The 71,446-nt window shown below is 43.5% G+C and overlaps 4 protein-coding genes and 2 long non-coding RNA genes across 10 annotated transcripts in view; 3 read left to right on the top strand and 3 right to left on the bottom strand.

Moving 5' to 3' along the window:
• LOC115195349 (rho GTPase-activating protein 29) overlaps nt 1-21,064 on the bottom strand; it is a 73,176-nt gene extending 52,112 nt beyond the window's left edge. For 2 of the 3 annotated variants that reach the window (XM_029755126.1, XM_029755127.1), the window contains exons 1-2: nt 20,897-21,064; nt 15,079-15,520 (exon numbers count right to left, since the gene is read on the bottom strand). In XM_029755126.1, coding sequence (XP_029610986.1) covers nt 15,079-15,424 — 346 coding nt within the window. In that variant the 5' untranslated portion in view covers nt 15,425-15,520; nt 20,897-21,064. Of the gene's footprint in view, nt 1-4,050; nt 4,668-15,078; nt 15,521-20,896 lie in introns of those variants that run through there. The other variant, XM_029755128.1, reaches the window with a different exon arrangement.
• LOC115195351 (uncharacterized) lies at nt 8,030-9,256 on the bottom strand. The gene is made up of 2 exons (XR_003878676.1): nt 8,426-9,256; nt 8,030-8,390 (listed from the first exon to the last, which is right to left on the bottom strand). It is a non-coding gene; the product is annotated as an uncharacterized LOC115195351 (long non-coding RNA).
• Nucleotides 21,065-26,041: 4,977 nt separating the features above from the next.
• abcd3a (ATP-binding cassette, sub-family D (ALD), member 3a) lies at nt 26,042-49,945 on the top strand. 3 transcript variants are annotated; one of them, XM_029755130.1, is made up of 20 exons: nt 26,044-26,466; nt 27,397-27,433; nt 27,534-27,635; nt 30,329-30,417; nt 33,009-33,078; nt 33,592-33,689; nt 40,220-40,343; nt 40,736-40,792; nt 41,031-41,173; nt 41,312-41,381; nt 41,508-41,577; nt 42,247-42,436; nt 42,674-42,838; nt 43,005-43,068; nt 43,454-43,531; nt 43,668-43,733; nt 45,287-45,496; nt 47,373-47,477; nt 47,665-47,721; nt 48,035-49,945. In XM_029755130.1, the coding sequence occupies exons 1-20, from the start codon at nt 26,360-26,362 to the stop codon at nt 48,110-48,112; spliced, it is 1,980 nt and encodes a 659-aa protein (XP_029610990.1). In that variant the 5' UTR covers nt 26,044-26,359; the 3' UTR covers nt 48,113-49,945. The 3 variants fall into 3 exon arrangements, with proteins under 3 accessions (XP_029610992.1, XP_029610990.1, XP_029610991.1); XM_029755131.1 differs by lacking the exon at nt 26,044-26,466 and adding an exon at nt 26,937-26,970; XM_029755132.1 differs by lacking the exons at nt 45,287-45,496; nt 47,373-47,477; nt 47,665-47,721; nt 48,035-49,945 and adding an exon at nt 44,044-45,275 and having other exon boundaries at nt 26,042-26,466.
• Nucleotides 49,946-53,168: 3,223 nt separating this feature from the next.
• Nucleotides 53,169-58,577, top strand: LOC115195348 (tartrate-resistant acid phosphatase type 5). Its single transcript, XM_029755125.1, has 6 exons — nt 53,169-53,430; nt 53,646-53,836; nt 54,868-54,995; nt 55,242-55,433; nt 57,668-57,815; nt 57,951-58,577. The coding sequence occupies exons 1-6, from the start codon at nt 53,331-53,333 to the stop codon at nt 58,188-58,190; spliced, it is 999 nt and encodes a 332-aa protein (XP_029610985.1). The 5' UTR covers nt 53,169-53,330; the 3' UTR covers nt 58,191-58,577.
• Nucleotides 58,578-65,924: 7,347 nt separating this feature from the next.
• LOC115195346 (tissue factor) overlaps nt 65,925-71,446 on the bottom strand; it is a 5,796-nt gene continuing 274 nt past the window's right edge. The window contains exons 2-6 of the mRNA XM_029755124.1: nt 69,208-69,316; nt 68,079-68,272; nt 67,664-67,848; nt 66,938-67,112; nt 65,925-66,243 (exon numbers count right to left, since the gene is read on the bottom strand). Coding sequence (XP_029610984.1) covers nt 66,098-66,243; nt 66,938-67,112; nt 67,664-67,848; nt 68,079-68,272; nt 69,208-69,316 — 809 coding nt within the window. The 3' untranslated portion in view covers nt 65,925-66,097. The remainder of the gene's footprint in view (nt 66,244-66,937; nt 67,113-67,663; nt 67,849-68,078; nt 68,273-69,207; nt 69,317-71,446) is intronic.
• Nucleotides 70,636-71,446, top strand: part of LOC115195347 (uncharacterized) — a 1,149-nt gene continuing 338 nt past the window's right edge. The window contains exon 1 of the long non-coding RNA XR_003878675.1: nt 70,636-71,446. This exon is cut by the window's right edge and continues 30 nt beyond it. This is a non-coding gene — a long non-coding RNA (uncharacterized LOC115195347).

Below are 71,446 nucleotides of genomic sequence, written 5' to 3'. Positions count from 1 at the left end.
GACATGGGCTCACTTGGTCAGGCAGAAACAAATCATGTTTGCGCCCGACCACAATGTGTCCGCTGTGGTGGCAGAGTAAATCTAGTTCGTGTTCTCATGTGTCGAGGCTCGAGTTCGATCAATCAAACAAACTAATTACAGAGGTTCAGCGTCAGGAGTTGACAGCATTTATCTGACTGAATTATCAATTTAGGCTTAATAGCTTATCAATAGGTATTTTTTAAAAACTAACCAAAAACAATCCTTCTTTTTCAACAGGTGGAATCAATCCCATCCTGCAACCGTACTGTATGTACCAGACGCTCAACATGCTCTACTCACACCTACTGTAATGGTCCAGGCCTAAACCACACAAACACTAGACACTACGGAACACAAAGCTTTTATTATCTCATCCTGGAATGTACAAGGTCTGAGGTCATCTGCCTTTGGCCTAAAGAGCAGGAACCCAGACTTCAAAGACATTAGAAATATAGACATAGTCATCCTACAAGAAACATGGTACAAAGGAGACGGACTCACTGGTTGCCCTCTAGGTTACAGAGAGCTGGTAGTCACATCCACCAAACTACCAGGTGGTATAGAGGAGACAGACCCACTGGTTGCCCTCTAGGTTACAGAGAGCTGGTAGTCCCATACACCAAACTACTAAGTGTGAAACAAGGAAGAAGCTCAGGGGGTATGCTCATTTGGTATAGAGCAGACCTAACCCACTCTATTCAATTTATCAAAACAGGAAAATGTTACATCTGGCTAGAAATTAATAAGGAAATGATCTCAACAGAGATTAATGTCCTCATGTGTGCCACCTATATCCCCCCCAATAGAATCCCCATACTTTAACGATGACAGCTTCTCCATCCTAGAGGGGGAGATCAACCATTTCCAGGCCCAGGGACATGTACTAGTCTGTGTCGACCTAAATGCCAGAACTGGACAAGAACCTGACACTCTTAGCAGACAGGGGGACAAACACCTACCTGGAGGTGACAGCATTCCCTCTCAAATATGCCCTCCTAGACACTACGACAACATAACCAACAAAAATAGGGGTGTCAGCCCACTGCTGCTTCTTCTACAGGCAGATGTGACCACGCTTCCTCTGTTTAATATATTTCCATCCATGTAAATAAATACTCCGCCAACACTTCTATTTTTCAAATATTTTTTTACACTTTATATTTTATTTTGAAATATGCAGATAGATGAATTAAAAGTAAACTTATATCTGACAGCCAGCTTTCTAACTCTGCCCATAACTTTGGGAATTTAAAGTACTCCGAGAAGGCATGTATTTTTGAGTCATTGGCCCAAACTTCCATCCCCTACTGAGAAGTGAATCTTGCACAGCCGTTAGACGTGATAATTAGGCCAAGGCCCTGGTTTATACAAAACTGAAAAAAAAGCTAATTTAAGACATTTCAATCAGCTTATTAGCCATGAAGTTGAGTGTAGAGTAGGCTATGCTTCAAAATAAGTTTGTAAAAAAAAATCACACAATAATACAACATTTTCAGGCTGGAAAAGAATGGGACTATTTCTCATGTTCTGGTCGTTTGTGGTTCAAATGTGGAGTAACTGCAACTAAATCTTCAAAAGGGTCTGACTGTTCATTTATAATTTAAATACGGATCCACTCTCAGGGGTCACAACTGTGTTTAACTGAGGAATCATCTGGAGACGCTTTTACAGGGAAATGTCCAAACAGCGCCTCGTCAAAACAGTCTGTAAACGACCACTAGTGAACAGACCATCGGGGGCAAATGTTAGGTTGGTATTTCACAAGGGGTGATTTTGACCACAAAAATCACTCAAACAGCATTTAGGGGTTTTCTCAAAGGACCCACGACAGAGCCACTTTCCCATAAAGCTTTGGTATGGTGAAGGAGGAAGAACCAAAAAGAGAAGTGTTTTCTCTCTCTCGTACTTTACAACTTTACATTGAAACCAAATTACAAAAGCCTGACAGAAATGGGAAGAGAGAAAATAGTGATTCCCAAAACCTTTCTGGAACGCTGCCATGACGATGTCAGAAATATTCGACAGAGAGTCTTACTACGTGTTACAGAACACCTGGATATCTGTTTTCAACAGCTAGCTACCCGTTCAACATTCATCCACCTGGATAGTAGTGATGGAGCGGATAGATACAGTTACAGTGCATTCGGAAAGTATTAAGACCCTTGAATTTTTCCACATTTTGGTACGTTACAGCCTTATTCTAAAATGGATTTATAAAAAAAATTTAACAAAGCGAAAACAGGTTTTCAAATATTTAACAAGTTTACTAACAATAAAAAACAAAAATACCTTATTTACGTACATATTCAGACCCTTTGCTATTAGACTCGAAATTGAGCTCAGGTAAATCCTGTTTCCATTGATCATCCTTGAGATGTTTCTACAACTGGATTGGAGTCCACCTGTGGTAAAATCAATTGATTGGACATGATTTGGAAAGGCACACACCTGTCTATATAAGGTCCCGCAGTTGACAGTGCATGTCAGAGCAAAAACCAAGCCATGAGGTCGAAGGAATTGTCCGTAGAGCTCCGAGACAAGATTGTGTCAAGGCACAGATCTGGGGAAGGGTACGAAAACATTTCTGCGGCACTGAAGGTCCCCAAGAACACAGTGGCCTCCATCATTTTTAAATGGAAAAAGTTTGGAACCACCAAGACTCTTCCTAGAGCTGGATGCCCAATATATCCTATCGGATCATTTTGACAATATCGTAATATTATTTTAGCGCTAGTTGGCTGTACCTGCACCAAAACGCCAGTATGTTTCTTACAAATCTCCATCTTCTTTTTCAATTTGTTTTCAGCACTTTTATTTAGTTGACTGATCAAAATTAGTTTTGTCATGTCTCTCTCTTGTCCCTCTGCAGCAGACATATGGTGAGCAATATGTTTGGAACATCAAATAGCAATGAAATCACAGTATCGAATCAAAATGCATATAGAATTGTGAGAGTCGCAATACATATCGTATCGTGAGGTCCCCGCAATTCCCAGCCCTACTGAATAAATGTTCTCAACAGTACCTGTTCAACAATCCCTCACCTTGATATCTGTTCAACAACAGCTAGCTACAGTAACTGTTCAACAATCCCTCACCTTGATATCTGTTCTCAACAGCTAGCTACATTACCTGTTCAACAATCCCTCACCTTGATAGCTGTTCTCAACAGCTAGCTACAGTAACTGTTCAACAGCTAGCTACAGTACCTGTTCAACAACAGCTAGCTACAGTACCTGTTCAACAATCCCTCACCTTGATATCTGTTCTCAACAGCTAGCTACAGTACCTGTTCAACAATCCCTCACCTTGATAGCTGTTCAACAACAGCTAGCTACAGTACCTGTTCAACAATCCCTCACCTTGATATCTGTTCTCAACAGCTAGCTACAGTACCTGTTCAACAATCCCTCACCTTGATAGCTGTTCTCAACAGCTAGCTACAGTAACTGTTCAACAACAGCTAGCTACAGTACCTGTTCAACAGCTAGCTACAGTACCTGTTCAACAATCCCTCACCTTGATATCTGTTCTCAACAGCTAGCTACAGTACCTGTTCAACAATCCCTCACCTTGATAGCTGTTCTCAACAGCTAGCTACAGTAACTGTTCAACAACAGCTAGCTACAGTACCTGTTCAACAGCTAGCTACAGTACCTGTTCAACAATCCCTCACCTTGATAGCTGTTCTCAACAGCTAGCTACAGTAACTGTTCAACAACAGCTAGCTACAGTACCTGTTCAACAACAGCTAGCTACAGTACCTGTTCAACAATCCCTCACCTTGATATCTGTTCAACAACAGCTAGCTACAGTACCTGTTGAACAATCATTCCCACTTTGAGAAACATCATTACGTAGTAGCACGAGTAGTTAAACACACACAAAGTCATGAGGGATACACGCTTTAAATCCATCAATAAAAGTGGGGATATTGTGACATAGCTGATAATGAAAACAACCATGTAAATGTGTGATCATATGGTGAGGTACTGCATGTACAGTAGGTAAAGCTATAACACTACCTACCCCTCAAAACACTCTGCACAGGGGAGCAGAAAAGGGACCGGGACCCCATCTCTATGGCATATCGTGGTGCAGCTTGGGGTAGGGGAGGTCTTTGATCTCTCTCCATCGATTCTGTCTGCTCTGTGACCCACAGTGTGTGTGGAGTGTCTCCTCTTAAAGACAAACACTGTACACACACTCAGAACCCCAATGTACACATAGACAAGGGAAATAACCTTTCATCCATAAATCAACAATAAAATGTGTGATGACAGCAACCATTTTAAATTAGGAGTGAAGCAACCGTCAGCCGTATGGACACCAGTCACACCATCGTCTTCTATAGAGGTTTTCACCCCTCTCCATTGACCCTCCACTCCTTAATGTCATCCCATCACAACACCCCCAACCATGGCAAAAAAAAAAAATCATACTTATCGACGGGTCAAGGCACTACCATTTGGCAAAGAACAGACTTCACAAAAGATATTCACCATTTTTTTGTTGTCCACTGTTGATCTAAGGCACTAAAGCAACAAGTGAGCATTTGTTCTGCTGGAATGCAGGGCATGCAGAGGAAAGAGCTGCCTACAGCAGCGAGACAGAAAGATTTTCCCCCCACCACCACTATCAAACATGATTAGCTGTGCCTGTGGCACTGACCGACATGGTACAAGTCAATATTGATACAACAGTTAAAAATACACTCAGGTAATCCACCAGTAGCTTTAACCGGGCAGAGAGGGGGAGAGCTACTGTACCTGTCGGACTGACAAGCAGGAGATGAAAATGGTTGAAAATATAACAAAGGATTCTTTGAGAGTGTGAACACATACAGTTGTGGTTGGGAAGTTTACATACACTTTAGCCAAATACATTTACAAACTCAGTTTTTTCACAATTCCTGACATTTAATCCTAGTAATATATTCCCTGTTTTAGGTCAGTTAGGATCACCACTTTATTTTAAGAATGTGAAATGTCAGAATAATTTACATTTACATTTTAGTCATTTAGCAGACGCTCTTATCCAGAGCGACTTACAGTAGTGAGTGCATACATTTCATTTCATGCATTTTTTTTTTTTTTGTACTGGCCCCCCATGGGAATTGGACCCACAACCCTGGCGTTGCACACACCATGCTGGCGTTGCAAACACCATGCTCTACCAACAGTGCCACAGTTGGTAAAGAAAATTATTTATTTCAGCTTTTACTTCTTTCATCACATTCCCAGTGGGTCAGAAGTTTACATACACTCAATTAGTATTTGGTAGCATTGCCTTTAAATTGTTTAAGCTTACCACAATAAGTTGGGTGAATTTTGGCCCATTCCTCCTGACAGAGCTGGTGTAACTGAGTCAGGTTTGTAGGCCTCCTTGCTCGCATGCTTTTTCAGTTCTGCCCACAAATTTTCTATACGATTAAGGTCAGGGCTTTGTGATGGCCACTCCAATACCTTGACTTTGTTGTCCTTAAGCCATTTTGCCACAACTTTGGAAGTATGCTTGATCATTGTCCATTTGGAAGACCCATTTGCGACCAAGCTTTAACTTCCTGACTGATGTCTTGAGATGTTGCTTCACTATATCTACGTAATTTTCATACCTCATGATGCCATATATTTTGTGAAGTGCACCAGTCCCTCCTGCAACAAAGCACCCCCACAACATGATGCTGCCACCCCTGTGCTTCACGGTTGGGATGGTGTGCGTTGGCTTGCAAGCCTCCCCCTTTTTCCTCTAAACATAATGATGGTCATTATGGCCAAACAGTTCTATTTTTGTTTAATCAGATCAGAGGACATTTCTCCAAAAAGTATGATCTTTGTTCCCATGTGCAGTTGTAAACCATAGTCTGGCTTTTTATGGTGGTTTTGGAGCGGTGGCTTCTTTGCTGAGCGTCCTTTCAGGTTATGTCGATATAGGACTCGTTTTAATGTGGATACCCGTTTCCTCCAGCATATTCATAAGGTCCTTTGCTGTTGTTCTGGGATTGATTATCACTTTTCGCACCACAGTACGTTCATCTCTTGGAGACAGAATGCGTCTCCTTCCTGAGCGGTGTGACGGCTGCGTGGTCCAATGGATGGTGTTTATACTTGCATACTTTTGTTTGTACAGATGAACGTGGTAACTTCAGGTGTTTGGAAATTGCTCCCAAGGATGAACCAGACTTGTGGAGGTCTAAATTTTTTGGTCTGAGGTCTTGGCTGATTTCTTTTGATTTTCCCATGATGTCAAGCAAAGAGGCACTGAGTTTGAAGGTAGGCCTTGAAATACATCCACCGGTACACCTCCAATTAACTCAAATGATGTCAATTAGCCTATCAGAAGCTTCTAAAACCATTACATAATTTTCTGGAATTTTCCAAGCTGTTTAAAGGCACAGTCAACTTAGTGTATGTAAACTTCTGATACACTGGAATTGTGATACAGTGAATTCTAAGTGAAATAATCTGTTTGTAAACAATTGCTGTAAAAATGACAAAGTAGATGACTTCCGACTTCTACTGTAAAACACACGATAGGGAAGATATGTCACATGAGAAGAGAAGGAGAGATAAAACACTTGCATGTGTTTAGTTAAAAACAACATGAACTTTAGAGTGTAATAAGGCAGGTGCTTCAGTAAAAAAGAGAAAAACATTGCCATTAATTCATCCTATTTAGCTAGCTTGCTGTTGCTAGCTAATTTGTCCTGGGATATAAACATTGAGTTGTTATTTTACCTGAAATGCACAATGTCCTCTACTCCACCAAATAATCCACACATAAAACGGTCAACCGAATCGTTTCTAGTCATCTCTCCTCCTTCAAGGCTTTTTCTTCACTTGACTTTATATTGCGATTGGCAACTTTCATAAATTAGGTGCATTACTGCCACTGCCCTCGTTTGTCTTTCAGTCACCCAAGTGGGTATAACCAATGAGGAGATGGCACGTGGGTACCTGCTCCTATAAACCAATGAGACGATGGCAAGTGGGTACCTGCTTCTATAAACCAATGAGGAGATGGGAGAGGCAGGACTTGCAGCGCAATCTGCGTCAGAAATAGAAAGGACTTCTATTTTAGCCCTTGGCAACGCAGACGCTCGTTGGTGCGCGCGAGCATTGTGGGTGCAATAATTGAATAACATAGATTTCTACATTTATTTTGCAACGCTCGGGCACGTGACGCGAATGGTGTGGTCAGCCTGTAAGACACCACCAAAAGTGACACTGTGTGTTGACCAGAGCGTGTCTGTAGTTTACATATGGGCTGATTGAAGAGTTTAAACAAAGACAGGCAGACAGACCCTCCTGGCCAGGGCGTACGAAGGCATACCAATCCAGACTAACAGACTGTCTTGTCTGCCCTCTCAGAGTTTTGCTGAAGGCCTGGGTCACACCACTGACAGAGTGATGCTGAAGGCCTGGATCACACCGCTGACAGAGTGCTGCTGAAGGCCTGGATCACACCGCTGACAGAGTGATGCTGAAGGCCTGGGTCACACCGCTGACAGAGTGATGCTGAAGGCCAGGAGGGTCACGTCTTGGAGCAAGCCTCCACGCTGCCAGGAGGGTCACGTCGTGGAGCAAGCCTCCACACTGCCAGGAGGGTCACGTCTTGGAGCAAGCCTCCACACTGCCAGGAGGGTCACGTCTTGGAGCAAGCCTCCACACTGCCTCAGTACTGCCAGGAGGGTCATGTCTTGGAGCAAGCCTCCACACTGCCATAGTGGTCTACAACACTGCACATGAATATTCTATAAACAACATGAGTTACACAGTTCTGAATAAGCTAACCTCAAACTGACACAGAATACTAATCAACATATAGAACTGATTTGCATGGAATATGGATATTTGTCTGTACATGTAAAGCTGTCGTATCTACGTGAACAGTTACTGTATGGTCATAGCTGAGGCACGTCTAATGCCTCCATTTCTCCCATAGCTCCCTGCAATATTATTTTTACGCTAGTTGGCTGTACCTGCACAAAAACTCCAGCATTTTTCCCTTCATAGCTTGTTCTCCAAAACAATTGTGCATTGTCATTTCCGTGACACACAGTCTTTAAAAAGATCCAGATAAAATCAGGCTCCCTCCAAAACAGAGACCCTGAATGGGGTCAACCTCTGGGGAGAACAGAGACCCTGAATGGGGTCAACCTCTGGGGAGAACAGAGACCCTGAATGGGGTCAACCTCTGGGGAGAACAGAGACCCTGAATGGGGTCAACCTCTGGGGAGAACAGAGACCCTGAATGGGGTCAACCTCTGGGGAGAACAGAGACCCTGAATGGGGTCAACCTCTGGGGAGAACAGAGACCCTGAATGGGGTCAACCTCTGGGGAGAACAGAGACCCTGAATGGGGTCAACCTCTGGGGAGAACAGAGACCCTGAATGGGGTCAACCTCTGGGGAGAACAGTCAGTCCATTACTAAGATGAAGAACAAGAAGAAAGGACAGATATCACCATATAGCTGTTCTTAGATCACACTCACTAAAAGGCAGATCATACAGACATTGTCCTTAACCATGCAAAATATTCTATTGATGATAACACGTAATAAAATTCCATTCTTACCAGTGATTCCACAAAGTATTTGCACTCACTGACCTCCATGACTGGCCAGAGCACCAAATGGCTGTTGTGACCCTTGGGCGAACCCCACAGAAGTAATCCCAACCGATTACTGACATGTCCTTCAAAAAGAGGCCATTGGACAATGTCATAACCTCTCAGGATATTTAAAACAAATCCCCCCATATTGTTAACACATCATTATGAAAGCCAACTCAAACCCTGGACAACCGAAACATGATAAAACAACCCCCCCACACACTGAAAAATGCTTACAAAGATTTGTAAAGAGAAGTAGGTTTCCCCTCGCCAGTCCATCCAAACTAAATCGGAACTGTCTGCAACCAACTGATAATCACCATTTAAAGGTGACATGCAGAAGAAGAAAAAAAAGTGACTGAAACTTGCCGTGTGGTTCCCCGGGGATCGGTCCCAAGGCCACTGTTATTCTTACATAGGAAAGTATATATCCGACACTGCCAGATAGCTACAAGCATGCTAGTCTGAAGAAGTTTCTACTTGAGACAATGGGTGTTAGATCGTGAATACAGCCCTCTGTTGTCAAGGTCCCAAGAGTCCAGACCTGAACATAACACTTGACTATTGGGTCTGCCATGCTATGCTATGCTATGCTATGCTATGCTATGCTATGCTATGCTATGCTATGCTATGCTATGCGTGGCAAGGAGCTGGAGAGAGAAAGAGGGAGAGGAGGATTCCCTCTCTCGTCATTAATGACCAGGGTAATGAGAAACCCTAGCTGTTGTCACACGTAGCAGAGACAATAGAGTCATAAATTGGATTAGGGATTCAAATCACTTCCATTCTAACCATAAACCAATGATTCGTAAGAGCTGCGTGTTACTACGCTAATGCCCAACCCTGCCCTCCCAACCGTCAACAATCACACTTTGGAGACGGTCAGTGAACGCGAAACACAAATCATTTTGATATGATCGCTTTTGTGCAAGTTAATTTCCTCAATTCTATTTGTAGAGAGAGTACAAATGACAAACTGTGGCCAGTGACTCACTCGGATGTGGCCGCCACACATGGCCGCCACACAGGGCCGCCACACAGGGCCGCCACACAGGGCCGCCACACATGGTTAAACTGTCAGGGCCATTATTAAACTGATCTGACTTCTTCAACAACAGCTAAATCTGGACACTACGACACAACTTTGTAATTCTAACTCTGTTTCAGAGTTAGAGCAAGCATCCACAATGATATGATTTTATTAGAGCTGTCAGAGTTAAATCACTTAACTTTTTGTAATTTACATTTTTATCCCAATTAATCACTGAAAACATCCAAATATATAATCTACACAGCTCAAAACATCCAAATACATACTCTATACAGCTAAAAACAACAATGCGATGTCAAAACAAGTTGACATGAAGGTCAATTTAACAGATTTTGCTTACCTTTACTTTGGACAAAATCAAGACGTCAATATTCTTGCATTGTGCCCGAGTGGCGCAGCGGTCTAAGGCACTGCACCTCAGTGCAAGAGGCATCACTATAGTACCTGGTTTGAATCCAGGCTGTATCACATCCGAACCTAGATTTTATAGAAAAGATTTACCAAACGAGTTGTCTAATTTAGCATGTTTTTGATTGCATCCTCATATTTATTTAAATTTTTTATTAATTTAATACCTTTATTTAACTAGGCAAGTCAGTTAAGAACAAATTCTTATTTACAATGACGGCCAACCGGGGAACAGTGGGTTAACTGCCTTGTTCAGGGGCAGAACAACGGATTTTTTACCTTGTCAGCTCGGGGTATTCGATCAAATCAAATGTATTTATAAAGCCCTTCTTACATCAGCTGATATCTCAAAGTGCTGTACAGAAACCCAGCCCAAAACCCCAAACAGCAAGCAATGCAGGTGTAGAAGCACGGTGGCTAGGAAAAACTCCCTAGAAAGGCCAAAACTTAGGAAGAAACCTAGAGAGGAACCAGGCTATGAGGGGTGGCCAGTCCTCTTCTGGCTGTGCCGGGTGGAGATTATAACAGCACATGGCCAAGATGTTCAAATGTTCATAAATGACCAGCATGGTCAAATAATAATATTCACAGTTGTCGAGGGTGTAACAAGTCAGCACCTCAAGAGTAAATGTCAGTTGGCTTTTCATAGCCGATCATTGAGAGTATCTCTACCGCTCCTGCTGTCTCTAGAGAGTTGAAAACAGCAGGTCTGGGACAGGTAGCATGTCCGGTGAACAGGTCAGGGTTCCATAGCCGCAGGCAGAATAGTCAGTTACTGGCCCAACGCTCTAACCACTAGGCTACTTGCCACCCCGAGGATACAATCCAAAACATTTAGCATGTTGTGGTTTGCATCTTCATTGTCACGTCGCAGAAATAACTTTACTTGTTTTCCTGTCATACATTCCTTGTAGTTTCTCATTCCTCTTCACTCAAGAGTTCATCTCTGTTTGAAGTAACATGGATTTCAGGGCTTCCTTCTCTCGCTCCACTGCTCTGTATTGAAGTTCCTACAGGGCAATTGGTCTCCTTTCACATATCTGCCCAGTCCTGTATGTAGTCCAACTGTGGTTGGTTACTGGAATACCCCAATATTTACATAATGATGTGTATATTGGGCTGGAAGCACCGTGCAAAAGTAGTTCAATTAGTGGTAGAGTCAGGTCATGAACATTGCCTCAGAGGGTTTCAATTCAACACTGCAGCGTAAATAAAAGTTTGCTAACTCACTGAAGATATACGACTTAAAAAAGGTTTTCTAATAGCTGAGGTACTGGACAGGTTATATAGGTTGGTATTTGTAGCACAGACAGGCATTCTGAACTGGTTCCATGAACTGACTAACTTGATGCAGTAAAACCAATGGAGCAAGCTGCTGACAGACACAAATGTGTACTATGTCAGCAATGCAAACGTGTCACAAAGTTGAGTGCCAGCCTGAGCATCTGTTGTTAACACTAATTTGTATGAGTGACATAAACCAGGAAGTTCACCTCAGACAGACAAAAACCAAGTCTGTTCCATATGTAGAGGACACCTCATTATTATTTAGTTATTAGTGAATTACTTACGCTGAAAACCAAAATTAATTTTCAATAGGTCATTTCTGAGGTGTCATAACTACCTCAGTTACTAATCTGTGAAATATGTTGGTAGTAGCCTTAGGGTTAAATGAAGCAGCACAATCCTGAACAGATGTACTCCTCTTCACCATGCTGATGTATTAGTTTGATCAGTGAACTTGCCGACAGCCCCACTCAGAAGTCCCTCCAGCTGAGAAACACCAGTCACAAATCCTGCCTCTCCAAACACCCGGCCAATCCAGCCAGGTCAAGCACCCTGCCTGACCTCTCTCTCTCCTCTCCAGACAAAGGCTGAGATTCCCCAGAGGCCTGGATGAAATGGCACTGCTCTACTGGGAAGGGAGGAGAGGAGAACCAACACATTCAGCCAACCCCCCAACTCAGACAACCCTTACCCAGGAGAGAGATAAGTGAACCTGGGTCTGGTCCAAGCCAAGGGCCCGACCCAACAGCACAGGAATGCAATAATCCCACACGCAAGAGCAATCCTCCCCTTTTTAATCTGCACTTAGTCTTGCATTTTAAAAGTGTTTTCCCCATGCGTTAGAAACAATCCACTTCAGATGGCTTGAGGAGGAGGAAAGACCATACATTACTGATGACTTGAGGAGGAGGAGGAAAGACCATTAATAACTGATGACTTGAGGAGGAGGAGGAAAGACCATTAATAACTGATGACTTGAGGAGGAGGAGGAAAGACCATTAATAACTGATGGCTTGAGGAGGAGGAAAGACCATTAATAACTGATGGCTTGAGGAGGAGGAGGAAAGACCATACATTACTGATGGCTTGAGGAGGAAAGACCATTAATAACTGATGGCTTGAGGAGGAGGAGGAGGAAAGACCATTAATAACTGATGGCTTGAGGAGGAGGAGGAAAGACCATTAATAACTGATGGCTTGAGGAGGAGGAGGAGGAAAGACCATTAATAACTGATGGCTTGAGGAGGAGGAGGAAAGACCATTAATAACTGATGGCTTGAGGAGGAGGAAAGACCATTAATAACTGATGGCTTGAGGAGGAGGAGGAAAGACCATACATTACTGAAGGAGTGTATTATGGTCTGGATGGAAGCTGGTGTGAAAATGGGCCCTTTGAAACACTGATGCTGACTTTCACTATTATATACACTGAATGTACAAAACATTTGGAACACCTTCCTAATATTGAGTTACACCCCCCCCCCCCTCCTTCTCCCTCAGAACAGCCTCAATTCGTCGGGACATGGACTCTACTAGGCCTCGAAAGCGTTCCACAGGGATGTTGGTCCATGTTGACTCCAATGCTTCCCACAGTTGTGTCACGTTGGCTGGATGTCCTTTGTGGTGGTGGACCATTCTTGATACACACTGGAAACAGTTGAGCTTGAAAAACCCAGTAGCGTTGCAGTTCTTGACACACTCAAACCGGTGAGCCTGGCACCTACTACCATGTCCCGTTCATAAGCACTTCAATCTTTTATCTCGCCCATTCAACCTCTTAATGGCACACATACACAATCTATGTCTCAATTGTCACAAGGCTTAAAACTCCTTCTTCAACCTGTCTCCTCCCCTTCATCTAATTTCACCTTTATTTAACCAGGTAGGCTAGTTGAGAACAAGTTCTCATTTACAACTGCGACCTGGCCAAGATAAAGCAAAGCAGTGCGACACAAACAACAACAACACAGAGTTACATGGAATAAACAAGCGTACAGTCAATAACACAATAGGAAAAAAAAGAAAGTCTATATACAGTGTGTGCAAATGGCATGAGGAGGTAAGGCAATAAATAGGCCATAGTAGCGAAGTAATTACAATTTAGCATTAACACTGGAGTGATAGATGAGCAGATGATGATGTGCATGTAGAGATACTGGTGTGCAAAAGAGCAGGAAAGTAAATAAAAACAATATGCTGATAGTGAAGTGGATTTAACAAGTGACAGAAATAAGGGATCATAGCTTTCACCTGGATTCACCTGGTCAGTCTATGTCACGGAAAGAGCAGGTGTTCCTAATGTTTTGTACACTCTGTGTTTAATCTGAGGAGGAAGTGTTTGTTTTTTAAAAGACCTACAAGGAAGACCGTATAGAATATATACGATGATAGACTCAGTGGGAGAAACAAAATTCCTTCAGATGTCACCCACTTCCATGTCTATCTTCCCCATACCATCCCTTTATCCCAGCCCCCTAAAATATCTTCCCCATACCATCCCTTTATCCCAGCCCCCTAAAATATCTTCCCCATACCATCCCTTTATCCCAGCCCCCTAAAATATCTTCCCCATACCATCCCTTTATCCCAGCCCCCTAAAATATCTTCCCAATACCATCCCTTTATCCCAGCCCCCTAAAATATCTTCCCCATACCCTCCCTTTATCCCAGCCCCCTAAAATATCTTCCCCATACCATCCCTTTATCCCAGCCCCCTAAAATATCTTCCCCATACCATCCCTTTATCCCAGCCCCCTAAAATATCTTCCCCATACCATCCCTTTATCCCAGCCCCCTAAAATATCTTCCCCATACCATCCCTTTATCCCAGCCCCCTAAAATATCTTCCCCATACCATCCCTTTATCCCAGCCCCCTAAAATATCTTCCCCATACCATCCCTTTATCCCAGCCCCCTAAAATATCTTCCCCATACCATCCCTTTATCCCAGCCCCCTAAAATATCTTCCCCATACCATCCCTTTATCCCAGCCCCCTAAAATATCTTCCCCATACCATCCCTTTATCCCAGCCCCCTAAAATATCTTCCCCATACCATCCCTTTATCCCAGCCCCCTAAAATATCTTCCCCATACCCTCCCTTTATCCCAGCCCCCTAAAATATCTTCCCCATACCCTCCCTTTATCCCAGCCCCCTAAAATATCTTCCCCATACCCTCCCTTTATCCCAGCCCCCTAAAATATAATGTGAAGTAGAACATCTAGAATTACAAGATATATTAGGAAATTGGTCAAATTTTTCTATGCAAAAAGACACATTAAATCACATTAGTGAGTGACAAAAGCCACAGGTTTTTTAAGGCTTAAAACACATTGCAAACATTCCCCTCTAGTACATGGGTGTGAAAGACTACAATGTGGACTTTAAGTAACCAGCGCTCCCATACAAAAGATTAGAAAACAAGCAACAAGGACATTCACCCCATGAGAGAGAGAAAAAAAGGGTGAGTGACCGCACAGTCAAGGACAGACCACGACAGAAAAAAAAACAGGTGGACTGGGACAAATTGTGTACAATGCCTTTGACTGACACCTAAGCTAAACCTGGAGTTCCATTACACTACATTTCCCATGATACACCAGGGAATATATCCACATCCAGGCAAGCATTGTAACCACTCATTATCATCCCAATTACCCTTTTGTTTCCCCAGTCCAAACTCTGAACTCTGAACTCACCTTTGGAGTGAAAAGATTCCTTGAATAGAAGGAGGACGTCAGCAAACTTGCGCACGTCATTGACCAGCTGCATGATGTAGTCTGGGTTGGTGGTCCCGGCAGGGGGAGCAGGGGCATCCAGGCTGTCCGATCCAGAGCTGATGGAGCTCAGGGAGCTGCTCTTGGCTCGTCTGCCCCCTGTCCCAAAAGTCGCCGTAGTGCCCGTACTAGTGCCCATGCCAGCGGACAAGGGGAAGAAGTGGAAGTTGGAGATGCGTGAGATGCCCAGCGATTGTTTGTTCCCTCCACTGCCTCCACCACTTCCTCCACCACTGCTCTGCCTCAACATCCCAACCGCAGCCAGCATGCCCTCCAGTCCAAGTAGCCCCCTGGCTGTGTACCTGTAGTCTGCCTGGCTCTCCTACTTAGATTCCACACTGCTTCAGAGCACGGATGGATGATCCTGTGCAGAGAGAGAGATATGTGTTTAGAAAGACCACCAGGATTAAACAAGAAGAAGGATCATGACTCCTTATCACCCTTGTTGTGGTTAATAATAAATAAATATATAGAATCTATTATCTAGGCACCATGAATAGACTTTCATACTGCAGCTAAACATCATGTGATCACATCATGTGTTCACACAACTAATCAACAGCCGAGAGAATGTGCTCAGTAACAAGGCAACCAGGGTCTTTCAGAGGCCCTGTCTGTCTGTCTGTCTGACTGACTGACTGAGGTCTGGATACCCTGTCTGACTGACTGACTGACTGACTGACTGTCTGTCTGTCTGACTGAGGTCTGGAGACCCTGTCTGACTGACTGACTGAGCCTGACTGAGGTCTGGAGACCCTGTCTGACTGTCTGTCTGACTGACTGACTGAGGTCTGGAGACCCTGTCTGACTGACTGTCTGTCTGACTGAGGTCTGGAGACCCTGTCTGACTGACTGTCTGTCTGACTGACTGACTGAGCCTGACTGAGGTCTGGAGACCCTGTCTGACTGACTGACTGACTGAGCCTGACTGGGGTCTGGAGACCCTGTTTGACTGACTGTCTGACTGACTGACTGAGCCTGACTGGGGTCTGGAGACCCTGTCTGACTGACTGAGCCTGACTGACTGACTGAGGTCTGGAGACCCCGTCTGACTGACTGAGCCTGACTGAGGTCTGGAGACCCTGTCTGACTGACTGACTGAGCCTGACTGGGGTCTGCAGACTAGAGGTCGACCGATTAATCAGAATGGCCGATTAATTAGGGCCGATTTCAAGTTTTCATAACAATCGGTAATCGGCATTTTTGGACACCGATCATGGCCGATTACATTGCACTCCACGAGGAGACTGCGTGGCAGGCTGACTACCTGTTGCGAGTGCAGCAAGGAGCCAAGGTAAGGTGCTAGCTAGCATTAAACGTATCTTATAAAAAACAATCAATCTTAACATAATCACTAGTTAACTACACATGGTTGATGATATTACTAGTTTATCTAGCTTGTCCTGCGTTGCATATAATCGATGCGGTGCCTGTTAATTTATCATTGAATCACAGCCTACTTCGCCAAATGGGTGATTTAACAAGCGCATTCGCGAAAAAAGCACTGTCGTTGCACCAATGTGTACCTGACCATAAACATCAACGCCTTTCTTAAAATTGATACACAAGTATATATTAAGTACAGTATATATTTTTAAACCTGCATATTTAGTTAATATTGCCTGCTAACATGATTTTCTTTTAACTAGGGAAATTGTGTCACTTCTCTTGCGTTCTGTGCAACAGAGTCAGGGTATATGCAGCAGTTTGGGCCGCCTGGCTCGTTGCGAACTGTGTGAAGACCATTTCTTCCTAACAAAGACAGCCAACTTCGCCAAACAGGGGGATGATTTAACAAAAGCGCATTTGCGAAAAAAAGCACAATCGTTGCACGAATGTACCTAACCATAAATATCAATGCCTTTCTTAAAATCTATACACAGAAGTATATTTTTGCATCTGCATATTTAGTTTTAAAAAATTCATGTTAGCAGGCAATATTAACTAGGGAAATTGTGTCACTTCTCTTGCGTTCATTGCACGCAGAGTCAGGGTATATGCAACAGTGGGCCGCCTGGCTCGTTGCGAACTAATTTTCCAGAATTTTACGTATATATGACTTAACATTGAAGGTTGTGCAATGTAACAGCAATGGATGCCACCCGTTAGATAAAATACAAAACAGTTCCGTATTTCACTGAAATAATAAACGTTTTGTTTTCGAAAATGATACTTTCCGGATTTGACCATATTAAATGACCTAAGGCTTTTATTTCTGTGTGTTATTATATTATAATTAAGTCTATGATTTGATAGAGCAGTCTGACTGAGCGGTGGTAGGCAGCAGCAGGCTCATAAGCATTCATTCAAACAGCACTTTACTGTGTTTGCCAGCAGCTCTTCGCAATGCTTCAAGCATTGCGCTGTTTATGACTTCAAGCCTATCAACTCCCGAGATTAGGCTGGCAATACTAAAGTACCTATTAGAACATCCAATAGTCAAAGGTATATGAAATACAAATGGTAAAGAGAGAAATAGTCCTATAATTCCTATAATAACTACAACCTAAAACTTCTCACCTGGGAATATTGAAGACTCATGTTAAAAGGAACCACCAGCTTTCATATGTTCTCATGTTCTGAGCAAGGAACTTAAACGTTAGCTTTCTTACATGGCACATATTGCACTTTTACTTTCTTCTCCAACACTTTGTTTTTGCATTATTTAAACCAAATTGAACATGTTTCATTATTTATTTGAGACTAAATTGATTTTATTGATGTATTAAGTTAAAATTAAAGTGTTCATTGTCCATTCAGTATTGTTGTAATTGTCATTATTATAAATATAAAAAATAAAATTAAAATAAAAAAAAATCTAAAAATCGGCATCGGCTTTTTTGGTCCTCCAATAATCGGTATCGAAAAATCATAAATCGGTCGACCTTTACTGTAGACCCTGTCTGTCTGTCTGTCTGTCTGTCTGCCTGCCTGCGGTCTGTAGACCCTGTCTGTCTGTTTGTCTGTCTGTCTATCTGAGCCTGACTGAGGTCTGTAGACCCCGTCTGTCTGTCTGAGCCTGACCAGGGTCTGGAGGCATAATAAGTGCTTGAGAGTGGCCCTGTTTAATTTGGGTGGAAGAAGAAGGGAAGACAAACAAATGCAGGCCTAGCTAGCAGCTCTCCTTAGCATCCTCTCAATATCCCACAATACAGTGCATTCGGAAATTATTCAGACCACTTCACTTTTTCCACATGTTGTTACGTTACAGCCTTATTCTAAAATTGATTAAATAAAATGTTCCCCATCAATCTACACACAATACCACAATGACAAAGAAAAACAATAAAATGAACTGAAATATCACATTTCCATAAGTATTCAGACCCTTTACTCAGTACTTTCTTGAAGCACCTTTGGCAGCGATTACAGCCTTGATTCTTCTTGGGTATGATGCTACAAGCTTGGCACACCTGTATTTGGGGAGCTTCTCCCATTCTTCTCTGCAGATCCTCTCAAGCTCTGTCAGGTTGGATGTGGAGCATCGCTGCACAGCTATTTTCAGGTCTCTCCAGAGATGTTCGATCGGGTTCAAGTCCGGGCTCTGGCTGGGCCACTCAAGGACATTCGGAGCCACTCCTGCATTGTCTTGGTTGTGTGCTTAGGGTCGTTGTCCTGTTGAAAGGTGAACCTTCACCCCAGTCTGAGGTCCTGAGCGCTCTGGGGCAGGTTTTCATCAAGGATCTCTCTGTACTTTGCTCCGTTCATCTTTCTCTCGATCCCGACTAGTCTCCCAGTCCCTGCCACTGAAGAATATCCCCACAGCATGATAGTGCCACCACCATGCTTCACTGTAGGGATGGTGCCAGGTTTCCTCCAGACGTGAAGCTTGGCATTCAGGCCAAAGAGTTCAATCTTGGTTTCATCAGACCAGAGAATCTTTTTTATCATGGTCTGAGAGTCTTTAGGTGCCTTTAGGCAAACTCCAAGCAGGCTGTCATGTGCCTTTTACTGAGGAATGGCTTCCGTCTGGCCACTCTACCATAAAGTGCTGATTGGTGGATTTCTACAGAGACTGTTGTCCTTATGGAAGGTTCTCCCATCTCCACAGAGGAACTCTGGAGCTCTATCAGAGTGACCATCGGGTTCTTGGTCCCCTCCAAACTTCTTCCATTTTAAAATGATGGAGGCCACCGAGTTCTTTGGGACCTTCAATGCTGCAAACATTTTTTGATGCCCTTCCCCAGATCTGTGCCATGACACAATCCTGTCTCGGGGGCCTTTGTGTGCCTTTCCAAATCATGCCCAATCAATTGATTTTACCATAGGTGGACTCCAATCAAGTTGTAGAAACATCTCAAGGATAATCAATGAAAACAGCACCTGAGCTCAAATTCAAGTCTTTTAGAAAAAGGATCTAAATACTAATGTAAATTAAAAAAAAATTATAGATTTGCAAAAAAACAGTTTTCACTTTTATCTTATGTAGATTGATGAGGAAAAAATATAATTTAATACATTTGTAGAATAAGGCTGTAATGTAACAAAATGTGTAAAAAGTTAAGGGGTCTGAATACTTTCCGAATATACTGTAATTATAAATATGGCATCAAAATGTTGAAAATCTGAGACTGAGCTCGCCCATGGTGGTTGGCGAACCCTCAACCTTCTGGCCCGTAGCCCTCCGTGAGATCGACTGTGCCACAAAAGAATGCTGAAGTGGAAAAGTTGTTATCCACGTTTATAAACACAGGCTCGCTAGTTATTATTTGTTGATCATAAACATTATTTTCAGTTAATTATATGAGGGGGAAGGGTGTTCAATTTATTTGACAGTACAAGAGGAGGGTCATGTGAAAATATTTTTAAAGTTGAGGAGGGGGGTGAATATTTGTATGACACCTTGAGTTGGATCAGCCCCCCCAGTAAATTGGACTAGCACCTCCAAGTAATTTTCAATCTGTCCCGTATAAAGATTTTTTTTTTAAATGCATAAAGATGATCATATAACTAAGGAAAGTGTTTTGTTCATAATAACGCACTTTGAATTTTCAAATGTTTTATTTAACCTTTAACTAGGCAAGTCAGTTAAGAACAAATTCTTATTTACAATGACGGCCTACCCAGGCCAAACCCTAACCCGGACGACGCTGGGCCAATTGTGCGCCACCCTTTGGGTCTCCCAATCACGGCCGGTTGTGATACAGCCTGGAATCGAACCAGGGTCTGAGGTGACACCTCCAGCACTGAGATGCAGTGCCTTAGACCGCTGTGCCACTCGGGTGACACATTATCTTTGACAATCAACTAAAGTTATAATTATTTAATACGCAGACATCTTATTTTTGTTGTTATCACACTTTCTCTCTAACGCTGTAAACACCTTGCAAATGACAACAGAATTATAGGCTACAATGTGTTGATAGGCTGCATTATCGTTAAAGGGAACATTACATCTAATTTGTATGAGTTATTACGGTAATATGAACACGTTTATGTTTTATAAACACTTTTCTGGTTATAACATTTTAGACAAATCTCCTGGATCTCCTCATCCAAAAATTCTGACCTAACTGTACAGAAATGTCTGCATCATGCAGCCAAAAAGTAATTCCACTTCTGAGATAAAATGCATTTCCTTTGTATTTTTTCCCCCAATATTTTTTCCCCCCCAAAAAATCACATAGTTTTATATAGAAGTATCCACTTGTTCACCTCGAGCGATGGTTCAGTCAATCTAAGAGTCGCCGTCAGTCAGAACTCTTCCATCAAATAGGTTAGAGCAGCCTAGTCCACTCACCTGCTGTACGGTCCTGAAACATGGCACCTTGGAAAGTCCCCGCTGTCCTAGATTACTCTTCAAATGCACAACAGAATCAATGTTTCGTTCCTAAAGCCTCTCTGTCTGAGCCGCTACTAAAACTTCCCTAAACTGTGATTTTGTTCGGACGTCCGCCTCTCCGCTCACTCTCCGGGCACCAATATCCTCCTCCTCTTCTCACGTGACTCCGTGGGCAACTTGTGATTGGTTGGTCTAGGGGACTTGTGAAGAAGAGGGTTGGGTCCCCTCCCTTAACATCAGCTGTCTTATGTTTTGGTGTGTCGGGACTCAATTGGTCTCGTCTAACTAGTGTTTCATTAAGTGTCTAATTAAACTGAACAGTACTGATGATGGGAGAAAGAGGCATTGTTGAATTTCCCCAAATAAAAACCATTCATGTAGCCTATATAACCTACACTACAACAGCCCAGGGTTTCCCAACACGGTCCTGGGACCACCCCTGGGTGAACATTTTGGTTTTTGCCCTAGCGCTACACAGCTCATTCATATATCCAACTCATCATCAACCTTTGATTATTTGAGGGGGGCAAGACCAAGTTTGGGAAACCCTGATACAGCCCTATATGGTGAATGATTCAGAAATCAACACATTGTTATCTGGTATATAACTATATATTTAAAGTTATTATGCAAAATTATTTGTTTTATGCAGTTACATGGTGCAGGGCTACAATAAATTATTGTTGTATGAATTGGCTAATTAAAAAAAACAAAACATTGTTATTGGTGTGGTAGACTATTTCATGATCTAAATGCGTTAGGCCTAATGCCCATTCCATTCAGTTAAAGGAAGAAGAATTGAAGAAGAAGCTACAGTATGGACCGTATAACAGCGTGGTCTTGGTCTAGCCAGTATTGTCTGAGAATGACACCTAGTGAGCAGAATAGACAGTTTAAATATTGGTTGACATTTTCCTGAATGCCATAGTAGCCTTTTAATCCACCCAGTGGTAGACGTGTGCTGACACACTGCACTCATATAAAAATAGCCGTGTTTTTTTTTTAAATTGTATTTATTTATCCTTTATTTAACTAGACAAGTCAGTTAAGCACAAGTTCTTATTTACATCGACAGCCTACTGTGTGTTAGAGAGCATCAAAACTGTAATGCATCATGGGTAAATTGTGACCGACTGATCTACAAATAATAATGAGCAGTTATTTATGATGCAAGGTTCTTTGTAGATCTGTCAGTCGGCTGTTCGCCTGCACTTTCGGCTGCAATGTCGAACAAACACAATATTTTACATTATTTAAATAGGCCTGTGTGACGTGTGTTGAAGAGTGCTCATTACCTCAGACAGTTCACTCCTTTATTTTCATGGAACAACAAAAACATGAGGGCGCGTTGGCGCGGATCACTTTTGTCAAGTCGGTGACCATCATCGATCACAGCTTGTCAGTGTGTTGCATTATGGGGATTTATACTTGCAAAAAAAAAGAATGGTCCCACATATCGATTGCATGAACTTTGCAACAACCGTGTGATTAAAGGTCATGACGTTTTGACTGTAGTCGATTTACATTTTCTGCAGTATGTTGCGTTTCATATGGCATGTATTAATTTGTCATATGTTACAAATTTCCAAAATGTCATGAATTTGCAAAATGTATAAGTTACGAATTCTAGCTAGCTTGCTAACGTTAGCTAGGCTAGGGGTTAGGGATTAGGGTTAAGTTTAGGAGTTAAGTTAAAGGGTTATGGTTAGGGGTATTTCTCTAATGTCTATTTGTTGAATGTTTATGTGATATTATGTTGAAGGGTAGGCCTATTACTGTACATACAGTTCTGGCCAGTAATATGATAACTATTTAGAAATATTGATTATAGAGGGGGGATATTCATATTAATTAAATACCTGTTTATGTTCATTTTTTGGGCTGTTCATGAACGCTGAACTCAGACCACTCAAAGGAGCCCCGAACTGAGACCATCTCCAGAGGTGGTCTGAGTTCGGTTTGCTTGAATTCCGCAGGTCCAGTTCCCTTTTTTTAAGGGCAATGTTCAAGTGGATTTTTCCCAGTCGTATGTGATAAATTCCCACTTGGTTACGAACGTGGCATTACATGTGGTCCCAGAGCTCTCTTTAATGAAATAAACTGTGTGAATTGTTCAAAGTTAGGAGCCCATTGTACCGTCAGTTATTGGCTATTTGGATGAATGTTTTTGAAGTCTAAATCAGCTGTGTAGTAGTGTTAGGGCAAAAAACCAAAACGTGCAGCATTACACAGCTGATTCAAATAACCAACTCATTATGAAGCTTTGATGATTTGATTCAGCTGTGGGGTGCTAGGGAAAAAGGTGCAGCATTACACAGCTGATTCCAATAACCAATTCATTATGAAGCTTTGATGATTTGATTCAGCTGTGGGGTGCTAGGGCAAACGTGCAGCATTACACTGCTGATTCAAATAACCAATTCATTATGATGATTTGATTCAGCTCTGGGGTGCTAGGGAAAAACGTGCAGCATTACACAGCTGATTCAAATAACCAATTCATTATGATGATTTGATTCAGCTGTGGGGTGCTAGGGAAAAAAAGTGCAGCATTACACAGCTGATTCAAATAACCAATTCATTATGATGATTTGATTCAGCTGTGGGGTGCTAGGGCAAAACGTGCGGGGCTCCAGGACAGAGTTTGTTTATATATCCTAATAATTAGAAAAATTGCTCAGAAAACCAGGTGTTTTAATCAGCATATGCTTACTTCGATTTTGACCTTACACCGATTAAGATAATGTATTTAAATGACTATTTCCATAAGTCAGTTTAATATTTAATAATATTTTGTTTAATTATTAGTGTTTGTGTAAACATACTCACTAAAGCACACTTACATCTATTGCCACTTGCGGTATCAGTTCGAGTCACAAAACAAATCTTTGAAATGTGGACTCACATTTATTGCGGTATTCTGTTGGGAAGAAAAGTGCAATCATCATCTTAAATTAAGATTAGAGGCTCAAATCCATCACCTTAAATTAATATTAGAGGCTCAAATCCATCACCTTAAATTAATATTAGAGGCTCATATCCATCACCTTAAATTAATATTAGAGGCTCAAATCCATCCCCTTACATTAAGATTAGAGGCTCAAATCCATCACCTTAAATTAATATTAGAGGCTCAAATCCATCACCTTAAATTAATATTAGAGGCTCAAATCCATCACCTTAAATTAATATTAGAGGCTCAAATCCATCACCTTAAATTAATATTAGAGGCTCAAATCCATCACCTTACATTAAGATTAGAGGCTCAAATCCATCACCTTACATTAAGATTAGAGGCTCAAATCCATCACCTTATATTAAGTTTAGAGGCTCAAATCCATCACCTTAAATTCATATTAGAGGCTCAAATCCATCACCTTAAATTCATATTAGAGGCTCAAATCCATCACCTTATATTAAGATTAGAGGCTCAAATCCATCCAACCCTCATTGCAGTGTTTACGAAGTAGGTATTTTTCCCCCCCAATGATCAAATGAACACAGATTGGTTTTGGGTAGCCTACTGAATGTAAACGTACAAATACAACCACCCCTCTCACAGATACATTTATCCGCATGCGGGATTTAAAATTATGGAACTAAAATTAAACTGTTTTAGCGGACTGCGCCGCCAATCAGTCGTAACAGATAAACAATACAAGTAGTTGACATGACCACCATAGTTATCTAATGCTTGTTACGATGGATGTAGCTATACAAATACACGAGTCACACTAATTAATATATATCTCCCAGTAATGTGTTGGGTAAACCTTCAGGGTGACCCTGAAGAAAGCACAGTGATGCCAAAACGTAGTCTGTTTTTTTCTTCGTAAAAGCACATAGATGTGAAGCAAATAAACGGTAAGAAAATACGATACATTTGTTCATATGCAGAAATGTTCCTTACTTTTGAATGTAGGGGTCAGTAAGGAGTCTAGTAAGCATCACGCAAAATATACTGAGTGTACAAAACATTAAGAACACCTTCCTAATATTGCGTTTGCCTCAGGACAGCCAATTCGTCGGGGCATGGACTGACTACATGGGCTCGAAAGCGTTCCACAGGTATACTTGGCCCATGTTGACTCCAATGCTTCACACCGTTGGGTCAAGTTGGCTGGATGTCCTTTGGGTGGTGGTGGACCATTCTTGATAAACACGGGAAACTGTTGAGCGTGGGGGGAAAAATCCAGCAGCGTTAACACAAACCGGTGCGCCTGGTACCTTCCATACCCTGTTCAAAGGCACTTAAATCCTTTGTCTTCCCCATTCACCCTCTGAATGGCGCTCCAATCCATGTCTTAAAAAAAAATCCTTATTTAACCTGTCTCCTCCCTTTCATCTACACTGAATAAAGTGAATTTATTAACAAGTGACATCAATAAGGGATAATAGTTTTCACCTGGTCAAGTCTGTCATGGAAAGTGTTCCTAATGTTTTGTTAAACTCAGTTTATATTGGCACACTCCACTTAGCAAAACCATTGTGAAATAAACCGTGCAGTAATCTTTGAGATGGTACCACACACACCAGCACATGTAGAGGTGAGTGTACTGCATACCGAACCCCATCCTAGAGATGACGTAGCAGCAGGCACCCCATATCACGATTTCAATGGTGGAGTTGAACCACTTGGGGCAAAAATAACTAGATTTACTACTGAAAGACCAAAATCACTCTTGCAACGGAGCTGTCAAAATGAAGACGAGACTTGACGTGTTTCACTATAACTAAGCGTAAAATGTATGGTTTACGATAAAATAAAAAAGTTTCTCCATGAAAGTGACTCTTTCGTTCTCCAAAGGGTAGGCTAGAGAGACCAATAACCCAACCAATCCAGAAAAAAAGTGTTTTCTGTGGATGATTTTCGGCGATATGTCATGCCATTGTTTATGAGCCTTTATATCAAAGGTGCACTCCCACCTGCAATACAGCTTGTTCATTTTAAAATCCTCATGTCATATAATTATCCATGGGTTTTAGAATAGGCTACATAGCCGGGATAAAGGGATTATTCTGAGGTGTTCTGCATTTTTCTAAGCCATAGCAGTTATTTGAACCATCCCCTCTATCCTACTAACCTATGGTCCCACTCGTCCGCGGTGAGGGACTGCTCTCATTTGTTCCCTTCCCACTACCCAGCATGCTAGTCGGTGCGCGGTGAGGGACTGCTCTCATTTGTTCCCTTCCCACTACCCAGCATGCTAGTCGGTGCGCGGTGAGGGACAGCTCTCATTTGTTCCCTTCCCACTACCCAGCATGCTAGTCGGTGCGCGGTGAGGGACAGCTCTCATTTGTTCCCTTCCCACTACCCAGCATGCTAGTCGGTGCGCGGTGAGGGACCGCTCTCATTTGTTCCCTTCCCACTACCCAGCATGCTAGTCGGTCTGCACTTGGTCCACTGATACTGTAGGTAATATGGCGGCCGTCAGTAAATACTTGACAGCTAAAAACTCTTCGATAGCTGGTGGAGTCCTACTCGTTTTATACATCCTGAAGCAAAGAAGAAGAGGCAAGTCAAGCGGGTATGTTGCTGAAAAAAAAACCTAGAATCGAGTCTCTGTTGTACTTTAATTGTGCGTAGCTAGACTGCCCATGCCATGGGTTACTGTTTCACAGAACTTATGGCCAGCAAGCCAAGAAACCTTGTCCCATTTGACGGGTGTAAAGTCTGAAAGTCAGTGAGATATTGTAGTTGTTTTATATCGCAGATATCTATAAGAAACACGAGTTGATGGCTGTGCATATCGCATGTTGTAACAATACGTTTGTGTTATTATATATCTGTCAATGTACATTTCCAGCCTCATTAGCAAACAATAGAGGTCTTTATGCCCCGGTGCAGCGGGAATAGTAGCAATGATGTGTATAAACCCTGAATGGTTAGTGTTACTTCATATTAATCAGGCTTTGATGCCACCGGCAGCCATATTGGTACTCCTCAGAAGGAGCAGTCCTTCCAATGAGCTCAGTCTTACATCAGAGTTAGACGTTCATCCATCTTTCTCAGACGTCGAAGTGTTTTAAGGGTAAGTTTAGGTAGGCATTAACTCTGAAATCTTACAGTTTAGGCATTAACTCTGAATGGTTAAGGGTTAAATAGGGTTAAAATCTAGGGTTAAAACCTCGATATATCATTGGCTAATCAGGGCTAATATTGCAACAATGTAACAGACGTCACTATTTCTTATTAGCAGCTTGCTGCCCTTTTGATGTAATTTTTGAAAAGGTTCTTGGGACAGTTAAAAATAGCACATTCGTTAGAAGTTAAATGCTATGTCAAGACTCCATGTGATCTCTTTTTACATTCAACCTACACACCATACACTCGATTTTATGATGATAATGAAACTAAATCAATTTTGCCTTTTGGTATTGTGTTCATTGCATGACTGTTGCACTTGTTCTAGTTGGAACATTGTACCTGACTATGTGCCGTTGTATATCGTTTACAGTAAAAAAGGGGGCTCAGAACTGGAGTTGAGAAATGACGTAAGTATACAAGCACATACATCCAACAAATGTATAAAAATGTCCAACTACATGCCACATTTATCCCCTGACACCTGCATTGGCTCTGTTATTTGTGCAGGACAAAGCAGCTAAGAAAGACCGTGCGGCGGTGGACTATGTCTTCTTCCTCAGAATCAGCAAGATCATCCGGATCATGGTGCCTCGATGGTTCTGCAAAGAGGTGGGCCTTGTTGTTGTTGTTTACAGACCAATATTGTCACATATTGAGCAAAAAAAGAGTAGTTCCCAGTGGCATTTTATAAGTCTGTTATTATGTAATGTGAATAATATTATTAAAGGGGAAGTTCCCCTATTTTTACATGTGGCCTTATTTTCATTCTGTGCTTGTAGCAGATACCCCCCCACCCATTTTTTAAATTTTTTTATATATGTTTTGTTACATCGGAAATTGGTTGTCACATTTTGCTGAGTCATCAGTTGCGATTGACTACAATGCATTATGAAAATGTGTCTAAGCGTCTTATAAAACACTTAAAACCAACTCCTATTACATCAGAATCTCATTCTGGATAATGTCTCTGCACAAAATGTTAGACTTTTCTTTTTCTCCCCCTCCTGTGCCATAAATCCATGTTTGAATGATACTGTTTACAACAACAACAAAAAAATCTGGATTTATGAGACAGAGGAATTTTTTTTTCCAAGAATTGAGTGCAGAGACATTATCCAGAATGAGATTCTGTTGTAATATGAGTTGGTTTAGAGTGTTTTATAACATGCTTAGATACATTTTCATAATGCATTGTAGTCAATCGCAAGTGAGGACTCTAATAAAACAAAATATATTTATAAAATAATAACGGTTTGGGGATCAACTACATGCACAGAAAGAGTGCAAATAAGGCCACATGTAAAAATGGATGGACTTCCCTGGTAAGTAGATGCCGATAAGTTGTGTTCTGTAGCACCACATGATAAGCATTAAACCTTGAAGTAATTAGTCTCTGTGGTAATCGGCCATGGCCTTTGTGTTCCTTCATTGCGTCACTTTTATGGCCGCAACTTATCTCTTCCTCTATGCACGTGTGTGTGTGTGTCTCTCAACAGATATTTAGTTCGTTAAGTGTGATCATTGACAATTTTAATTTGCGAAGGTTGTTCTAGTTCACGTGTTCTATAATATTGCCTGAGCTTGTGTGTTGTATAAAAACAAAACCACCCTACAGAGCCCAAGCAGACCTGTCATACTGATCAGTTTGTTTGATAAGCCAAGGTCTCGGTGACATGAAGTCTGTTGGTGTATCAGAGTTCATCCTCTACTGAATTAACTCTAAAATGACTGAATTAACTCTAAAGTTGTTAGTTAAGGACAGGTCTATTCTACCGGTCATGTTGTTAGTTATTAAGGACAGGTCTATTCTACCGGTCATGTTGTTAGTTATTAAGGACAGGTCTATTCTACCGGTCATGTTGTTAGTTATTAAGGACAGGTCTATTCTACCGGTCATGTTGTTAGTTATTAAGGACAGGTCTATTCTACCGGTCATGTTGTTAGTTATTAAGGACAGGTCTATTCTACCGGTCATGTTGTTAGTTAAGGACAGGTCTATTCTACCGGTCATGTTGTTAGTTATTAAGGACAGGTCTATTCTACCGGTCATGTTGTTAGTTATTAAGGACAGGTCTATTCTACCGGTCATGTTGTTAGTTATTAAGGACAGGTCTATTCTACCGGTCATGTTGTTAGTTATTAAGGACAGGTCTATTCTACCGGTCATGTTGTTAGTTAAGGACAGGTCTATTCTACCGGTCATGTTGTTAGTTAAGGACAGGTCTATTCTACAGGTCATGTTGTTAGTTAAGGACAGGTCTATTCTACCGGTCATGTTGTTAGTTATTAAGGACAGGTCTATTCTACCGGTCATGTTGTTAGTTAAGGACAGGTCTATTCTACTTGTCATGTTGTTAGTTATTAAGGACAGGTCTATTCTACCTGTCATGTTGTTAGTGAAGGACAGGTCTATTCTACCGGTCATGTTGTTAGTTATTAAGGACAGGTCTATTCTACCGGTCATGTTGTTAGTTAAGGACAGGTCTATTCTACCGGGTCATGTTGTTAGTTATTAAGGACAGGTCTATTCTACTGGTCATGTTGTTAGTTATTAAGGACAGGTCTATTCTACCGGTCATGTTGTTAGTTATTAAGGACAGGTCTATTCTACCGGTCATGTCGTTAGTGAAGGACAGGTCTATTCTACCGGTCATGTTGTTAGTTATTAAGGACAGGTCTATTCTACCGGTCATGTTGTTAGTTAAGGACAGGTCTATTCTACTGGTCATGTTGTTAGTTAAGGACAGGTCTATTCTACCGGTCATGTTGTTAGTGAAGGACAGGTCTATTCTACCGGTCATGTTGTTAGTTATTAAGGACAGGTCTATTCTACCGGTCATGTTGTTAGTTAAGGACAGGTCTATTCTACCGGTCATGTTGTTAGTGAAGGACAGGTCTATTCTACCGGTCATGTTGTTAGTTATTAAGGACAGGTCTATTCTACCGGTCATGTTGTTAGTTAAGGACAGGTCTATTCTACCGGTCATGTTGTTAGTTAAGGACAGGTCTATTCTACTTGTCATGTTGTTAGTTATTAAGGACAGGTCTATTCTACTGGTCATGTTGTTATTTAAGAACAGGTCTATTCTACCGGTCATGTTGTTAGTTAAGGACAGGTCTATTGTACATTTGAACTGCCATGTATTAGTCATTCATCTAGTTTTACTCATATTATTTACAATACAACATGACATTGATTTGCTTAAGAACTGTCTATTGTATTGTTTAACCTGTGTATTTAATCTGCTAGATTTGCTCATCAGGTCTGTTCCACTTCTCTATTCCCTCCGTTGTCATCACAGACAGGATACCTTGTCCTCATAGCTGCCATGTTGGTGGCCAGGACATACTGTGATGTTTGGATGATCCAGAACGGAACCATGATTGAAAGGTGAGAATCACTGAGGTAGAAGACAGCGTTCCGATTCTGTGGTTAGAACAACTGACTTGCCATGTGACCTGTGATTCTTCACACTAGCTAGATGACCAATGAGTTTGGTGGTAGTGTTGACAGGGGGTTAAAATATGATGTTCAGGTTCCCCATACACAGATTCAGTCTAATACTGGACTAAGACACATGTTCAATGGAGATAATCATTTTAAAGTGTGTTTTAGTCCAGGATGAGGCTTATTCCAGGTCTGGGAAATCAGCCCCGTATCATATGTCTTTTCCTGCGCAGGAATTGATTGATGTCTTTCAATCTTCCACAGTGGTATCATTAGTAGAGATATCAATCTGTTCAAGAAGCACTTTTATTCCTACATTGCTGTCATATCTGGGGTAACTCTCCCCCCACGTGGTGGTTCACACAACTCAAACCCATATAATTCGTTTTTTAATGTTTCTGATCGTTTTAACATAGCACATGACTAGGCTCATCAGGCCATAACACTTACCCTGTATGGCTATTTGTGATTGGTTATTCCAATGGCGCAGCGGTCTAAGGCACTGCATCTCAGTGCTAGAGGCGTCACTACAGTCCCTGGATCGAATCCAGGCTGTGCCACATCCGGCCGTGATTGGGAGTACCATAGGGTGGCGCACAATTGGACCAGCGTCATTCGGGTTTAACCGGGGTAGGCCGTCATTGGGAATAAGAATTTGTTTTTAACTGACTTGCCTTTAGTATAATCAGAAATCGCTCATATCAGCACTCCTCTGCTTCCACACATCTCATGGCCAATATAGCAACACTAGGCTGTAAAGGGGAATAATCAAAGTCCTCTATCTAAATTTTTTTGATTTACTTTCTTCCCGCTCTCCATGACTGCTAGCCTGGTCACCTGCTATGTACAGTGCCAGTCAAAAGTTTGGACACACCTACTCATTCCAGGGTTTTTCTTTATTTTTACTATTTTCTACATTGTAGAATAATAGTGAAGACATCAAAACTATGAAATGACACATATGGAGGCATGTAGTAACCAAAAAAGTGTTAAACAATGTATTTTATATTTTATGTTCTTCAAAGTAGCCACCCTTTGCCTTGATAACAGCTTTGCACACTCTTGGCATTCTCTCAACCAGCTTCATGAGGAATGCTTTTCCAACAGTGTTGAAGGAGTTCCCAACATATGCTGAGCACTTGTTAGCTGCCAACTCATCCCAAACCATCTCAATTGGGTTGAGTTCGGGTGGTTGTGGAGGCCAGGTCATCTGATGCAGCACTCCATCACTCTCCTTCTTGGTCAAATAGCCCTTACACAGCCTAGAGGTGTGTTTTGGGTCATTGTCCTGTTGGAAAACAAATGATAGTCCCACTAAGTGTAAGCCATATGGGATGACGTATCTCTGCAGAATGCTGTGGTAGCCATGGTGGTTAAGTGTGCCTTGAATTCTAAATAAATCACAGACTGTGTCACCAACAAAGCAACCCCACACCACCTCCTCCATGCTTCACGGTGGGAACCACACATGAAGATCATCCGTTCACCTACTCTGCGTCTCACAGACACGGCGGTGACTCATCAGACCAAAGGACAGATTTCCACCGGTCTAATGTCCATTGCTCGTGTTTCTTGGCCCAAGCAAGTCTCTTTGCAGCAATTCGACCATAAAGGCGTTATTCATGCAGTATCCTCTGAACAGTTGATGTTGAGATGTGCCTGTAACTTTAACTCTGAAGCATTTATTTGGGCTGCAATATCTGAGGCTGGCAACTCTAATGAACTTATCCTCTGCAGCAGAGGTAACTCTGGGTCTTCCTTTCCTGTGGCGGTTCTCATGAGAGACAGTTTCATCATAGCGCTTGATGGTTTTTGCGACTGCACTTGAAGGAACTTTCAAAGTTCTTGAAATTTTCTGGATTGACTGACCTTCATGTCTTAAAATAATGATGGACTGTCATTTCTCTTTGCTTATTTGAGCTGTTGTTGACATAATATGGACTTGGTCTTTTACCAAATAGGACTATCTTCTGTATACCACCCCTACCTTGTCACAACACAACTGATTGGCTCAAACGCATTAAGTAGGAAAGAAATTCCACAAATTAACTTTTAACAAGGCACACCTGTTAAGTGAAATGCATTCCAGGTGACTACCTCATGAAGCTGGTTGAGAGAATGCCAAGCGTGTTCAAAGCTGTTATCAAGGCAAAGGGTGGCTATGTTGAAGAATCTCAAACATAAAGTATATTTTGATTTGTTTAACACTTTTTTTGGTTACTACATGATTCTATGTGTTATTTCATAGTTTTGATGTCTTCACTATTATTCTACAATGTCAAAAATAAAGAAAAACCCTGGAATGAGTAGGTGTGTCCAAACTTTTGACTGGTGCTGTATGTGCTTGAGTTGACGTGTTTTTCCATGACGATCATGGCAGAGGAGTTGGCTGAAGCATAGACAGATCTGACAGATGCTAGAACCTAGGCACTACCATTACAGGTGAAATTCATTAATCTGCCAATATCTTGCCTAGCTTTGTGTCCCATTCACTGACCAAGTTGGTTCGTTCTTGTGCATGTTTTGGTCTGCAGCGCAATTATCGGTCGTTCCAACACCGATTTCAAGAACTACTTGTTCAACTTTTGCAAAGTCATGCCGCTTGTAAGTGTGTTTTTGGTATTTCATTGCATCCAATATTGACTCGTTTTATAGATGTCTGTTGATTTTTATTTGCCTCCTGATTATAAATGTCATACTACAGTAGTTGGTTGGTTGTACAGCGAAGACTACAGTAGCCTTCCTAATTTCTCTTTTGTTGTAAATTCTCAGAGGAGATCTGATATTATTAGCATGATAATATTGACTGAATATTATTCGTAACGACCCTTTACACTGTAACTCATCACTTCCCAATATAATTTTGCAATAACCACATAACACGATCGTACATTGCCTGGAAAACTGGAGAATATTATGTTTATATGTACATTTTTACAGAATGTATCTTATCCTCTAGACAATTGGTATTTAATTTTCTCTGCATGCTTTGTATTAAACCGTCCTTTTGCTCATGGATTGAACAAATCCAGATTTCATCTGTGTTTGGACAGTAGACTAAGCTTGTAGGTTGTGATTTGATGAAGAGCTGATTTGTGTATGTTTTGTGACTGACAGATTGCATTGGTGAATAACTTCTTGAAGCTGGGTCTGAATGAGCTGAAGCTGAGGTTCAGAGTGAGGCTGACCAAACACCTCTACGACGAGTACCTCAAGTAAGCGCTGTCTACCGCACTGTCTGCCGCGCTGTCTGCTGTCTACCGCACTGTCTACTGTCTACCGCGCTGTCTACCGCACTGTCTACCGCGCTGTCTGCTGTCTACCGCACTGTCTACCGCGCTGTCTGCTGTCTACCGCACTGTCTGCCGCGCTGTCTGCTGTCTACCGCACTGTCTACTGTCTGCCGCGCTGTCTGCTGTCTACCGCACTGTCTACTGTCTACCGCGCTGTCTACCGCACTGTCTGCCGTGCTGTCTGCCGTGCTGTCTGCCGTGCTGTCTGCCGTGCTGTCTGCCGTGCTGTCTGCCGCGCTGTCTGCCGTGCTGTCTGCCGCGCTGTCTGCCGCGCTGTCTACTGTCTACCGCACTGTCTACCGCGCTGTCTACCGTCTACCGCGCTGTCTACCGCGCTGTCTACCGCACTGTCTACCGCACTGTCTACCGCGCTGTCTACCGCGCTGTCTACCGTCTACCGCACTGTCTACCGCGCTGTCTGCTGTCTACCGCACTGTCTACCGCGCTGTCTGCTGTCTACCGCACTGTCTGCCGCGCTGTCTGCTGTCTACCGCACTGTCTACTGTCTGCCGCGCTGTCTGCTGTCTACCGCACTGTCTACTGTCTACCGCGCTGTCTACCGCACTGTCTGCCGTGCTGTCTGCCGTGCTGTCTGCCGTGCTGTCTGCCGTGCTGTCTGCCGTGCTGTCTGCCGCGCTGTCTGCCGCGCTGTCTGCCGCGCTGTCTGCCGCGCTGTCTACTGTCTACCGCACTGTCTACCGCGCTGTCTACCGTCTACCGCGCTGTCTACCGCGCTGTCTACCGCACTGTCTACCGCACTGTCTACCGCGCTGTCTACCGCGCTGTCTACCGTCTACCGCACTGTCTACCGCACTGTCTGCTGTCTACCGCGCTGTCTGCCGCGCTGTCTGCTGTCTACCGCGCTGTCTGCCGCGCTGTCTGCCGCGCTGTCTGCCGCGCTGTCTGCCGCGCTGTCTGCCGCGCTGTCTGCCGCGCTGTCTGCCGTCTACCGCGCCGTCTGCCGCGCCGTCTGCCGCGCCGTCTGCCGCGCCGTCTACCGCACTATCTACTGTCTACCGCGCCGTCTACCGCGCCGTCTACCGCGCCGTCTACCGCACTGTCTCTACTGTCTACCGCACTGTCTACCGCGCTGTCTACCGCACTGTCTCTACTGTCTACCGCACTGTCTACCGCACTGTCTACCGCACTGTCTACCGCGCTGTCTACCGCGCTGTCTACCGCGCTGTCTACCGCACTGTCTACCGCACTGTCTACCGCACTGTCTGCTGTCTACCGCGCTGTCTACCGCGCTGTCTACCGCACTGTCTACCGCACTGTCTACCGCACTGTCTGCTGTCTACCGCGCTGTCTACCGCGCTGTCTACCGTCTACCGCACTGTCTACCGCACTGTCTACCGCACTGTCTGCTGTCTACCGCGCTGTCTACCGCGCTGTCTGCCGCACTGTCTGCCGCGCTGTCTGCCGCGCTGTCTGCTGTCTACCGCGCCGTCTGCCGCGCTGTCTGCTGTCTACCGCGCCGTCTGCCGCGCTGTCTGCCGCACTGTCTGCCGCGCTGTCTGCCGCGCTGTCTGCCGCGCTGTCTGCCGCGCTGTCTGCCGCGCTGTCTGCCGCGCTGTCTACCGCGCTGTCTACCGCGCTGTCTACTGTCTACCGCGCCGTCTACCGCGCTGTCTCTACTGTCTACCGCACTGTCTCTACTGTCTACCGCACTGTCTACCGCGCTGTCTACCGCACTGTCTCTACTGTCTACCGCACTGTCTACCGCACTGTCTACCGCACTGTCTCTACTGTCTACCGCGCTGTCTACCGCACTGTCTCTACTGTCTACCGCACTGTCTACCGCACTGTCTCTACTGTCTACCGCGCTGTCTACCGCGCTGTCTACCGCGCTGTCTACCGCGCTGTCTACCGCGCTGTCTACCGCGCTGTCTACCGCGCTGTCTACCGTCTACCGCGCTGTCTACCGCGCTGTCTACCGCACTGTCTACTTTCTACCGCACTGTCTCTACTGTCTACCGCACTGTCTACCGCACTGTCTACTTTCTACCGCACTGTCTCTACTGTCTACCGCACTGTCTACCGCACTGTCTACCGCACTGTCTACCGCACTGTCTCTACTGTCTACCGCGCTGTCTACCGCGCTGTCTACCGCGCTGTCTACCGCGCTGTCTACCGCACTGTCTACTGTCTACTGCGCTGTCTACCGCACTGTCTACCGCACTGTCTCTACTGTCTACTGTCTACCGCACTGTCTACCGCGCTGTCTCTACTGTCTACCGTACTGTCTCTACTGTCTACCGCGCTGTCTACCGCACTGCCTACTGTCTACCGCACTGTCTACTGCACTGTCTACTGTCTACCGCACTGCCTACCGCACTGCCCACTGTCTACCGCACTGCCTACCGCACTGCCTACTGTCTACCGCACTGCCTACCGTCTACCGCACTGCCTACTGTCTACCGCGCTGCCTACCGCACTGCCTACTGTCTACCGTCTACCGCACTGCCTACTGTCTACCGCACTGCCTACTGTCTACTGCACTGTCTACCGTCTACCGCACTCCCTACTGTCTACCGCGCTGCCTACTGTCTACCGTCTACCGCACTGCCTACTGCCTACCGCGCTGCCTACCGCGCTGCCTACCGCGCTATCTACCGCACTGCCTACTGTCTACCGCACTGCCTACCGCACTGCCTACTGTCTACCGCACTGCCTACCGTCTACCGCACTGCCTACTGTCTACCGCGCTGCCTACCGCACTGCCTACTGTCTACCGTCTACCGCACTGCCTACTGTCTACCGCACTGCCTACCGCACTGCCCACTGTCTACCGCACTGCCTACCGCACTGCCTACTGTCTACCGCACTGCCTACCGTCTACCGCACTGCCTACTGTCTACCGCGCTGCCTACCGCACTGCCTACTGTCTACCGTCTACCGCACTGCCTACTGTCTACCGCACTGCCTACTGTCTACTGCACTGCCTACTGTCTACCGTCTACCGCACTCCCTACTGTCTACCGCGCTGCCTACTGTCTACCGTCTACCGCACTGCCTACTGCCTACCGCGCTGCCTACCGCGCTGCCTACCGCGCTGCCTACCGCGCTATCTACCGCACTGCCTACTGTCTACCGCGCTGCCTACCGCGCTGCCTACCGCGCTGTCTACCGCACTGCCTACTGTCTACTGCGCTGTCTACCGCGCTGCCTACTGCACTGCCTACTGTCTACTGCACTGTCTACCGCGCTGCCTACCGCGCTGTCTACCGCGCTGTCTACTGCACTGTCTACTGTCTACCGCGCTGCCTACCGCGCTGTCTACCGCGCTGTCTACCGCACTGTCTACTGTCTACTGCACTGTCTACTGTCTACCGTGCTGTCTACCGCGCTGTCTACCGCACTGTCTACTGCACTGCCTACTGTCTACTGCACTGTCTACTGCGCTGTCTACCGCGCTGCCTACCGCGCTGCCTACCGCGCTGCCTACCGCGCTGCCTACCGCGCTGCCTACCGCGCTGCCTACCGCGCTGTCTACTGCACTGTCTACTGTCTACCGCGCTGTCTACCACGCTGTCTACTGCACTGTCTACTGTCTACTGCACTGTCTACTGTCTACCGCGCTGTCTACCGCACTGTCTACTGCACTGTCTACTGTCTACTGCACTGTCTACTGTCTACCGCGCTGTCTACCGCGCTGTCTACCGCGCTGTCTACCGCGCTGTCTACCGCACTGTCTACCGCACTGTCTACCGCACTGTCTACTGTCTACCGCACTGTCTACTGCACTGTCTACTGTCTACCGCACTGTCTACCGCACTGTCTATCGCGCTGTCTACCGTCTACCGCGCTGTCTACCGCGCTGTCTACCGCACTGTCTACCGCACTGTCTCTACTGTCTACCGCACTGTCTACCGCACTGTCTACCGCACTGTCTACCGCACTGTCTCTACTGTCTACCGCGCTGTCTACCGCACTGTCTACCGCGCTGTCTACCGCGCTGTCTACCGCGCTGTCTACCGCACTGTCTACCGCACTGTCTCTACTGTCTACCGTACTGTATCTACTGTCTACCGCGCTGTCTACCGCGCTGTCTACCGCGCTGTCTACCGCACTGTCTACCGCACTGCCTACTGTCTACCGCGCTGTCTACCGCACTGCCTACTGTCTACCGCACTGTCTACTGCACTGTCTACTGTCTACCGCACTGCCTACCGCACTGCCCACTGTCTACCGCACTGCCTACCGCACTGCCTACTGTCTACCGCACTGCCTACTGTCTACCGCACTGCCTACTGTCTACCGCGCTGCCTACCGCACTGCCTACTGTCTACCGTCTACCGCACTCCCTACCGTCTACCGCGCTGCCTACTGTCTACCGTCTACCGCACTGCCTACTGTCTACCGCGCTGCCTACCGCGCTGCCTACCGCGCTGTCTACCGCACTGCCTACTGTCTACCGCGTTGCCTACCGCGCTGCCTACCGCGCTGTCTACCGCGCTGTCTACCGCACTGCCTACTGTCTACTGCGCTGTCTACCGCGCTGCCTACTGTCTACTGCACTGTCTACCGCGCTGCCTACCGCGCTGTCTACCGCACTGTCTACTGTCTACCGCACTGTCTACTGTCTACCGCGCTGCCTACCGCGCTGTCTACCGCGCTGTCTACCGCGCTGTCTACTGCACTGTCTACTGTCTACTGCACTGTCTACTGTCTACCGCGCTGTCTACCGCACTGTCTACTGCACTGTCTACTGTCTACTGCACTGTCTACTGTCTACCGCGCTGTCTACCGCGCTGTCTACCGCGCTGTCTACTGTCTACCGCACTGTCTACCGCACTGTCTACCGCACTGTCTACCGCACTGTCTACCGCACTGTCTACCGCACTGTCTACTGCGCTGTCTACCGTCTACCGCGCTGTCTACCGCGCTGTCTACCGCACTGTCTCTACTGTCTACCGCACTGTCTACCGCACTGTCTACCGCACTGTCTCTACTGTCTACCGCGCTGTCTACCGCGCTGTCTACCGCACTGTCTACCGCGCTGTCTACCGCACTGTCTACTGTCTACCGCGCTGTCTACCGCACTGTCTACCGCGCTGTCTATCGCACTGTCTACCGCACTGTCTCTACTGTCTACTGTCTACCGCACTGTCTACCGCGCTGTCTCTACTGTCTACCGTACTGTATCTACTGTCTACCGCGCTGTCTACCGCGCTGTCTACCGCGCTGTCTACCGCGCTGTCTACCGCACTGTCTACCGCACTGCCTACTGTCTACCGCGCTGTCTACCGCACTGCCTACTGTCTACCGCACTGTCTACTGCACTGTCTACTGTCTACCGCACTGCCTACCGCACTGCCCACTGTCTACCGCACTGCCTACCGCACTGCCTACTGTCTACCGCACTGCCTACTGTCTACCGCGCTGCCTACCGCACTGCCTACTGTCTACCGTCTACCGCTCTCCCTATTGTCTACCGCGCTGCCTACTGTCTACCGTCTACCGCACTGCCTACTGTCTACCGCGCTGCCTACCGCGCTGTCTACCGCACTGCCTACTGTCTACCGCGTTGCCTACCGCGCTGCCTACCGCGCTGTCTACCGCGCTGTCTACCGCACTGCCTACTGTCTACTGCGCTGTCTACCGCGCTGCCTACTGCACTGCCTACTGTCTACTGCACTGTCTACCGCGCTGCCTACCGCGCTGTCTACCGCACTGTCTACTGTCTACCGCACTGTCTACTGTCTACCGTGCTGTCTACCGCGCTGTCTACCGCACTGTCTACTGCACTGCCTACTGTCTACTGCACTGTCTACCGCGCTGCCTACCGCGCTGCCTACCGCGCTGTCTACCGCGCTGCCTACCGCGCTGCCTACCGCGCTGCCTACCGCGCTGCCTACTGTCTACTGCACTGTCTACTGTCTACCGCGCTGTCTACCGCGCTGTCTACCGCGCTGTCTACCGCGCTGTCTACTGCACTGTCTACTGTCTACTGCACTGTCTACAGTCTACCGCGCTGTCTACCGCACTGTCTACTGCACTGTCTACTGTCTACTGCACTGTCTACTGTCTACCGCGCTGTCTACCGCGCTGTCTACCGCACTGTCTACCGCACTGTCTACCGCACTGTCTACCGCACTGTCTACCGCACTGTCTACCGCACTGTCTACCGCGCTGTCTACTGTCTGCCGCGCTGTCTACCGTCTGCCGCGCCGTCTACTGTCTACTGTCTGCCGCGCTGTCTGCCGCGCTGTCTACCGTCTGCCGCGCTGTCTGCCGCGCTGTCTGCCGCGCTGTCTGCCGCGCTGTCTGCAGCGCTGTCTACTGTCTGCCGCGCTGTCTGCCGCGCTGTCTACTGTCTGCCGCGCTGTCTGCCGCGCTGTCTACTGTCTACCGCGCCGTCTACCGTCTACGGCCTCTTCTCATAACCTTACATTCCCATAGTCAGTCTGTCTGTAAATGAACTCAGTCAAAATGTCTGTCATCCCCAGAGGATACACGTACTACAAAATGGGCAATCTGGATAACCGCATCGCTAACGCTGACCAGCTGCTGACTCAGGATGTGGAGAGGTTCTGTAACAGCGTGGTGGACCTCTACTCCAACCTCAGCAAGGTACTTTAGCGAAAAACCTAAACGATCATGCTGACTACTGTTTGTTTAAGACCAAAGTATACATTCTTGTCTATAGCTTCGTGTGTGTGTGTGTGGTTCCAAGGTGTCCGTTAGGAATTTGTATGGTTGTTGTAGTACACCTTAGTCGATCATTAACTTGTTGTGTAAATCATGATATTGCTGAAAGCTGCTATTTGTATTTATTATTGATCCCCATTGGTTCCTGCCAAGGCAGCAGCAACTCCTCCTGGAATCCAGCAAAATGAAGGCAGTTTATATAATTTGACAATATATTGACAGATTTCACAACACACTGTGTGCCCTCAGGCCCCTACTCCACCAGGGAGGTCTACATAGTATCACATGTTAACGCTACTGCATATCCCCTTTAGCCTCTCTTGGACATTGGACTGTACATCTTCAAGCTGACGTCTGCCATCGGTGCCCAGGTAAATACGAATTCAGATTCCAGAAGCAACCAATAGATTCCATTCAGGTTTTAGAATGTTCTGAAATTCTATCTCTCTCTCTATCTCTCTCTCTATCTCTCTCTCTATCTCTCTCTCTATCTCTCTCTCTATCTCTCTATCTATCTCTCTATCTATCTCTCTATCTATCTCTATCTATCTCTCTCTATCTCTCTCCGCATTGGCATTAACAGGATGTGATGCCACTGTTTCCCCTCAGGGCCCAGCGAGTATGATGGCCTACCTGCTGGTCTCAGGCCTGTTCCTGACCAGACTGCGGCGGCCCATCGGTAAAATGACGGTGACAGAGCAGCGCTACGAGGGAGAGTACCGATATGTCAACTCACGACTCATCACCAACAGGTGTGAAGGCCTGGATCTGAGTACATCATGGGCTTGGCAATACAGTGCTTTTTGATTTTGACGTTAAGACTTGTTAAATCCCCCCTGTCATGGTGTTTAAAAAGACAACTGAATGATGTTTAACATGTTATGTCTTAGTGAGGAGATTGCCTTCTACAACGGGAACATGAGAGAAAAACAGACGATTCACTCGACATTTAAGAAACTAGTGAGTGCTGTTTGTTAGTCCAAGGTACATTTAAAGATCCGTGTTCACTTCTGTCTACACGGACAAACTGCTGATTTGTGAGTTTAAAAGTGTTTATTAATGTTGTGATACCTTCTGTCTTCTCAGGTCGACCATTTGCACAAGTTTATCTTCTTCCGGTTCTCCATGGGTTTCGTGGACAGCCTGATCGCCAAGTGTAAAATCTGATGTTTTAACCCTACAGATTAATATGGTGATATCATCAGTTACATAGCCAGAGATCTGATGTTTTAACCCTACAGATTAATATGGTGATATCATCAGTTACATAGCCAGAGATCTGATGTTTTAATCCTACAGATTAATAGGGTGATATCATCAGTTACATAGCCAGAGATGTGATGTTTTAACCCTACAGATTAATAGGGTGATATCAGTTACATAGCCAGAGATGTGATGTTTTAACCCTACAGATTAATAGGGTGATATCAGTTACATAGCCAGAGATCTGATGTTTTAACCCTACAGATTAATAGGGTGATATCAGTTACATAGCCAGAGATCTGATGTTTTAACCCTACAGATTAATATGGTGATATCATCAGTTACATAGCCAGAGATCTGATGTTTTAACCCTACAGATTAATAGGGTGATATCATCAGTTACATAGCCAGAGATCTGATGTTTTAACCCTATAGAATCATCAGTTACATAGCCAGAGAGAGATCTGTAAATGGTGGCCAGTTTAGTTTCTGCACTTCTCCAACTTGCCACTGTGTCCAGCCGCCACATTTTATTGTTGCTTGGCCAGGCGAACATAATGACATTTGTTCAATGTATCACCTCTATACTTAACCCAGTGCTTGGGTCTCTTCCTTCCCTCAGACATAGCCACTGTGGTGGGCTACCTGGTGGTGAGTCGACCGTTCCTCAACCTAGCCGACCCTCGCCACATGAACAGCAGCCAACCTGAGCTGCTGGAAGACTACTACCAGAGTGGCAGGATGCTGCTGAGAATGTCCCAGGCTCTGGGAAGGATCGTACTAGCTGGTAGAGAGATGACCAGGCTCTCTGGGTGAGACTTCTCTCTTCCCAAAACACTTTATGTTCCCATCACATATTCAATTGAATTTTTATTCAATTCCATTTATAATTCAAAGTAGTAGCCTGCTTTAGCCATAGATTACAAAACTCCCTCAAACTCTTTCTATGACCACTTCATTCTTCCATCAGCGCTGTCCATGCTTTCCCTCCGTAGTGCTTTGGGTAGGAGGTGTTCTGAGCTAGGCTTTGTCTCCCGTTCTTCTCCCAGGTTCACCATGCGTATCACTGAACTCATGAAGGTCCTGAAAGAACTGAACTCTGGGAAGTACGAGCGCACCATGGTCTCTCATCAGGACAAGGAATCAGAAGCCGTAGAAAGAGTCCCGCTGGTTCCGGGCGGCGGACAGATCATCAACGTTGACCACATCATCAAGTATGTGTGACAAGCCTCAGGTCATTTCTGTACATAATATTGGCTGCATATAATCTCTTTTAATATGTTTACCTCACTGAAGTTGTCCACGGTCAAACCGCCAAGGGGTCAGTAAGAGAAGTAAGTGGTCAGTAAGAGAAGTGTCTTGACTGTTTTGGTGCTGCAGGTTTGAACACACACCACTAGCAACACCCAACGGAGATATTCTGATCAAGGACCTGACCTTTGAAGTAGGCATCTCTTTTCTTTTCTTTATCCTAGTTAGTCTCACTGAGAACATCTGGTTAGCAAAATAAACGTGTGTGTGTGTGTGTGTGTGTGTGTGTTACCCAGATAGTTTTAACTAACATAACAGTGGAGTCCCTCTCTAATGAATGTGTGCCACTAGTTTAGTCATTCAGTCAGTTTGACATTTTAAGAACATTTTGTATTTTAAAGTCGGGAATGTTCACACCACTTTGATTTTAATGATTATGTTGACGTTCAAAGTTTGAAGGGTCACACCGGATGTTACAATGAGGTTATTCTTTCTCTCTCTCTCTCTCTCTCTCTCTCTCTCTTTCTCTGTCTCTCTCTCTTTCTCTCTCTCTCTTTTTTTTTTACCCCCCATCCCAGGTGAGGTCTGGTACCAACGTGTTAGTGTGTGGGCCCAATGGCTGTGGCAAGAGTTCACTCTTCAGAGTCCTGGGAGAGGTGAAGAGTGTTCCGTTTTATGTTCTATTGATATGACTGTGCCTGTGGGAATGGAAGTACTGCAACAAAATCAATTATTTTGGTTTTAGTAACTTAAGAGTAAACCCTGGAGATAACATTGTGTGTTTCTCTATAGCTCTGGCCTCTGTTTGGAGGACAGCTGACCAAGCCTGAGAGAGGGAAGCTTTTCTATGTTCCTCAGGTAACTAAATGGACACCTTGAGTATTTTATATTACCAATAAACCGTTTGGTATGGAACCTCGGTTTGGTCCGCACTGTAAACCCAACTGTGTCGTAGGCCTATGCCTGTTGAGTAAAACCGAGCTGGGAATTTTTTTTTTTTCGAACTTTACCGTTAAAACAACTAGAGCCTATGCACACGTTATCAAAATTCAAATATCAACTGGCACATTTCAAACTGCCGGGAAGTAGTTCTGTACGATGAGTGGTGGGGTCGATCCTCAATCTTCGTTTAAATTTCCAATTTAGGAACATTTTGTCTTCCCAGTAGATTACAACCGCGATGGAAAGAGAGTGGTGGATGAATGATGCCCAGTACACCAGAGCAAGACGGAAACGCAAAGAAACAACAACACAGCATGGTCTCCCTCTGCATTCAAGCAGCCCTTGGAAGCTGATTCTGACCGGCCCAAAGAAATTACAAGAGTGATAGGCTATGTTTTTATATTTTTTTACAGTCTTTGGGTTTATAGCCGCGAATATACACCCATTCTCGGTGGTTGAGAATACGGGATTTTCAGCACCTCGTGAAAGAGACGCACTCATTTCAGTAAAACGGGTCGTACCCGCTCTATATAAGCAACCCAAAGTCAAAGTTTTCAATGAATTGGCTAATGCACCCTGTGTTACACTTACTTAAGTGACAGCCCGTCACATGACCCCGGAGTGGGGGATTTACCGTGCTACAGACACGCCCCGTTTATGAGAGTCACAAGTGTGAATCTGGCACTGAAGAAGGTAGTGTCATGGTGCGTTTTAACCAAGTGGGAATTTACCACATGCTACTGGGAAAAGTCCACTTGAACGGCCCTCCAACTGGTAGTTACTAGTGGGGAAACTCGTCCATCATGCAGAGCACGCACTCCTCCACACATGGTGACCTCTGACATCACCTACTAAGGAAATGGTCCCTATAACAGCATTTTCGGCAGTTTAAATGCAACAACACATTATTTATAAAAAGCAATCTATTAAATACATTTTTGAACTTGAGCTTGACAGCTGTACTGTTAGTTTACGGTTGACACAGCTTGTTGGCCATTAGCCAATCGGCGTTTCTCAACTAGTTCAATCACATGAATGCGTCCAACTAGTATTTACGACTTCAAAACTGGTAAATTCCCACCTCCCACATAGTTACAAACGCAGCATCAGAGTGAAAACTTGAGAAGCCCAAAATGACAATCCTGTCACAACAGACGATGGAAGGAACGCTGAACGTTGTGAACGCTGAACGTTGTGAACGCTGAACGTTGCGAACGCTGAACGTTGCGAACGCTGAACGTTGCGAACGCTGAACGTTGTGAATGGCATTTAATTTCCCTGCTGTACTGAAACCAAACCGTTACACCCCTATTACCGTATTCTATTCCATGTTTTGGCAAATTGTGAATTGGCAGCCAACTCTAGTCTGTCTGTTACATCTCATTGTAGAGACCCTCCATGACCCCTGACCTCTTCCATCTTATTGCACAGACCCTACATGACCTTTGACTTATTGAATCCTATTATAGAGACCGTACATGACCCTTGGCACGCTGAGGGATCAGGTGATTTACCCTGACACCTATGAGGAACAGAAGAGAAAAGGAATCTCTGACCAGGTGTTGAAAGAGTACCTGGACAATGTCCAGCTGGGTCACATCCTGGACAGGGAGGGGACCTGGGACACTGTACAGGACTGGATGGACGTCCTCAGTGGAGGAGAAAAGCAGAGGATGGCGGTAAGATGGATGAGAGGAATATTCCTGAATGGAATAGTTTTCTTTGTTTTATTTGAAATAAAAAAAAGTAAAAAATTACAATCAAAATGGTTTCTCATACCTCATTGGAGATACTTTACCATCTATTATTATTACACGCTCCTATCACCATGTTATCACAGAGTGACGCCCATACTGGCCTTCTAAATAGTAGGCATTTAGGGTATATGAACAGAACGTTTTATAGGATGTGACATTTCGAAAATGTAGGAGGAGCCTAGTATGTGTTGCTTATTGCGTTAAGATTAAACTAAATAGTACCATTAGTACTAAGTATGTACACTGAACAAAAATATAAACGCAACATGTAAAGTGTTGGTTTCATGACTAGAAATTTTCCATACGCACAAAAAAAGCTTATTTTTCACAAAATTTGGCCACAAATTTGTTTACGTCCCTGTTAGTGAGCATTTCTCCTTTGCCAAGATAATCCATCCACCTGACAGGTGTGGCATATCAAGAAGCTGATTAAACAGCATGATCATTACACATGTGCACCTTGTGCTGGGGGTACAATAAAAGGCCACTCTAGAATGTGCAGTTTTGTCACACAACACAATGCCACAGATGTCACCAAGTTTTGAAGGAGCGTGTAATTGGCATGCTGACTGCAGGAATGTTCACCAGAGCTGTTGCCAGATAATTGAATGTTCATTTCTCTACCATAAGCCGCCTCCAACGTTATTTTAGAGAATTTGGCCGTACATCCAACCGGCCTCAACCACGTGTATGACGCCGTGTGGGCGAGCGGTTTGCTGATGTCCTTGTTGTGAGCAGAGTGCCCCATGGTGGCAGTGGGGTTATGGTATGGGCAGGCATAAGCTACAGACAACGAACACAATTGCATTTTATCGATAGCAATTTGAATGCACAGAGATACCGTAACGAGATCCTGAGGCCCATTTATTAAATTGTTTTATGTATCTGTGACAGACGGATGCATGTCTGTATTCCCAGTCATGTGAAATCCATAGATTTAGGGCCTAATTTTTATTTATTTTTTTCATTTAAAAAAAAAAATTCAATTGAACAATTTCCTGATATGAACTGTAACTCAGTAAAATCTTTGAAATTGTTGCATGTTGCTTTTTATTTTTGTTCAGTGTAGTTTTAGTAAGTAGTAGGCAGGACAGATTTGGGACATAAACATTGACTTTGTTTAGTTTGCTTCACGTGTGTCTGTATATGACCATTGACTTTGTATGGTGTTATGTGAATTTAAGTTATCAATGTTCTTTAACCGAACTTCAATGAAACTACTCAGTCTGCCCCTCCAGAGGGTGTAAGATTCTGGTTAAATGACGCAGACGGAGAACCAGCCCAACAATGGTCAAAAGGTTTATTTAGGAGAGCTCTGCCCTCCTTACAATGTACAAAGCCTTTTATATTAACACACACACACACACACACACACACACACACACACACACACCAGTAGAGAACTCCACCCCGATTTAGGCGGCTGTATTTTTCCACAGTACACATACATTCCTTATCAACCTTGCTACCTGTCTTCTAATCTCCTGCCAACTAGTCGTTCCCAGGCCGTTGTTACTCTCCCTAACTTAGGGAGGCCTCTTCTGTTTCTTTCCCAAGGTCGTCTTATCAACTCTGCCCTGCTCATTTTAACAGTGTCTTATTCACACACAGCATTACAATATAGTTTTTAACCCATTATTATAGCCTTATTTCCAATACATTTCAACAGGTTATAAGGTTTCTGAGTGAAATCATTTAGTCAAACCTTTAATCATATAATTTCCATTACATTTGGTCTGCTTCATTTGTGTCTAGATGGCCATTGACTTTGTTTGGTCTGGTTCACGTGTGTCTGTAGATGGCCCGGTTGTTCTACCACAAGCCCCAGTTTGCCATCCTGGATGAGTGCACCAGTGCTGTAAGCGTTGATGTGGAGGACTTCATCTACAGCCACTGCAGAACGGTACGGACACCACTCCAGCCTTTAGCCTGGACTCGTAGCATATACTGCTATATGCCTGAGTGTTTACTTCTAAATCCGTCTTTCTAATTCTCCAGTTTTAATAAATAATAATACAGGTTACGTACAAGTTGTCTGAAGCTGTTTGGTGTGGTTGTCTAGCTGCTTATGCCTGGTCTGTTTTCAATAGGTTGGCATCAGTCTGTTCACTGTCTCTCACAGAAAGTCTTTGTGGAAACACCATGAGGTAAGATCGCAACCTTTTTCTGGAAACACTTTGACATGGGGAATTGTGTCTATTGATGTGTCCGTATACTGTTGGGAGTGCTCTGGGAGATTATTGTGGGGAAACTCCTTCTGGCAGTTTAAAAAAAATATGTATCTTTTTGTTGAATTTGTGGCATGTAAGCAATGGTTTATTAAAGTTCCCATGGTGCAGCTGCACTTTGTACAGAATGTGCTTCTTTTTTTTACTTATTGTTGCACGTGATTAACAATTCAAGAAGTGAATCCTGTTTGGCTGAAATGAGACTGAGCTTTTATTTTTTATTTTTTTCCAGTACTACCTTCACATGGACGGGAGAGGGAACTACGACTTCAAACCCATCACCGAGGAGACCATTGAGTTTGGCTCCTAGACGAACAACACACACACACACACTATCATTTGGCCTAGAGAAAGTTGCTCACTAATTCTGCACTTAAAACAAGTTTTTGAAATAACCCTCTTTTTGTTATTTTAAATACAGCTTTGTCAAAAAGAAAACTATCTTGTTAGTCTGATCGAGAAAGCATTTGTCCACGGTGATTGTATATAACTTGTCATTTATGGTCCAAATTGGTCCAAACTCAATCAGATTACAGAATGGGCTAATCCAATCCAGATGAATTATGTTTGTTATACAACTGTGAACTGAATCATGCTTCATAATGATTAAGATGAGTTAGCCCCTACAGAGGACTCTTATGTGATGAATTAAAACAGGGAGGTAGAGCCCAGGTGATGAGTGGTCTCTTAGACAAGTCACTGAGGGCAGGTAACAGTATAACTGCTATCTTGTCTTTCTTTTAAGGTATATGTGTAATATGCAAATGAAGCTGCTGGTTTCCTCTGTTGGGGTGAAATCCTTCCATGTGCTTTCCTAGTCTGGTCCCAGCGTTGACCAGGATCTGTCTAGGACCTGGCTAGTACATCTAGGCCTTTCCTAGTCTGGTCCCAGCGTTGACCAGGATCTGTCTAGGACCTGGCTAGTACATCTAGGCCTTTCCTAGTCTGGTCCCAGCGTTGACAGCGTTGACCAGGATCTGTCTAGGACCTGGCTAGTACATCTAGGCCTTTTGTATTCTGGTCCCTGATCTGTTTATACTGTCTAGGACCAGGCTAGTCCACCTAGGCCTTTCGTATCAACGTCCCTGATCTGTTTGTACTGTCTAGGACCAGGCTAGTCCATCTAGGCCTTTCCTAGCCTGGTTCCTGATCTGTTTATACTGTCTAGGACCAGGCTAGTCCATCTAGGCCTTTCGTATCAACGTCCCTGATCTGTTTGTACTGTCTAGGACCAGGCTAGTCCATCTAGGCCTTTCCTAGCCTGGTTCCTGATCTGTTTATACTGTCTAGGACCAGGCTAGTCCATCTAGGCCTTTCGTATCCTGGTCCCTGATATGTTTGTACTGTCGGGACCAGGCTAGTACTATGCCTTTCATAGCCTGGTCCCATGATCCGATTGTACTGTCTAGGACCAGGCTAGTCCTCCTAGGCCTTGGGTTATGAAGCCTGACCTACTGTAGAGTAAAGAGGAAGTGTTGCCTGAAGCTGGAGAATCCCTGTCCCCAGGTGCTTCCTCTGTGGCTTTTTCTCAGTTTGTCTTTTCAGCGTGTCCTCTCCTCACCTCCCTCTGAAAACGCATTGAAAGAGAAGGTCTGAGGAGAGGGTCCTTGGATCTTCTCCAATGCAGTTTGAGAAAAGAGATGAGGAAAGGGCCAATGAGAGGAGCCCGGTGTGTTCGAGGAAGGGATCCAGCAAGGCTCTGATTTCCCTCATTTACAAATCATCTATCACAAATAAGTATCTGCACAGCACTTGGTGGAATCCCCTGGACCAGGTCTCCTGTCTTAAGCATTACATAAATAATCAGTCATTCTCCAGCTGCTTATAGCAGTATGTGGATTTGGCACTAAATAACTGATCATTTGATGTATGAAATGTGACATGTGTTGCTCTTCCTTGGATCAGGGTGGTGCAGTTGCTCTGCAGACACCAGAAGGCTTCCTTCTTTTATCACAGCAGTAACTACTGCTATAATATACTGACTGTAGCAATGGTGTCCGTCTGTTGTTGTTTTAAAAACTGAACTGTAAAGAACAGGCTCTGTAGAACTGGTTATATAGGAGAGAGAATGTAATATAGTGATTTGACTCTAAAAAGTGCATGCACCTACAATAAACTGTATCAACAATGCATTTTAATAAAACAGAGCGACTGCAGTGTGTTATTACCACAGGGTTACCTGTGGGGAACAGGGACTCTTTCAGTTGTTGAATGTTGCAGGTGGAAATGCTGTGAACAGAGACAACGTAATTCCTCGTTCTAGCTGTCGGATAGGCATGTTTGTTCTACATAACATTTTGGAACATTCCAGATAACATATTTCTATGTTCTGCTAACAGTGTTTAGGGGGCTTCTGGTTTATGTCCTTTAAAATCCCTAAAGGATTCAGTATCAAATAGAAAAGGGTAGGTAGGTAACACTGAGGGAGGGAGAGAGGTAACTGAGGTAAGTAGCTAACATGAGGTAGGTGGGTAGGTAACACTAGTGGGTACAGTTGAAGTCAGTAGTTTACATGCACTTAGGTTGGAGTCATTAAAACTCGTTTTTCAACCTCTCAACAAATTTCTTGTTAACAAACTATAGTTTGGGGCAAGTCGGTTAGGACATCTACTTTGTGCATGACACAAGTAATTTTTCCAACAATTGTTTACAGACAGATTACTTCACTTATAATTCACTGTATCACAATTCAAGTGGGTCAGAAGTTTACATACACCAAGTTGACTGTGCCTTTTAACAGCTTGGAAAATTCCAGAAAATTGTCATGCGTTTAGCAGCTTCTGATAGGCTAATTAACATCATTCAATTGGAGGTGTACCTGCGGATGTATTTCAAGGCCTACCTTCGAACTCAGTGCCTCTTTGCTTGACATCATGGGAAAATCAAAACAAATCAGCCAAGACCTCTGACAAAATTGTAGACCTTCACAAGTCTGGTTCATCCTTGGGAGGAATTTCCAAAGACCTAAAGGTACTACGTTAATCTGTACAAACAATAGTACGCAAGTATAAACACCATGGGACCACGCAGCCGTGATACCACTCAGGAAGGAGACGCGTTCTGTCTCCTAGAGATGAACATACTTTGGTGCGGAAAGTGCAAATCAATCCCAGAACAACAGCAAAGGACTTTGTGAAGATGCTGGAGGAAACAGGTACAAAAGTATTTATATCCACAGTAAATCGAGTCCTATATCGACATAACCTGAAAGGACGCTCAGCAAGGAAGAAGCCACTGCTCCAAAACCGCCATAAAAAAGCCAGACTACGGTTTGCAACTGCACATGGGGACAAAGATCGTACTTTTTGGAGAAATGTCCTCTGGTCTGATGAAATAAAAATAGAACTGTTTGGCCATAATGACCATCGTTATGTTTGGAGGAAAAAGGGGGAGGCTTGCAAGCCGAAGAACAACATCCTAACTGTGAAGCACGGGGGTGGCAGCATCATGTTGTGGGGGTGCTTTGCTGCAGGAGGGACTGGTGCAATTCACAAAATAGATGGCATCGTGAGGTAGGAAAATTATGTGGAAATATTGAAGCAACATCTCAAGACATCAGTCAGGAAGTTAAAGCTTGGTCGCAAATGGGTCTTCCAAATGGACAATGACTCCAAGCATACTTCCAAAGTTGTGGCAAAATGGCTTAAGGACAACAACGTCAAGGTATTGGAGTGGCCGTCACAAAGCCCTGACCTCAATCCTATAGAAAATTTGTGGGCAGAACTGAAAAAGTGTGTGCGAGCAAGGAGGCCTACAAAACTGACTCAGTTACACCAGGTCTGTCAGGAGAAATGGGCCAAAATTCACCCAACTTATTGTGGGAAGCTTGTGGAAGGCTACCCAAAACGTTTGACCCAAGTTAAACAATTTAAAGGCAATGCTACCAAATACTAATTGACTGTATGTAAACTTCTTACCCACTGGGAATGTGATGAAAGAAATAAAAGCTGAAATAAATCATTCTCTCTACTATTATTCAGACATTTCATATTCTTAAAATAAAGTGGTGATCCTAACTGACCTAAGACAGGACATTTTTACTAGGATTAAATATCAGGAATTGTGAAAAACTGAGTTTAAATGTATTTGGCTAAGGTGTATGTAAACTTCCGACTTCAACTGTAGGTAGGTAGATAGCACTATGGTAAGTATAGGTAGTTGTAATTGAACCCTGAGCTTGGGTCACATGATGGGAGGACAGAAACACACCTCCCTGAAGAATGATTGGATATTGAGCTTGACGCCCCCTGAGTAATGATTAGATATTGAGCATGACACCTCACTGAATAATGATTCGATTTTGAGGATGACGCCTCCCTGAATGATGATTAGATATTGAGCATGACACCTCCCTGAAGGGTAAAGGTTAAAAATGCACCTCTTCTAACAATACCTGTGTTCTGTCCTCTGTGACATGTCACCGCTCTGAATGAACTCCATAGACTTTGTCTGTTATCCTTCATAGATTTAGCTTGATGAGAGCTGTGACTTCACAGTATATATTTGCTTTATGAGGACACTTGAGTAGCTCATAGATTTGTTTCATACAGGGACATAATGTAATGTAGCTAAGGACTTTGCAGCAAGGACTTTTCTAATTCCAAATTTGAACCTTGGTGCAGAGTCATAAAGAAAAAGTAACCTGAGCCGTAAAAATGTTTGTTTTTTGTTGCCTTGAACACGCCCTTTCTTGGTCTTACTGGGTGAAAGGTCATTGATATCCACTACAGACTTTTGGGGCGTAGAACTAAAGTACACACATGATGTGGCCTGACCATTCTTTCCATCAAAATCATTAGATCAAGAGACATACTGAGTGAACCTTTATAGTCAGGCTATAGATTAAGTCAGGTGTTAAAGTTCAGGTGAAAAAAAAAATCTGTTTTTAATTTATTTATGTACAAAATTTATTGTTTTCATGTAATTGTATTCATTCCAGGGCTTTCCTTTATTTGTACTATTTTCTACATTGTAGAATAATAGTGAAGACATCAAAACTATGAAATAACACATATGGAATCATATAGTAACCAAAACAGTGTTAAACAAATTAAAATATATTTTCTATTTGTTATTCTTCAAAGTAGCCACCCTTTGCCTTGATGACAGCTTTGCACACTCTTAGCATTCTCTCAACCAGCTTCACCTGGAATGCTTTTCCAACCTATGCTGAGCACTTGTTTGTAGCTCATTTATTTACACTCCAAATATACTATTGCATTCTTATACACCCCCATTGTATGCTACTTTGATCACTTAAATTGATTGTCTATACTGGTCGGCATTGGTTTCTAGTTTTAAAGGTAACTCAAAGTTCCTGTTTGCAGAGTAGATCGACATTGCTTAGCCAATCAGCTGTTGTTCTGAGTCTTTTCTTCTCAGATGGCTCAATGCAGGAAGTTATTCTGAAACCACAATACTGCTTCCTCTTTATAAACAGTTCTAAAGAGAACCATAAAGAAAGTTGTTTCTGTTACAGCGTGTGACACTTTGACTGACTGCTCAGCCGAATCATAGTCTTTGTTGGTATGTCTACACGTCTCCATACTGGTGGAATGGATTGTCTTCAGCTGCTGCCTCTGCTGTGCCTACTTTCATTCTGGCCACACTGCCAGCCACTGGAACAAGGTATACTTTTCTATCTTACCAGATCTCAAAATCAACTTCATTACTTTATTACTGTGTGGTTGTTTCCTGATATCCATTTAAATTCAGACCGTAATGTAATTATACCAAAGATTGTCTTTCGTTCAAGCACATGAGATGGTATGAAATAGAAAAGAAAATAAGAATTGAGATTTTGGTTCTGCTGTGTATATATATATGTGTCACCTGTCCTTTAGCATCGCTGCGGTTTGCTGGGCTGGGAGACTGGGGAGGCATTCCGTTATTCCCCTACTACACCCCTCACGAGCAGGCCATCGCTAAAGAGCTCTCCTGGACGGCCCAGACTCTGGGATTGGACTTTATCCTCAGTCTGGGAGATCATTTCTACTACCATGGAGTGAAGGACGTGAATGACCACCGCTTCAAGGTCACTTCACATTACAGTTTGCAATACAGTCGCTCTGCAACACTGTTCACACTGCAACACATAGGCTGTGTTTACACAGGCAGCCCAGATCTGATTTGTTTGCTCAAAATACCAATTATTGGCAAAAAAAAATCAGAAATGTACTACCTGTGTAAACGCAGCCATAGGCGTGGGTTGAAACGCCACACGACAGCAAACATTATTGTGATGACAAACTCATCAACTGTTGTGACAACAGCTAGTAAACATATCTTACCATAGGCAGTTAGATTGTAACTTAACATCTCAACATATCTAACCTATCCGTCGTGTGTGGCATTGTGAAGAAAACACATACAACAGTCATACTGAAGGACTTTGAAAATGGCAAGAAAGCAAACTAAATATCTAATGCTCCAGACTGTGAAATATGCGGTGAGATAAGAAGTGTTGCATCACAGTTGTTCCCTGTTTCTAGGCAGCTAGCCAACTTTGTGAGAGAGAGAATGTGTTTTTAAAAAAAACCCCTAGGCAAGTCAGTTAAGAACAAATTCTTATTTACAATGGCGGTCTACCCAGGCTAAACCCTAACCCAGAAGACTCTGGGCCAATTGTGCGTCGCGCTATGGGACTCCCAATAACGGCCGGTTGTGATACAGCCTGCAATCGAACCCAGGGTCTGTAGTGACGCCTCTTGTTAGTTGAAGGACAAAGTGATGTAACACAAACTGACAGATGGAGCTGTGTTCAGATCACCCATGTTCTTGTATAGTGAAGAGGACACTTTCTTTTCTTACTCCTAGAGCATGGGATTCTCATTTTCTTTCTGAAATAAAGTGAAGCATTATGCCCTCTTGTGGTAGAATATTGTGGATCAACTGTTTCTTCAGAGCATTCAGAATGTATCAGTGTTGCAGCACACAGAATGTTATGCATTATAACATGACCATTGATATGTTATATATCAGTTATATATAATATCGCTCTAGTTTTTCATCCTTCAGTCATTTTCCTGGGTTGGTAATTATCTTTTTCTTTTCTTTCTCCTGCAGTGTACCTTTGAGGGTGTCTTCTCTCAAGCCTCACTGGTTGACATCCCTTGGTACTTGGTGGCGGGGAATCATGACCACCTTAGCAACGTTTCCGCTCAGATCGCTTACTCCAGCAGATCGAAGAGATGGTGAGCATCTTAGTAAAGATCTTTTATCTATGCGTTTTAATTGTTCACGCCACGCATCCTGAATACAACATTCATACGCCAATTAGGCAGATGCTTTCATTCAAATAGTGTATATACATTTAGAGTATGTGATCTCTGTTGGAATTCAACCCACAACCTTCTTGTTGTTGCTAGCGACACGCTCTTACCAACTGAGCCACACAAAACAGGACCTTCTGGTGTTGTTCTCTCCTCTCGTTACCTCAGGAGGTTCCCGGAGTTATACTATGAGCTCCAGTTCAAGATTCCCCAGAGTAACGTGTCGATGACCGTCCTGATGCTTGACACCATAGTGCTATGTGGGAACACCTATGAGGGGACCCAGCCCAAAGGAGAGGAAGACCTGGAGGCTTCTGCCAAGCAGTTAGACTGGATCAACTCCAGACTGGCAAACAGCAAGTACGTCCATATGGTCCGAGTTTCCTGGAACCAGATTAAGCATAGATAGTCTAGGACTATGCTTAATCTGGGTTTGAGAAACTGGCCCTGAAAGACAACAGGTCAAACACAGCCTCTCATTAAGTATACACTGTTCAAGCACATCGGTCAAACATCAGACAACTTGTTCTGTGAGTAAATAATGGCTTGGATGGATTAAATGTTTTTCAAGGTTGAGGAAAATAAAATTATTTGATCTAATAAGTTGTCGTTTGAGCCTTGAAAAAAGAATGCGAAGATTTCAGACCATGAAGAGATCCCTGACTAACCACAACCCTCTTTTAGAGATCCCTGACTGACCACACCCCTCTTTTAGAGATCCCTGACTGACCACACCCCTCTTTTAGAGATCCCTGAGTGGCCACACCCCTCTTTTAGAGATCCCTGACTGGCCACACCCCTCTTTTGGAGATCCCTGACTGGCCACACCCCTCTTTTGGAGATCCCTGACTGGCCACACCCCTCTTTTAGAGATCCCTGACTGACCACACCCCTCTTTTAGAGATCCCTGACTGGCCACACCCCTCTTTTAGAGATCCCTGACTGACCACACCCCTCTTTTGGAGATCCCTGACTGACCACACCACTCTTTTAGAGATCCCTGACTGACCACACCCCTCTTTTAGAGATCCCTGACTGACCACACCCCTCTTTTGGAGATCCCTGACTGACCACACCACTCTTTTAGAGATCCCTGACTGACCACACCCCTCTTTTAGAGATCCCTGACTGACCACACCACTCTTTTAGAGATCCCTGACTGACCACACCCCTCTTTTAGAGATCCCTGACTGACTACACCCCTCTTAGAGATCCCTGACTGGCCACACCCCTCTTTTAGAGATCCCTGACTGACCACACCCCTCTTTTAGAGATCCCTGACTGACCACACCCCTCTTTTAGAGATCCCTGACTGACCACACCCCTCTTTTAGAGATCCCTGACTGACCACACCCCTCTTTTAGAGATCCCTGACTGACCACACCACTCTTTTGGAGATCCCTGACTGGCCACACCCCTCTTTTAGAGATCCCTGACTGACCACACCCCTCTTTTAGAGATCCCTGACTGACCACACCCCTCTTTTGGAGATCCCTGACTGACCACACCCCTCTTTTAGAGATCCCTGACTGGCCACACCCCTCTTTTAGAGATCCCTGACTGACCACACCCCTCTTTTAGAGATCCCTGACTGACCACACCCCTCTTTTAGAGATCCCTGACTGACCACACCCCTCTTTTGGAGATCCCTGACTGACCACACCCCTCTTAGAGATCCCTGACTGGCCACACCCCTCTTTTAGAGATCCCTGACTGACCACACCCCTTTTTTAGAGATCCCTGACTGACCACACCCCTCTTTTAGAGATCCCTGACTGACCACACCCCTCTTTTAGAGATCCCTGACTGACCACACCCCTCTTTTAGAGATCCCTGACTGACCACACCCCTCTTTTAGAGATCCCTGACTGACCACACCCCTCTTTTAGAAATCCCTGACTGACCACACCCCTCTTTTAGAAATCCCTGACTGACCACACCCCTCTTTTAGAAATCCCTGACTGACCACACCCCTCTTTAAGAGATCCCTGACTGACCACACCCCTCTTTAAGAGATCCCTGACTGACCACACCCCTCTTTTAGAAATCCCTGACTGGCCACACCCCTCTTTTAGAGATCCCTGACTGACCACACCCCTCTTTAAGAGATCCCTGACTGACCACACCCCTCTTTTAGAGATCCCTGACTGACCACACCCCTCTTTAAGAGATCCCTGACTGACCACACCCCTCTTTTAGAGATCCCTGACTGACCACACCCCTCTTTTAGAGATCCCTGACTGACCACACCCCTCTTTAAGAGATCCCTGACTGACCACACCCCTCTTTTAGAAATCCCTGACTGACCACACCCCTCTTTAAGAGATCCCTGACTGACCACACCCCTCTTTTAGACTCCTCCACTCTCATCACTATTTGAATCAAGAAATACCTTCACACTGCTACACACACATTCCTCAACTGTTACTGAATGTGGAATGAAAACTCCTGTAACAGAGTTGGTTTGATGAACCACACGAGCATGATGAGTAAACTTGCCTGAGACATGAAGACTTGTGCTAGCTTCCAGAAGATAATACCTCTGCTTTAGCTCAGGTGGCTAACACAGTCTTGTATCTGTCCTTCTCTCCCAGGTCAGAGTTCATTGTGGTGGCTGGTCACTATCCTGTGTGGTCCATTGGTCATCATGGCCCTACAAAGTGTCTTGTGCGTAGACTACGGCCTCTGCTGAAGAAGTATGACGTCACAGTCTACCTGAGTGGCCATGACCACAGCATACAGGTGGTTATTACACATGTTATGACCATACATATACATACAATAACAAAGTGACCGTTTGAATAGACAAATGTTACCTTTTTTACAGTCACTTATATGAACAACTGATGTTGACCTGACTCTCTGTACTCTCACCAGTTTATCAGAGAGGGCGATGGGAGTTCCTACGTGGTCAGCGGGAGCGGGAACTTTGAAGACATATCCACCAAAAACGCCAAGACCTTCCCGTCGTCATGGCAACGGTTCTCCAACGCTGTCAACCGTACGTACGGAGGATTCGCTTACTTTGTAGTCACAGAGCACAGTATGACTATCAGCTACATTCAGACTGATGGGAAATGTGTTTACCAAACAGCACTGGCAAAACGCAAGGTCTGACACACACAGGGGCATCGCCAGATAGTCAACAATGAACTGCTATAGGTCTAATATGCTGTCTGTTTTTAACCTCTTACACTCTGACATTGTTGACCAAACGAACGCATAATGTTGTATACTACCTTCATAAAGTACATTTCAGTTTCAGAACTGTAAGTCCTACAAAACACATGCTTAGTACTGTTAGAAAGGTAGTAACTGATAAAGGTGTCAGAAACTGTGACTACAACAGAGCCTGAGGTGCAGCAGGCCAAAACAACTGAAATTCATATTCCTATTAAAAAAAAATTCAGGGAGTGGGGGGGGTCCCCCAATTGTCCCCATGTTAGTGCATAAGAGACTTAAAATGTCTAAGTTTCAAATAAAATACGTCACCAATTACTGGTCTAAAAGGATAACAATTTTTTTTATTCAATATTTTACCTAATGGTGGCCCTTTACACATTTACGAATACCCATTTGAACACAGCCATTGTTTTTCAACTTGCCAAGCTGAAGTCTATTTATCCATTGATTTAGATGTATATATCCCTTGTCTGATAGCCAGTTTATCCCCTAGATGGAAGTAAGAGACCACATGACGCCACTTGGAAACCACTTGGTTTGGGTAGTGAGTCACTGTACCAAAATGGTTTACAGTTTCTCGATTGTTTACACACATTTTCTGAAAGCATGCCTCATATTCTCAGAACTCTACAGACAAATCAAAAAACACACACACAATGGGCAAAACCCCTCAATTCTCCAGCAAAATGAAACTTTATATTCAAAACAATGTTATTTCTTATCAAAATGGTATTTTGTTTTCAAATGACACACACAAACCATCATATGAATAGACATTTATAAGAACCAGTTGAACACTGATGTGCTCAATGTAAAACTCTATGATAAATGGAAAACATTTCTTCTCCATTCATCATAATGACTTGGGCCTTTTTTTGGTTCAGTGTTGCCATTACTACAGACAGTACATAAGTGTGTTGTAAAATATTTGAGAATATTGTTTTTATACTCAGAACACACAAATACACGGTAACAAATATATTTTATTTTTCCCACAAAAACAATGTACACAGTGTACATCCCATTCCCAACCAACACAAAGTTGCACATACAGTGGTCTACATACAAAACAGAATAATTTAATGTATACAGTTACAGTAAAAAAAAAGAAAAATATGCTGCATCCTCTGTTCTGTTGCGGTCTGGCCACAGCACCTCATCCACATCACAAGCAATGTTTTCCCTGGCCAAGCAGCGGGGGAAATATCGCCTAGCATGGCGATTCCAGCCATGAAAAGCATCAGCTGCTATATCTCCACATGCGTCTTCCATAGCTTGGAGAAGAGGTATACGCGTTTGTGGATTTCGGTCATACACTTTCCATCTCCAGGCAGAAAAAAAAATTCCTCAATAGGATTGAGAAATGGAGAATATGGAGGGAGATAAACAACTAAAAAGCGTGGGTGGGCAGTGAACCAGTTACGAACCAGAGCAGCCCTGTGGAAACTTACGTTGTCCCAAATGACAACGTACCTGAGCTGCTCTGGGCCATCTACCTGATCTGGTGGAATGAGTGTGTTGTGTAGGGTGTCCAGGAATGTGATCAGATGGGCGGTGTTGTAGGGGCCAAGGGTAGCATGGCGATGGATGATGCCGTGGTGGGTAATCACTGCACACATTGTGATGTTCCCTCCGTGCTGGCCAGGGACTTGAACAATGGCACGCTGGCCGATGATATTCCTTCCCGTCTCTGGTGTTTTTGTGAGGTTGAAGCCAACCTCATCAATGAAGATGAACTGGTGCTCCACTGCAGCCACCTCTAGCTCAAGGACTCTCTGAAACACACATGACAATATCAGAAATAGACATGGAGTGGCCACTATTGTGAAGCACAATCATTATGATTACAATACTGAAATATGTATAATTTATACAGTGTTGAGAGTATGCATCAATTGTGGGATTGTATAGGACTCACTTGCACATAGTTATATCGCAATTCTTTGACTCTTTCTGAATTGCGTTCAAATGGCACCCTGTAGACCTGCATCATCCTGAGATTATTTCTGCGCAAGACACGGTCCAGTGTTGATAAGCTTACCCTATCAATATTTTGAAATATCTCATTGTTTTCTATTATTTTTCTTTGTATTTGCCGTAATGTTATGGCGTTATTTTCTAGGACCATGTTCATGATTTCAGTTTCCTGTTCAGGAGACAGAACACGTTCCCGACCACCTTGTGTTGGTAATCTTTCAGCTCTGCCAAACAAATAGTAAAATACTGTAAATACAAAGTAGGAATACATTTCCCAAATACTTGAAACATACTTTATTTTTACAGTCCTACAGAACAGTCCACAGGCAATACTGTACTACTGTACTCGTTGAGTACTGTATTGATATGCAGTACTGCAATTTTCTAGTGCGAGTAGATTTCTTACCTATTCTCATTTCGGAATGTCCGGATGATCAAATCAAATTTATTTATATAGCCCTTCGTACATCAGCTGATATCTCAAAGTGCTGTACAGAAACCCAGCCTAAAACCCCAAACAGCAAGCAATGCAGGTGAAAGAAGCACGGTGGCTAGGAAAAACTCCCTAGGAAAAACTCCCTAGAAAGGCAAAAACCTAGGAAGAAACCTAGAGGAACCAGGCTATGAGGGGTGGCCAGTCCTCTTCTGGCTGTGCAGGGTGGATATTATAACAGAACATGGTCAAGATGTTAAAATGTTCATAAATGACCAGCATGGTCAAATAATAATAATCATAGTAATTGTCGAGGGTGCAACAAGCACGTCCGGTGAACAGGTCAGGGTTCCATAGCCGCAGGCAGAACAGTTGAAACTGGAGCAGCAGCACGTCCAGGTGGACTGGGGACAGCAAGGAGTCATCATGCCAGGTAGTCCTGAGGCATGGTCCTCGGGCTGATGGATGCTATGATGGATGCTACAGTGTACCTGCTCAAATTTGGCTGTACTCTTTGCCCAGCCTCCCTCATTGTTAGACCATGGTTGACCACATGATCAACCAAAGTGGCTCGGATCTCATCAGAGATTACGGTCCTTGGCCTTCCTCGTCCTCGTCCTTGTCCTTGTCCTCCCCGTCCTCCTCCTCTTACTCTCACTCCTCTGGCTCTGCCTCTGTTTCCAATGTTGGCATCCATTGCTCCAAAACAGAAGAGCTCACCTGTTGCCCTTTTATGCTAAAGCTCTGATTGCTAATTGTAAAACTGTGTGACGGGTGTTTGCCCATGTGATGAGTCAGTGTGCATATTTGAATGGCAATGTGTTCATTGTGAAAACAAAAGATTTTCTGCATGAAAATTGTGCCAAATGCAAAGAATTGTGTGTAGTGTTTTGAAAAAAGTGTGTTTTAGAACTGCAATTTGAGTGTAAAGCAGGAATTGTGCTTGTAGTTTAGCAGAATTGGTTCAGGGGGGTGGTGCATGAGTTACATGTTGTGGTCATTGTGTCTCAAGTACCAGTATTTGTGTGTAAACAATTGAGAAAAACTGTAATGCATTTTCAAGCCTGACATCTTAAAATGAACCTAGCAATCAGGCCTTTCATGTTATATAGTTTATTTATTGAAGTAAAACACAGACAGATGAGGAAACTTCAAATGTAAACGAGTGAGCTATCTAAATGGAGCATACAAAGTCATTTGGAAGTAAATGCAGTGTTTTACAATGACCATCAGGATGTACCCTTTCCAAGCATACTACATGTTTGCAATTTTGGTGACTTGACCTACATTGCATACTCTATGAATTTGACCATAGTGTATGATTTATGGCTTTTACTTTTAAGTATTTGCCTAACTGTTTGTTATAAATATATATTAAATCTCCAGACAATACTATTTACTGATCACTCAAACCTCTAAACCAGGGTTCCCCAACTGGTGGCACGCGGGCCGAATTTGGCCTGTGGGTGTTTTTCTGAGCAAAAGAACAAATAAAAAAATTCTTTTATTTTGTGGACATAATAGACTGTAAAAACACCAGGAAATCAGCTCCTAGTGATTTTAATTTAAGAAATCTGTTCCCAACTATTCCCACGCATAATAGAGAGAAACGTGATCTTATACCAATGTAAGCAAGGTTTGAAATGACTATCTGTTTGGGCTTGTTGTGGTCAATTTACAGTCTTCAAATTATTTGTAATTATGTTCCGACCATCCACTCAAGAAAAGAAATCAGCCCGCGGCTGAATCTAGTTGTTGATCCCTGCTCTACAACATAAATATATATTAAAATGACCTAATGAACAAATAGTACTTCCAGAATGACTACACATAATACATTAGGGATCTTCATAAAAAATTATATATCCTACTAATCATCATTTCCCATATAATTTCGTTTTCAGCCGTCTCCCAAAATCAAGATATATTTTCCCAAAGATAATATCAAGTTAAAAAACGATATAAAACACAATAAAATACGTTGGTAGTGGTAGTGTTATTGGTAGTGGTAGTGTTATTGGTAGTGGTATTGGTAGTGTTATTGGTAGTGGTATTGGTAGTGTTATTGGTAGTGGTATTGGTAGTGGTATTGGTAGTGTTATTGGTAGTGTTAGTGGTATTGGTAGTGGTAGTGTTATTGGTAGTGGTATTGGTAGTGGTATTGGTAGTGTTATTGGTAGTGTTAGTGGTATTGGTAGTGTTGTTGGTAGTGCTATTGGTAGTGGTAGTGCTATTGGTAGTGGTAGTGTTATTGGTAGTGTTATTGGTAGTGGTATTGGTAGTGGTATTGGTAGTGGTATTGGTAGTGTTATTGGTAGTGGTATTGGTAGTGGTATTGGTAGTGTTATTGGTAGTGGTAGTGGTAGTGGTATTGGTAGTGTTGTTGGTAGTGTTATTGGTAGTGGTAGTGGTATTGGTAGTGGTAGTGTTATTGGTAGTGGTAGTGTTATTGGTAGTGTTATTGGTAGTGTTATTGGTAGTGGTATTGGTAGTGTTATTGGTAGTGGTATTGGTAGTGGTATTGTTATTGGTAGTGTTATTGGTAGTGGTAGTGGTATTGGTAGTGGTATTGGTAGTGTTAGTGGTATTGGTAGTGGTATTGGTAGTGGTATTGGTAGTGTTATTGGTAGTGTTAGTGGTATTGGTAGTGTTGTTGGTAGTGCTATTGGTAGTGGTAGTGCTATTGGTAGTGGTAGTGTTATTGGTAGTGTTATTGGTAGTGGTATTGGTAGTGGTATTGGTAGTGTTATTGGTAGTGGTATTGGTAGTGGTAGTGGTATTGGTAGTGTTATTGGTAGTGGTAGTGGTAGTGGTATTGGTAGTGTTGTTGGTAGTGTTATTGGTAGTGGTATTGGTAGTGGTAGTGTTATTGGTAGTGTTATTGGTAGTGGTATTGGTAGTGTTATTGGTAGTGTTATTGGTAGTGGTAGTGTTATTGGTAGTGTTATTGGTAGTGGTATTGGTAGTGTTATTGGTAGTGGTAGTGTTATTGGTAGTGGTATTGGTAGTGGTATTGTTATTGGTAGTGGTATTGGTAGTGGTATTGGTAGTGTTATTGGTAGTGTTATTGGTAGTGGTATTGGTAGTGGTAGTGTTATTGGTAGTGGTATTGGTAGTGGTATTGGTAGTGTTATTGGTAGTGGTATTGGTAGTGGTATTGGTAGTGTTATTGGTAGTGGTATTGGTAGTGGTATTGGTAGTGTTATTGGTAGTGGTAGTGTTATTGGTAGTGTTATTGGTAGTGGTAGTGGTATTGGTAGTGGTATTGGTAGTGGTATTGGTAGTGTTAGTGGTAGTGGTATTGGTAGTGGTATTGGTGGGGTTATTGGTAGTGTTATTGGTAGTGGTAGTGTTATTGGTAGTGTTATTGGTAGTGGTATTGGTAGTGGTAGTGGTAGTGTTATTGGTAGTGGTAGTGGTATTGGTAGTGGTATTGGTAGTGTTATTGGTAGTGGTAGTGGTAGTGGTATTGGTAGTGGTAGTGGTAGTGTTATTGGTAGTGTTATTGGTAGTGGTAGTGTTATTGGTAGTGGTATTGGTATTGGTAGTGTTATTGGTATTGGTATTGGTAGTGTTATTGGTAGTGGTAGTGTTATTGGTAGTGGTATTGGTATTGGTAGTGTTATTGGTATTGGTATTGGTAGTGGTAGTGGTAGTGGTATTGTTATTGGTAGTGGTAGTGGTATTGGTATTGGTAGTGGTAGTGGTATTGGTAGTGGTAGTGGTATTGTTATTGGTAGTGGTAGTGGTATTGGTAGTGGTAGTGTTATTGGTAGTGTTATTGGTAGTGGTAGTGTTATTGGTAGTGTTAGTGGTATTGGTAGTGTTGTTGGTAGTGCTATTGGTAGTGGTAGTGCTATTGGTAGTGGTAGTGTTATTGGTAGTGTTATTGGTAGTGGTATTGGTAGTGGTATTGGTAGTGGTATTGGTAGTGGTATTGGTAGTGTTATTGGTAGTGGTAGTGGTATTGGTAGTGTTATTGGTAGTGGTAGTGGTAGTGGTATTGGTAGTGTTGTTGGTAGTGTTATTGGTAGTGGTAGTGGTATTGGTAGTGGTAGTGTTATTGGTAGTGGTAGTGTTATTGGTAGTGTTATTGGTAGTGGTATTGGTAGTGGTATTGTTATTGGTAGTGTTATTGGTAGTGGTAGTGGTAGTGGTATTGGTAGTGTTAGTGGTATTGGTAGTGGTATTGGTAGTGGTATTGGTAGTGTTATTGGTAGTGTTAGTGGTATTGGTAGTGTTGTTGGTAGTGCTATTGGTAGTGGTAGTGCTATTGGTAGTGTTATTGGTAGTGTTATTGGTAGTGTTATTGGTAGTGGTATTGGTAGTGGTATTGGTAGTGGTATTGGTAGTGTTATTGGTAGTGGTATTGGTAGTGGTAGTGGTATTGGTAGTGGTATTGGTAGTGTTATTGGTAGTGGTATTGGTAGTGTTATTGGTAGTGTTATTGGTAGTGGTAGTGGTATTGGTAGTGGTATTGGTAGTGTTATTGGTAGTGGTAGTGTTATTGGTATTGGTAGTGGTATTGGTAGTGTTATTGGTAGTGTTATTGGTAGTGGTATTGGTAGTGGTAGTGTTATTGGTAGTGTTATTGGTAGTGGTAGTGGTATTGGTAGTGGTAGTGTTATTGGTAGTGGTATTGGTAGTGTTATTGGTAGTGGTATTGGTATTGGTATTGGTAGTGTTATTGGTAGTGGTATTGGTAGTGTTATTGGTAGTGTTATTGGTAGTGGTATTGGTATTGGTATTGGTAGTGGTAGTGGTATTGGTAGTGGTAGTGGTATTGGTAGTGGTATTGGTAGTGTTATTGGTAGTGGTATTGGTAGTGGTAGTGTTATTGGTAGTGTTATTGGTAGTGGTAGTGGTATTGGTAGTGGTATTGGTAGTGGTAGTGTTATTGGTAGTGGTATTGGTAGTGGTAGTGGTAGTGGTAGTGTTATTGGTAGTGTTATTGGTAGTGGTAGTGTTATTGGTAGTGGTAGTGTTATTGGTAGTGGTATTGGTAGTGGTAGTGGTAGTGGTAGTGTTATTGGTAGTGGTATTGGTAGTGTTATTGGTAGTGTTATTGGTATTGGTAGTGGTAGTGTTATTGGTAGTGTTATTGGTAGTGTTATTGGTAGTGGTATTGTTATTGGTAGTGGTAGTGGTATTGTTATTGGTAGTGGTAGTGGTATTGGTAGTGGTAGTGTTATTGGTAGTGTTATTGGTAGTGGTAGTGTTTCTGAAAGCTAATATTCACAGCAGTAGAAGTGCCACTCAACAAATAAAAAGGGAAATATTTGCAGCATTGCACGGAAACAAAATATACACTCCAGTATGTGTAACATATTCCCTGTGCGATTTCACAGCAGAATGTTGACCTGCAGCCTCCATTTCAAAGTCCAGTTTAGCTGTACATAGTGTTCCCAATTGTGTGTCGACGATACATTTTTTACACACTTCTTAGTGGCACTCCTTCTTTCCCAGTTGTGTTGGCTTTCCTTGTGCGTTGGCAGCACACCACTGTGACTACGATAGCCACTACTATGATCGTAATGACGAGGAGGATGAACCCAGCGATAACACCGATTCCAAACTCTGGAGAGAAAACGGGATAGTGGAGTGTTATTGAGCTGCATGATGATTCACATATGCACACACACACAATCACACACGGGCGCACGCACACACACACACACGAGCGCACGTACACACACGAGCGCACACACGCACTCAGGAATTTTTGCAGTGTTGTGAGTCTAAACAAGAGTCAATAATATTTATTTCACCCTTTGCATCCCATACACATCGACTCACTATGACAAATGATAAGCACCTAAAACCCTCTTCTCCTCATCACTCACAGTGAGTAATTCTATATTTGTAATACCAGGTCTTGGCATTAGCTAAGTGTTTGATATTCTCAGTAGCACAGATGCATTTCAACTCCCTTCATTATAATGTCCAACATGAATTATGGAGTAACAGAATATATTAAAACAGGGCCGGATTTCCTTAATGAATGCAGTAACATGCTACTTAACAGATACAAAGCCACCTACAGTACAGTGACAGCACAGGAGGTTGGTGGAACCTTAATTGGGGAGGACGGGCTTGTCCAATGACGGGAGCGGTATAAATGGAATGGTATCATTCCATTTGCTCCGTTCCAGCCATTATTATGAGCTGTCCTCCCCTCACCAGCCACCTGTGAGTGACAGCATCCATTATTATAAGCATGTGATCCCTGTGGGACTTGAACCGATAACCTTGGCATTGCTAGTATACTTACCTTCAAAGAAGGACTTATTGGCACCCGGTGAACACTGTGTTTGACTGAGCTCTCCCAGCTGTTTGTCTGTGCTGCGGGAGGGGATGAAGGCCTGGACGTTGAAGCAGTAGCTCACCCCAGGATCTATATCCCTCCTGTCTAGCTCTATCTCACTGCTGGCAGACATCTTGGTTTTCTAGAGGGACGATTACATAAAGAAGGGCTTGTATTAGCTCTATCTCACTGCTGGCAGACATCTTGGTTTTCTAGAGGGACGATTACATAAAGAAGGGCTTGTATTAGCTCTATCTCACTGCTGGCAGACATCTTGGTTTTCTAGAGGGACGATTACATAAAGAAGGGCTTGTATTAGCTCTGTCTCACAGCTGGCAGAAATCTTGGTTTTCTAGAGGGACGATTACATAAAGAAGGGCTTGTATTATGTCTTCTTCTGTAGTTCAATTTCTATTACTTGTTCAATACTGTTGTAACGTCATTAAAATGGTATATATTAATGACACACATGGAGAGATTTCCCATGCAATATAATCAGAAGTTTCACGTTTGCCAAACTCATATCATCCACTGCATTTTATTTCATTACATTCATTGACTTGCTCCTTTTAAAGGAGCCTACACCATTGAGAAATGTCCTCTATCTCACTGGGTTCAGCCCCAGGCCCTAGAGTACTCTGAGGAACTGTAAATATTACTCTAGTGTAGGTCTGTCCTCCCGTTTGAGCTTACCTTGCCCGTGCTTGTTGCTTTCCCAAAGGTGACTTTGTACTGCAGCTCATCAGCGAAGACATCCCGCATGGTCTTTAGTTTGTTCTGCTCGTTGAACAGGGCTATGGGAGGGTCTTCTACATACAGAGTGATCTTCCTCTTATCTTTGCTCACCTCAATCTTGAACTCAGGTCTGCCTATAAGAGCTGGAAGGGAAATACCATGATACGTTGACATGCTTCCTTGTCACACCTGGCGCCCACTTAGTGACGCTGACATGCTGTTGAACTACAAAATAAAGTATTTTCCCAGTGATTTATAGAAGAACCCTCTTTTCCCAGTGATTTTAAAGAAGAACCAATATTTGACACTGGCATGTGTAAAATATGTCACTGTATGACTGTAGTCAGGTGGTTGTTACAGCTGGAGTACCTACTGTCTTGGTAAGGGGTAAACTCTTCCGAACTGGTGTGGGGGAAATCTGTGAGGTCAGAGTTTACTCTGTGTAGGGGTTCTGAGAGGACATCCGCTGAGTATGTGGCCTTCAGGTCAGTCAGAACGTTGGACAGGTCACACTCAGTCTCCATGGTCCGAATACAGTGTTGGTTCCACTCTCTTATCTGACCAACACTTAAATAGACGTAATGGTAGGGTTATCATTATCTTCAAACATGTTTGTTTTGTTGCATTAGGTCATTCATTGGGTCTGAATTAGCATCTCAAATCAAGTTGTATTCGCCACATGCTTCGTAACCAACAGATGTAAACTAACAGTTAAATGCTTAGTTGAACACTAAGAAAAGTACAAAATTGCAATCTTTCAACTTGAGTTAAAATCTTGATCTCATTGCACCACGTCACACACATTGTACTTCAATTAAACAGAAACTAGTATTCCTTCTCCCTCCTACTGCCCTCCAACACATCAACCTGACTCTTCAAGGTCAGAGACAGTCTCCAACATATCAACCTGACTCTTCAGAGACTGAGTCTCCAACACATCGACCTGACTCTTCAGAGACTGAGTCTCCAACACATCGACCTGACTCTTCAGAGACTGAGTCTCCAACACATCGACCTGACTCTTCAGAGACTGAGTCTCCAACACATCGACCTGACTCTTCAGAGACTGAGTCTCCAACACATCGACCTGACTCTTCAGAGACTGAGTCTCCAACACATCGACCTGACTCTTCAGAGACTGAGTCTCCAACACATCGACCTGACTCTTCAGAGACTGAGTCTCCAACACATTGACCTGACTCTTCAGAGACTGAGTCTGGGAAGAATAGATTAGTGCAGACCTCCCATGATCATGGGATTATTGGCACCGTCTTTTTTATATTTCATGGAGACATTTCATTTCATGAATAGTAGTAGGAAGTAATAAAAGCATTTGGTAATTACCTGATATGTAGGAAACTGAGTTTTTTCAATGTTTAGTTAATAATAATTGAAGTGGCAGATAAATACACTACTTGGCAATTGAATGAAATGATTGGAATTGTTCGGTCTTCCTATAAGTGCAAAACACTGTAATATCAGCATGTAAATGATTTACTTACACAGAATATTCAACAGTGTATGAATAGTTGAAAGGTTTAGGATCCCACATAAGCAGTGTTTTGAAGTTGATAGACAACCAGGAAACGTGCTGCGCCTTGGGATAGTTACCTACATGAAGAACAAGATCAGTTACCTACATGAAGAACAAGATCAGTTAACTACATGAAGAACAAGATCAGTTACCTACATGAAGAACAAGATCAGTTACCTACATGAACAACAAGATCAGTTACCTACATGAACAACAAGATCAGTTACCTACATGAAGAACAAGATCAGTTAACTACATGAACAACAAGATCAGTTACCTACATGAACAACAAGATCAGTTACCTACATGAAGAACAAGATCAGTTACCTACATGAACAACAAGATCAGTTCACTAACTACATGTAATGTTAGACAATGACAATGAGTGAAAGTGAAATAATTAGGACAGTGTGCCTTTGCTTAAGAGCGTCACACGGGACACTCCCTGTACTAAGCCAGCCTGATCCAAGAAGTTGCCAACAAAAAGTTAGGAAATTGTGGCTTTTAAATACAGTATGTGATTTATTCATATAGGCTGGTGTGTTGTTTAGCAACAAAACCAACAGGTGTGCAAAACAGACAGGATTGGCTTAGGTTGTGGACAACATGTAAACTATATTTAGTCTCCTATGTTTATTGAAAACATAAATACATTTGCACAATAAGCACTTGTCTCTCAAATACATCGTTACAGTTGTTGGTTAGCTAGCTAGCGAATTTTTTGACACATTAGCATAGATATGACATCAGTCAAAACACCTCAAAACAAGACATGGTATCAAGAACAACAAGATAAAACTATCTGAATTGAGACACCTGATTCTCCACAAGGCAGTTTCTTGTCATTGACCCGTTTACATGCACACCAATATACCATTATTATTATTATTATTCAGGATACTCAAGTATTCAGTTTCACATGTCATGTGTGTTGTGTGATGTCTCTGTCTGAATGTCAAACAAATTACTTCAAAAAGTAGGTTACCTGAGCATTTCAATCCTCCATAATAATTCCATAATAATGTTTGTTTTTTTGCTGATACTCTGTACTGGACATTGTAGCCTAACATTACTTGCCCCTAATTTAGACAAATTTCTGCTTATAATTTCCGACATTTGGTATGCCCTATTATAATTTCCCACATTTGGTATGCCCTATTATAATTTCCCACATTTGGTATGCCCTATTATAATTTCCCACATTTGGTATGCCCTATTATAATTTCAGACATTTGGTATGCCCTATTATAATTTCAGACATTTGGTATGCCCTATTATAATTTCAGACATTTGGTATGCCCTATTATAATTTCAGACATTTGGTATGCCCTATTATAATTTCAGACATTTGGTATGCCCTATTATAATTTCAGACATTTGGTAGGCCATTTGTTTGTCAGCTATAGTTAGATACATGCAGCTTCTCTTCTGTCATAACTTGTTGCCCCAGAAGATTAAATACAGTAGTGCTCACCAGAATAATGTCTTACATTGATAGAATGAATGCATTAGTAATCTATTTAACACTGCTAAAGTTGTCTGTTTCATTTAGGGACCGGGGGAAAAATGCAAGAACTCCAAAAACAGTGGAAAGATTGATCCTGTGCAAAATGTCCAAATGTCATCAGTTTGACCCGTTTTAAGGAAATTAAAAGCTGAGAAAACGATGAAACACATTTCTGATAAGACTTCAGTTCATCTTGGGTGCATATTTGATCTGGTTGAAATACTGTCTGCTTGCATAACAGTGTTAAAGATAACATGTTACACTCACATTCCTATTTTCTCAAGAGATGCTGAAAGAAAGAAATCATAAGTAGCTCTGGTTAAGAGTGTTTGTTAAATGACTAAAATGTAAAAAATATTTATCCGCTGCTGTTCCCGAGACAAAATTAACCTTTATTGTACCATTTCACTGCAAGAAATATATATTTCTGCAGGAGTTAATATTATATTATACATGTGAGAGGTTATAGGCCTACAGTCATTGTCCAGATTTCAGTTACTATTCCATGTAACCCATATGAATTTAAATTAGGAATTGTCTTGATTTATGGTACAGGGATACTCGTGAGAGGGATTTTAAAAGTGCATGTAAACAGTTTATCCCGAATAAAATCTTCAACGGGATATGAGCTACTATCCCGGATACTGTGCGCATGTAAACATGGTCATTGTTGCTAACCATTTGAACATCCAGAATCACA

Source organism: Salmo trutta, chromosome 6, assembly GCF_901001165.1.
Source record: "Salmo trutta chromosome 6, fSalTru1.1, whole genome shotgun sequence".
NCBI classification, from domain to species: Eukaryota; Metazoa; Chordata; class Actinopteri; order Salmoniformes; family Salmonidae; genus Salmo; species Salmo trutta.
Note: the sequence above shows the minus strand (reverse complement) of the source record. Positions and strands in the feature narration are given on the sequence as shown.

What these genes read in the sequence shown, in the direction of transcription:
- abcd3a (XM_029755130.1), top strand. Translation starts at nt 26,360, where the DNA reads ATGGCGGCCGTCAGTAAATACTTGACAGCTAAAAACTCTTCGATAGCT. An exon ending in AACTGGAGTTGAGAAATGAC is followed by an intron (nt 27,434 to 27,533) that starts GTAAGTATACAA and finishes TTATTTGTGCAG; the next exon opens with GACAAAGCAGCTAAGAAAGA. An exon ending in AACGGAACCATGATTGAAAG is followed by an intron (nt 30,418 to 33,008) that starts GTGAGAATCACT and finishes TTTGGTCTGCAG; the next exon opens with CGCAATTATCGGTCGTTCCA.
- LOC115195348 (XM_029755125.1), top strand. Translation starts at nt 53,331, where the DNA reads ATGTCTACACGTCTCCATACTGGTGGAATGGATTGTCTTCAGCTGCTG. An exon ending in TCCAGACTGGCAAACAGCAA is followed by an intron (nt 55,434 to 57,667) that starts GTACGTCCATAT and finishes CTTCTCTCCCAG; the next exon opens with GTCAGAGTTCATTGTGGTGG. An exon ending in GCCATGACCACAGCATACAG is followed by an intron (nt 57,816 to 57,950) that starts GTGGTTATTACA and finishes TACTCTCACCAG; the next exon opens with TTTATCAGAGAGGGCGATGG.